The 72,089-nt window shown below is 40.6% G+C and overlaps 1 protein-coding gene and 1 long non-coding RNA gene across 2 annotated transcripts; both read right to left on the bottom strand.

Moving 5' to 3' along the window:
- Positions 1-53,041: 53,041 nt before the first annotated feature.
- Positions 53,042-57,664, bottom strand: LOC128579246 (uncharacterized). The gene is made up of 3 exons (XR_008378104.1): positions 57,355-57,664; positions 53,857-54,069; positions 53,042-53,220 (listed from the first exon to the last, which is right to left on the bottom strand). It is a non-coding gene; the product is annotated as an uncharacterized LOC128579246 (long non-coding RNA).
- Positions 57,665-59,052: 1,388 nt separating this feature from the next.
- On the bottom strand, positions 59,053-59,643 carry LOC128579240 (endoplasmin-like). Its single transcript, XM_053581426.1, has one exon. It carries the CDS (start codon positions 59,641-59,643, stop codon positions 59,317-59,319), a length of 327 nt encoding a protein of 108 aa, XP_053437401.1. The 3' UTR covers positions 59,053-59,316.
- Positions 59,644-72,089: the final 12,446 nt, after the last annotated feature.

Here is a 72,089-nt window from a genome sequence, read left to right as displayed (position 1 = left end):
CAATGGATGCTGAGGGGAAGTCGTCTTATGAGGAGGAGAAGATTCCTATCTTGACAGCTGAAAGAAAGATTGCTGTGACCCTTGCCCTGGGCAAAGTAGTACTTTTTAGACATATTTCAAATAATCCTATCATTAAGCCTCTGAAAAATTGCCTTTCAAAATTAATTTTAATAATGAGGAATGAGGGTAAGTCGATTGCCCAAACGAGTTTCTGAATCAGGAGTCTATGTGGATTCCTTACTTCAGAGGCAAAGAGCTACACACCAGAGTATATGAATACGGTGATGCACTTACTGCACCCAAGAAAGGGAAGTGCAGATGATCTGGCAGAATGATGTTAAAACCATCTACCAAAATGACATTTTTATGTTTATCTTTTCACTACTTGGCTTTTAAAGTATTTGATTTAAATAGGTTATTCTGAGGATATGAAATGCTAAGACACATTAGCAAGTCTTCTGAACAATACGGAAGACTTTCTTAAGATTAGCATTTGATATCGCTGGCTATGTCCTGCACCAAAAGACCATCTCCTTCACTGTTTCATTATCAGAGAATGGTGGTAGCTAAAGATCTTCTCTGGGTAGCTTTGTTTGGTGTCATAAAGAAGAATGTCACACAGCCAGAGTTTCATGACTGATTTTCTTTCGTTCTTACTGGCGAAATAGGGCCCACCCCTGACTGGGGACAGCCTCGTCATATGGCTCCTCACACTTTCGTTCCAAGAACCATAATTGCAGGCTAGTTTGAATCTGCTCTACAAATGCAAGCTTCAAGGGTCATCCAGAGCTTTGGGCAGGATGTACTCACAATGTTTGTCTTTTTCAGTATCAGGTGTTCTCTTTCTGGGGTCCCCCCTCCCTTTGCATCTGCTGTGGGTACCTCTGTTTTGCTTCACTAGATCTTCAAGCCTGCAAGAGAAGAGGTCTCTCTCTGCATTTTATTCACTCTCACTACCCTGAGGCCTGCCTTCAGACTACAACCTCCAGAAATGTAATATACGTCCAGTGATATCACATTCCCCTGTCTAGGTGTCAAACTTACACCTCTAGTTCTACGTTGTCTGGGTCACTTTACTGCCTTCCAGTGAGTTGATTTGTGTTTGTTTTCCAGAGCGTGCACTTGTTACCTGTTTCTGTGTGTTGTGGGGAAGTAGCAGGGCTTACCCACTTTTCCAGGAAGTGGCACCTCAAGAGAGCTATCTTTTTATGTATCAAATCTTGTGCATATCTTCTAGGTTTCAGATAAAATAAAATTTGGCACAGATGATGCAAAAACACTTTTACATTATGGCATCCCAAAATTATATCTTCCAGTTGACTTTTCTTCCTTCTGCCTATTTTGTTTATGCTGTATATTTCTAATAAAATTTCATTTCCTTTTCTAGTTTTGTTCAATAGTAACGTCTTGAGTATTTCATCTATGCAAGACACTGTGGTAGATTCTCTATCAGTTGAAATCTTGTCCATTCCAAATACAAATCACATGCAAATGCCTTCAAGATTGTGCTTCTGTGTGCTACTGGGTAGTGGTGATACACGGCCCTCTGAATGCCTTTGGTAGTGGGTTCTTCCCTTACGAAAATTTATTTGTTCCTATGTTTGCTTTTATTCCCACCATGATTAGTCTCCTTTTCTGTGAAATAAAAAACTTCATTTATAAGGGCAAGTCTCAAGTTTGCATCCATTCTTGCTTCCTGAAACATACTTTTTAATGTTGGTAACTGAAAAGAAACATGAAAGTATTTGTAGTATCAAAGGAAGTAAAAAAATTGTAGGACGTTAACTTCCTGTCTGTGTTCTTAATAGTAGAGTGGGACATCAGGTAACAAAACACTCTTTCTGTGGAACATCTTAGCAGAAATAACTTATCTCCTCCTTCCCTTCCTCTTCCTCTTATTCTTTATTCTCTTCCCATTCATTTTGTCTTTCTCTTCCTTCAATTCTTTGTTCCCTTCATCTTGTCCTTCCCAAGTTCTCTTCTCACTTTCTTTTTCCCATTATTTATTTATGATCAAATTCAAACCTTTTCACATACTTAGTCCTCATTTAAATGGGAAAATATGTGTGTTTATATGCAACACTTTTTGTTTTATGTTGTTTCAGCCCGAAGGAAAACTTTTCTTTCACCTTTGACAATTTACCACCAAAACTCAAGTAAACAGAATGACGATGTTTCTGAAATAAAGGGGAAACCCAAATATTTGATGTTTTCTATGAGTCTTCTTTCATTTATTCAGTATTGTAATGTAACCTGAGTGTTTGACTAGTCAACGACAAAAGATCTAGGAAAGTTTTTCTGTCTTTGAGCCTTTGTAGCAAACGTACTTCCAAATGGAAACTGTGGTACTAAGGGAAAGTGAGATGAACTAGTTTTGCTAATGATATCCAATTCCATTGTTAGATTTGGATGACATGATATCTACAAGAACATGTATCATCAACTGGGCCTGCTGCTGTCATTCTGGCACTGAACTGGAGAACTCACCTGTGTCACCACCATCTTCTTCTCCTGCCCCAGGGAAGATCTTCGGAGTTGCCCTGCCGAACATTTGCGACTATGGCGATATTCCTTTACCTCTCTACGTAAGGCTCATTTTCATAGTAAAATAATGGAAGGGGATTTGGCAAGTGAGAGTTCTGGGAGAGAAATCTTTCCCCAAATGGATAAAGTGTAAAAACTCTTTGTTTTGTCTAAGGATCTGTATGAATAATAATTTTGAGTATAAAAATCTGATGTAGGACAGTGCCTGTGGCTCAGTGAGTAGAGCGCCGGCCCTTATACCGAAGTGGCGGGTTCAAACCCAGCCCCAGCCAATAAATGGAAAAAAAGCTGTTGTAAATGTTGTAGGAGGCCACACCTCGTGGCTTACAATGGTAATCCTAACACTCTGGGAGGGTTCGGCAGGTGGATTGATGGATTAAGGAGTTTGAAATCAGCCTCAGGAAGACTTAGAGCTTGTGTTTACTAAAAATTGAAAAACTGAGGCAAGAGGATTCCCTCAGCCTACGAGTTTGATGTTGCTAAGAACTATGAAGCTGTAATACTCTACTGAGGGTGAGAAAGGGAGACTCTGTGTTCAAAAAGAAAATCTAGGGCGGCGCCTGTGGCTCAGTGAGTTGGGCGCCTGCCCCTAATTTCAAGGGTGGCAGGTTCAAACACAGCCCCAGCCAAACTGCAACAACAGCAAAAAAAAATTGCTGGGCATTGTGGTCGTTGTAGTACCAGCTGCTTGTGAGGCTGAGGCAAGGGAATCATGTAAGCCCAAGAGTTAGAGGTTGCTGTGAGCCGTGTGATATCAAGGCACTTTACCTGAGGGCGGTACAGTGAGGCTCTGTCTCTACAAAAAAAAAAAAAAAGAAAGAAAGAAAGAAAGAAAATATGATTTAAATACTGGAAATTCATGAGGAAGACATAATATGAAAAGATAATCTAGTCAACTGACCACAAGAAAGAGTCACATAAACTTGCTTGTGTTAATGAGTTGACTCTGTAGACAGAGATGTTTCATTATCCCTCAGAAATCCTTTCATGAACTCTCATGGTTGTGAAAGTCTTCTATTATCACGTTAGGAGCAGTGACTACTGAATCTTATTCTTAAGACTGAATACATTTTTATTTGTATTTCAAGTGTCTAACCATAAAAGTACGGTCTCTCGAAATTATACTTTGAACACAAAATGGGTGAAATGAAAGCCCCTGAGTTTATATTCTCTGCAATGGATACATGAAGTGGATCACTGCTAAACACAACGGAGTGACCCGTGAGCACTGTGCTACACGAATGGCATGGCATGCCACATTGCACAGCTATGAGTGCTGGGCACTAGTCAAGCCACTAGGCGTTGGCTCTCACAAGACATTTAAGGGACAGTTATTATCAGATCATCCTCTCTACAGAAGAAATGTTCTGGAACCTCCAAACTTTACCCTAGGTTCCATAGTACATAACATAGAATAATTATGTTTTGAATCTCATGGATTGCTTTTCTCCAAAGCCATTCTCTTCCTCCAGTACAAGTAGAAGACGGAAAGAAAACTAGAACACCTTTAAAATACTGTCAGCAATTTTTAAGAATACAACACATTCTTGTTAACTGAGGTCTCCTTGCTAGACAGTAGCGCCCCTGAATTTCATGTTCGCATCTAACTAAAATGGTGTACCTTTGGACCAAAAATCCCCCTAACCTCACTACCACTCTTACCCTGGTAACTACCATTCTGCTCTCAAAAGAAATTGAGTTTAATCCTTCTAGCCATCTGTCTGGATCTAGTCCTTCAGTGCCTTTATCTTAGCACATCCCAGACTCTGGGGGCCAAAGAGGGCATGTACCTGTCCCCTTGTTCATGGAGATGAAGTGCCTTTTTTTTTCTTTGCTTCCCCATAGGATGTTCTTTTTTTCCTCAACGCCAAGGGACCCCTGACGGCTGGCATCTTCTGGGTCCCTGGTGACAGTGACTCCTGCAAAGACATTATTGAAAAACTGGATGCAGGAGTTGAAATTGATCTTGGGCGTGAAAATCCCTACGTCTTAGCATGTGTGCTAAAGGTAGGAAAAATCCTCTGTTTGTCACCCCCCGTGTAGCTCTGAAGCAGCATATTTCTTTTCTTTGTTACCTTATGAAAATTATTCTTGTCTGTAAAGACCTATAGCAAACTGAAAATCAAATATGTATGAAAAAAAATTTATCATAAAGGAACCTTAGACCTTAAAAGCCACCACCAATGATACGACATATCAAATATGCTTTTTAAATTTTCATCTCACAATAACCCATCTTTACTTCCGCTACTCCTACCCCATGTACAAAGCACAATCTTATTCAAATCTAAAATAATCCAAACCCACTCACAGATGTTGCAAAAACCAACACCTTGCTTATGATGATGTCTCCACTATCGCACTCTCTTCCTGGTGAAGGTAAAGATTTCAAAATTAATCTTGGGTGAAACTTTTTTTTTTTTGTAGAGACAGAGTCTCACTCTACCGCCCTGGGGTAGAGTGCCATTTCATCACACGGCTCACAGCAACCTCTAACTCTTGGGCTTACCCGATTCTCTTGCCTCAGCCTCCCCAGCAGCTGGGACTACAGGCGCCCGCCACAACGCCCAGCTATTTTTTTTTTTTGCAGTTTGGCCAGGGCTGGGTTTGAACCCGCCACCCTTGGCATATGGGGCCGGCGCCCTGCTCACTGAGCCACAGGCGCCGCCCTTGGGTGAAACTTTTGAAAATAGATACAGAATTGTACCTTAATACAGAAATATTCTTCTACCAACACAAGCCAAAAATTGCTGAGATCACTGACAATTTCTTTCATGTACATAGTTATCATGCAAATATCTTCTTCATACTTTCTCCCCTGTTTCTTTTCCCCTTGAATGCTGAGTCAGAATGTTTTGAACATTTGGGTTTTCTTTTAGCTTTATGACATTTCGTATTCTATACGGTTCTTTTGCTTCAATCATGATTAGTGAAAACTTTATAACCTCATAATTAGAGTTGGGACTTAATCATTCTTCCCCACAAACTCAGAAGTGCCATATATTTATTTTTTGGTTTATTTTTAATTTATTTTTATTTTTTATTGTTAAATCATAGCTGTATACATTAATGTGATCATGGGACACCATACACTGGTTTTATAGACCATTTGACATGTTTTCATGACACTGGTTAACATAGTCTTCCTGGCATTTTCTTAGTTATTGTGTTAAGACATTTATATTCTTCATTTACTAAGTTTCAGATGTACCCTTGTAATAGGTGTGATCCCACCAATCACCCTCCCTCCACAAATTCTCCCCTTCCCATCCCACTCTCTTCCCCTTCCCTATATTCTTAGTCTATAACTGGGTTATAGCTTTCATATGAATTAGTTTCATAGTAGGGCTAAGTACATTGGATACTTTTTCTTCCATTCTTGAGATACTTTACTAAGAAGAATATGTTCCAGCTCCATCCATGTAAACATGAAAAAGGTAAATTCTCCATCTTTCTTTAAGGCTGCATAATATTCCATGGTGTACATATACCACAATTTATTAATCCATTCGTGGATCGATGGGCACTTGGGCTTTTTCCATGACTTAGCAATTATGAATTGGGCTGCAATAAACATTCTGGTATAGATATCTTTGTTATGATGTGATTTTTGGTCTTCTGGGTATATGCCTGGTAGAGGAATTATAGGATTGAATGGCAGATCTATTTTTAGATCTCTAAGTGTTCTCCAAACATCTTTCCAAAAGGTATGTATTAATTTGCACTCCCACCAGGAATGCAGAAGTGTTCCCTTTCTCCACATCCATGTCCACATCTCTGGTCTTGGGATTTTGTGATATGGGATAATCTTACTGGAGTTAGATGATATCTCAAAGTAGTTTTGATTTGCATTTTTCTGATGATTAAGGATGATAAGCATTTTTTCATATGTCTGTAGGCCGTGTGCCTGTCTTCTTTAGAGAAGTTTCTCTTCAAGTCCCTTGCCAGGCCTGTGATGGGATCACTTGTTCTTTTCTTGCTTATACGTTTGAGTTCTCTGTGGATTCTGGTTATTAAACCTTTGTAGAAAACATAACAAGCAAATATCTTCTCCTATTCTGAGGGCTGTCTGCTTGCTTTACTTACTGTGTTCTTGGCTGTGCAGAAGCTTTTTAGTTTGATCAGGTCCCAGTAGTGTATTTCTGTATCTTCTTCAAATGCCCGGTGTGTCCTCCTCATAAAATACTCACCCAGACAGATTTCTTCAAACGTTTTCCCTGCACTCTCTTCTAGTATTTTCATGTCTTAAGTTTTAATCTTTAATCCAGTGAGAGTCTGTCTTAGTTAATGGTGAAAGGTGTGGGTCCAGTTTCAGTCTTCTACAGGTTGCCAGCTAGTTCACCCAGCACCATTTGTTAAACAGGGAATCTTTTCCCCACTAAATGTTTTTAATTGGATTTTCAAAGATCAAATAATGCTAAGTAGCTGGGTTCATCTCTTGGTTCTCTATTCTGTTCAATACATTTACCTGTCTGTTTTTGTGCCAGTTCCATGCTGTTTTGATCACTATCGATTTATAGTATAGTCTGAGGTCCGGTAGCATGAGTCCTCATGCTTTGTTTTTATTTCTGATTAATGTCTTGGCTATTCGAGGTTTTTTTCTGATTCCATGTAAAATTCAGTATTATTTTTTTCAAGGTCTTTAAAATATGATAGTGTAGCTTTAATAGGGATTGCATTAAAATTGTATATTGCTTTGGGTAGTGTGGACATTTTAACAATGTTGATCCTTCCCAGCCAGGAGCCTGGTATGTTTTTCCATTTGTTAACATTTTCGGCTATTTATTTTCTTAGAGTTTCATAGTTCTCTTTATAGAGATCTTTCACGTCCTTTGTTAGATAAACTCCCAAATATTTCATCTTCTTTGGCACTACTGTGAATGGAATAGAGTACTTAACTGTTTTTTCATCTTGACTATTGTTGGTATATATAAAGGCTACTGATTTATGAATGTTAATTTTGTAATCTGAGACACTCCTGTATTCCTTGATTATTTCTAAGAGTTTTGTAGTAGAATCCTGGTCTTTTCCATATAGACAATTTTATCATCTGCAAAGAGAGAACGTTTGATCTCTTCTGACCCCATATGGATACCCTTGATTGCCTTTTCTTCCTTAATTGCAATGGTTAAACTTCCATTACAATGTTAAAGAGCAATGGAGACAATGGGTAGCCTTGTCTGGCTCCTGATCTGAGTGGAAATGATTTCAATTTAACTCCATTCAATACGATATTGGCTGTGTGTATGCTGTAGATGGCCTCTATCAGTTTAAGAAATGTCCCTGCTATATTAATTTTCTTTTTATTTATTTATTTATTTTTATTAAACCATAGCTGTGTACATTAGTGTGATCATGGGGCACCATACACTTGGTTCATAGTTCGTTTGACACATTTTCATCACATTAGTTAACATAGCTTTTGTAGCATTTTCTTAGTTATTTTGCTAAGAAAATGGACCTTTACATTCCACATTTACTAGGATTTACATATACCCCTGTAAGATGCACGGCAGGTGTAATCCCATTAATGCCCCTCCTTCCCCCTCCCTCCCCCCTCCCTCCCCTCCCTTTCCCCTTTCTAATTTTTTTAAGTGTTCTGATCATGAAGGAATGCTGGATATTATCTAAAGCTTTTCTGCATCAATTGAGAGAATTATATGTTCTTTGTTTTTTAATTTGTTTAATGTGCTGAATTATACTTATAGTTTTACGTATATTGAACCATCCTTGAGACCCTGGGAGAAAAGCAAATTGATCATGATGTATAATATGTTAGATGTGTTGCTGGATTCTGTTTGTTAGGATCTTGTTGAATATTTTTGCATCTATATTTATTAGTGATATTGGTCTATAATTTTCTTTTCTTGTTGGGTCTTCTTCTGGCTTGGGGATCAGGGTGATGTTTGCTTCATAGAACGTGTTGGGTAGTCTTCGTTCTTTTTCTATATTTTGGAACAGGATGAGTAATATAGATACTACTTCCTCTTTAAAGGTTTGGTAGAATTTTGATGTGAAGCCATCTGGTCCCGGGCTTTTCTTTTTAGGGAGATGTTGTATGGTTGATGCTATTTCAGAACTTGATATAGGGCTGTTCAACATTTCCACTTCATTCTGGCTAAATTGTGCAAGGTGAGGTGCTTCCAAGTATTTTTCAATTTGCTTCAGATTTTCATATTTCTGAGAATAAAGTTTCTTGTAATATTCATTAAGGATTTTTTGAATTTCTGAGGAGTCTATGGTTATTTCCTCTTAGTCATTTCTGATTAATGAAATTAGAGATTTTACTCTTTTCTTCCTGGTTAGATTAGTCAAAGGTTTATCTGTTTTATTGACTTTTTCAAAAAAACAACTTTTTGATTTATCGATCTGTTGTATAATTCTTTTGTTTTTTCAATTTCATTTAATTCTGCTCTAATTTTGGTTATTTCTTTTCTTCTACTGGGTCTTGGGTTGGAATGTTCTTCCTTTTCCAGTTACTTGAGATGTCTCATTAAGTTGTTAACTTCTCTCTTTTCCTTCTCTTGGGGAAAGCTCGCAGTGCTATAAATTTCCCTCTTAGGACTGCCTTTGCAGCATTCCAGAAGTTCTGATAATTTGTGTCTTCATTGTTGTTTGTTTTAAAAATTTCAGGTTATCCTTCTTAATCTCATTTATGACCCAGCTATCATTCAGCATAAGGTTATTTAACTTCCATGTTTTTGTATGAATATGCAGATTCCTGCTGTTACTGAGTTCAACTGTTATTCCATGGTGGTCTGAGAAGATGCAAAGAATAATTTCTATTCCTTTAAATTTACTGAGGTTAGACTTGTGACGTAAGATGTGATCAATTTTGGAGTATGTCCCGTGGGCTGATGAGAAGTATGTGTATTCAGTTTTGTTGTGATGAAATATTCTGTAGATGTCTGCTAAATCCAAATGTTGGTTAGGTTTAATTTTAAAATTTCTTTGCTCAGCTTCTTATTGGAGGATCTATCCAACAATGTCAAAAGAGTGTTGAAATCTCCGACATTATGGAGCTGGAGGAAATCAAGTTGCTCATGTCTGTTAGTGTTTCACTTATAAGTTGAGACGCATTCTGGTTGGGTGCTTAAATATTAATAATTGAAATCTCATCATATTGAGTATCACCCTTAACAAATATGAAGTGACCATTCTTATCCTTCCTTACATTTGTTGGTTTAAAGCCTATTGTATCTGCTAATAGAATCGCAACACCTGCTTTTTTCTGATTACCATTTGCCTGAAATATGGACGACCATCATTTCACACTGAGTGTATATTTAAATTTTAAGGTAAGATGTGATTCTTGTATGCAGAAAATATCTGGCCTGAGTTTTTGTATCCAGTCAGCCAACCTTTGCCTCTTTAGAGGACAGTTTAAGCCATTCACATTAATGGAGAATATTGATAAGTCTGGTAAAATTTTGGGTATTGAGTTTTTCAAAAGTCCAGTAGACATTTTTAATCCTTTCACCACTGTGGAAGTTGGAGTTTGATCAAAAGTTTCTGAATGAGTTTACTTTTGTGGTACAGGATTGGGCTTATTATTATGGAGGATAGTTCCGGGAATATCCTGAAGAGTTGCTTTGGTTATGGCAAATTTCTTCAACATGTGAATGTCATTAAAGTATTTATTTTCTCCATCATAAATGAAACTCAATTTACCTGGATATCGGATTTGGCATCGAAAGTTTGTTTGTTTTAGAATATTAAAAGTCGATCATGTATTTATTTTTTGAAAACCTAGACCTAAAATCAGCTTTTAGCACAGCTTCTGTCCCTGGCAATAGCTTCTACAGGACTTTCTTAGGCCTTCATCTCCCAAAGGATTGGAATCAATCAGAGCCAGTGTTAGAGACCAGCCCTCAGCCTGAATCTCAGGGAAACATGATGACAATGAATCTTGCCTACCTCTAGTTCAGCAGAGTGGCCCTCTTGTTAGACAATCTTACTTCATGACTTTATGATCAATCACATTTCTTCATACATGGGCCATGTCTCTTCTTCAACAAATCCTGATTTAGACATTTTCAAATAAATATCACTCAAAAAAATGGAGAACTTGATTTATTGTCATGTATTCAGTTTTGCAAAGGGTTTGTACTTATTCTTCCATCCTGGAATATAATACAGACATACATGGTCCTTTAAGCAAATTATATATGTCAAGGATATGTATATTGTGCATGTACATTGGCATAATAAATGTTCTTAATGAAATTAGGTTTTCTTCCATCTCTGTTTTTAAGAAAATCAGGCTATCTCAAACTATCTTCTCAGCATACTGTTTTTCATAAAAATACACTTCTTAAAATGTACGAAATTGCTGAGGCTATTGCAAAGAACAATGGTATTTTAAGTGCTAAATTGTGATTCGAATGACAAGAATATTATTTTTTTTTAAAAGGGCAAAAAAAAAGAATCATAATGATTGAAGAATCTGGTTAAATGGATTTTGGGTAATTGAAGTTTCATTGTACAACTGCGTTTTACACCCATTTTCTCTAAGTGGTTGTGAAAAGGGACATATTTTTCACCACAACTTTGTAAACTTCTGTTTTCTTATTTTTAAGTCTGTTTTGAAATGGTACTTAAGTATTCTTTTAATTTTTCACTCATGTTTTTTTTTCATTAAGTCATTTGTACACAAATCATGAATACAATTTTGTCATGATGGGATTCAATGTCTTGATTATCCGTAGAAATTGGAGTGCTTACATGCGACTAATTAGCATAGTCTTCTGGTTTTACTGAAATAGAAGTATAAGTCTTCCCAGTGTGATTGGACAAAAATTGCTTGAGATTTGCTAACTAGGATACATCTGACTTTTCAGGAGACATTTCTCTTTAGTCCTGTGAAATCTCAGCTCAAATGAATTGTGAAATTCTTCTGAGGCCTAGGTTCTGCTTTGAAAGACAAGAGATGTTTAGTCATGTGCTGGGGGTTCATGACTGCAATTCAGAACCTCTCCTAAGTTGTTATTCCAACTGTGGCAGAGTTAGTTAAGATGGTTCCAAGTTATTTTCATTCAAGGGTAGTTGTAAGATTTAATGTTGTTCTTCAAGAGCAATCATGAGTATGTTCTCTATGGAGGTTTTAAAAAGAATTGCCCTATTTTGAAATCACAACTTTTCCTCTTCTCTATCTGACTTTTAAAATGGGTGCAATAGTTCAAATTAGTTTGGAATTAGAAAACTCAATAGCCTAACCCCCAAATGGTTAGCTTTTGTGACAATAAGCCTGAATCACAATCATCCAGGCACATGTCTAGTGGAAGATACGTTAGAACAGGCAATGCCTTGGAATCGATCTATTTTTTTTCTTATTACTTCTCTGACAAGAATAAAATTATAATACTAGAGTGACATGAGGACATTGATGTTTTTTGAAATACCTTAGATTCTTATTTGACGTTGAGTGGCCTTCTCTTGTCCTTTAATGGCACCTTTAATAGCAGGTGTCAATTAAAAGGAGTGGGCTAGTCTTTATAGGCAGTGAAAGGAATCAGAACTCCTTTTAATATGTCTGAATTTCTAACCAGTCATCATTGCCATTCCGGCAACAACCCTGTTGCCTGCATAAGAATGAAGGCTTACAGGAAATGTGATAGGCTGACAAAATACATGTACTAACAAGTCAACAGGATGGAAATTTTGGAGGCAACAGGGGATAATAATATTATAAAAACTACACCATTCCTTTCTCTTGACTGATGGGAACCAAGAGTACCACAATGGGGCAAATGCTAAGAGTGAGAATCCTGTAAGGAAAGATACTCTGAGTAATAACTCTGAATAGTGGGAGAATGGAACAGACAAGTCTCCAGGGTCTTTATGTAGTTCAAAAGTGTCATCACTTCCTGCAACAGAGACCTCCCTAGACTAGGAAAAAGAGAGGGCCTCATGTCAAGAGCTACTGCTATGATGGAAGAGTCTTCCCCAGATGATGGAAAAAAGAGGGACCCAAAGTCTGGTGAGGATGAGGCATCAACGAGCTAGGGAGATGCAGAAGAATTAGAACTAGCTGGGAAAAATACACTGGGTGGGGACAGAAGTATGAACAAGGTCTTCACAAAGAGATAAAACAAGTAGTCAGAGCCACACACCATTTGGAGGACTACTCTGGAGGGGCAGCACTACCAAGCCAAATAGCAATAATACGGATGAAGAGACCAGTGATTGCCAGGTCAAAGGCACACCAAGTGGTGAGCGTTGTAGGACACATAAGAGCAAGTAGGTAAAGAAGGAGATCTCAGAAGGAGCAAAGTCTTGAAGGATCCCTTGAATGAAAAGATCTGCAATCCACTCACAAATGTCTCCAAGACTGTTTGTTTCAGGCCGAGACCAATTTTCCCATGAACCCTGAACAAATGACATAAAACAACAAGACAGACAAGGGCCTGACATGAACTATGTCTATTAATCCACACTTACTCTCACATTTCTATACACTCAGAACCAATACACACACTCGTACACCACTCAACAGACTCAGAGGTTGATCAGACCCCCCTCTTCCACCCAAATTGTGGGAACCCCAGATGGATCTTACCTTGTCTTAGACGTCTGCCTGTATAGGTGCCTGTTCCTGCATGCCAGTTCCTCCCTGTGTTTGACTCCCTGAAGACTCATCAAGGGGACCTGGCGGATTAGCAGAAACCACCAGGTGCATCTGAACTCTCCCTCCCAAGGTGGTCTCATCCATCTCCACCAGTCATCTTGACTAGATTCTCTGAGGCTGTTTTCTAAACTTGTTAGAGAAAAGGCTCAAAAGCACCTGTGAATGAATAGGGGGGCATCCCACATTAAAAGGTCATCACTCAAGTTCACAAAGGGTCCTAAGGTGTTCCTTGGAGAACTCTGTCTGTGGAAAAATATCCTTCAAATGTTTGAAAAGACAGCTTAGGGGTGAGTCTGGTTTTGGTGATGAAAACACTATGTTGTAAAAAAGCAAAAGTAGAAACTAAAATATATTAACTAAATGCATAAGACATAAATGGAACAGGAATGAACTAAAATATGTACTTTTGTGTAACTGTGGTTTGGGGTCCCCATCAGCATCCCAGTGTTCTGTGGGAGCCCCCAGTGGGCCAATAGCTCAGTAACCCATGGTTCCTGCTTCTGACAGGCCCAAAGCCCGGGAGTATGAGGTTACTGTCTCACAGGTTTACAGGACCAACCTCAGTCATCATTCTTGAGGATAGAAATCAAAGTCCCTTTTCACCTGCCCTCTGAACCCCAATTTCCCCATGGACTGAGGCCACAGCAACGATGTCTCAGCAGCAGAAATGTCTTGCTGTCTCTGGCTGGGCTAAAACTCACCATTGGTTTTTCTTCTAGCATTTTCAGGGGTGGGATGCTCTACTGACACACGCTTCTGACAGTCTCTGACAGGCCAATAGCCCAGCAACCTGGGGTTCCTGTCCACAGCTCCATCCCCTTTGGCTTTCCCTCAGAGGTTCCTAAAGGTCCTACACAACTCACAACAAACAAATACAACAAACAGTTATATATTATCACAGTGGTTTACAAGAACAAATAAGCACAACAAGAAATGTACACAAGTTGTTACACTCATGTTTGCAGACACTAGGCAGATATAGGTGTTTAAATTTCTTCCCTGCGGAGGTGGACTTTGGCAGAATTTATGAGTGATTGTCAGCTTTTCTCCTCAGGGCACTGGGTACTATATGGTCCCTGGAAAGTTTCCAGGGGGCTTCTAATGAAAGCTCACCCTGGAGGCCGCCTGAGTATCGGCAGTGTCAGTGTCTGGAGAACCTCCCTGGGATCTCTATAATGTCATGTCCAGGAGTCCCCTCAAAGACCACACCACCAGACAAGTCAAATTAAAGAGGAGAACTTTTATTGAAGAGTTGGCTGGCAACTGCCCCAGTGTCTTAAAATGAAGTTTCTGAGTGCAACCCTGAATTGAGTGAGGCTCTGAATTTTAGAAGGCATAACTTTTTCAGGGCTCAAGCATGCATAATTCCAGAAGCGAAAGCAACAGAGAGTGAGGTGTGTTAGTCAGTTTATTAGGCTATGATCACAAGAGCACTTAGTAATTCACTTTCAAAAAAAAATACAATCTACAATCTCCTAAGGTAATGTAGGGAGGGGGACTCGCAGGTGAGGGTCAGAAACAACATGATCATAAAAAGGGATAATCACCAAGGATATAATCACCAGTGTAGTTAGTAACTTACATCACTAACAATTGTAGAGGAGTGCATTCATACTTATACAATGGAGGGACACAGAAGAGGAACAGGTTTTGAAACTAATGGAACATAACAGAAAAAGAATAAACAGTAAAGTGAAGTCAAACTTGCTCTTTTAACATTCCCATATCATATACTGATGGCATGAAGACCACCTTAACACCAGAACATAGGATGTCGTACAAGTCTGCTAAAATGTGTACACAGAGGAGGTTCCACCCAAATAGAGAGTCCTTTAGCTTTCCCACAGTTATTCTGACTTTAGTTATTCCTACGGGTTTATTTGGAAAAAAAAAATCAAAGCATTCATTTCTTTGTTGAAAAGTCAGTGGTGAATTGGCACAGAATTCTGTGTAGTTCGTGGAAGGGAGGACTTCACTAAACTTTGAAACAAGTTATATTCTTTCTGGCTTCTCTGGCATATACTTGATATGAGAATAATGCCTTAACACATTTGTTTTTCCTCTGTGTAAGGATTTTCTAAAAAACATTCCGGAAAGCATTGTTGCAAAAAGGCTCTACCACCAGTGGCTGTCCGTAATGGAGAAAAGCAGCGACAGACAGAAAATTGAAAAAATTAAAAGGTAATTATTTTAACATTTATGTCTCAAAAATTAATTTTATACCTTACATTTTATAATTTGTCTACTAAAACTCAAAGTTATATTCATGGGCAGCAGGTTAGAAGTTGGCTTCTATTAGCTTTTCACTGTCATTGTTTTCTCACTAATCCTATAAGCATGGAATGCTTGAACATTGTGCCCCTTCTGTGTACCTGACTTTTAATGAATAAAAAGAGCTATTATTCATTAATTCACTAGCTGTTATGTGGGTCACTATGAAATTTTTGAGAGACACAAAAATGAAGAAATGTAAAATCTCTACAGACACAATCAAATGGAACCCTGCCAGAAACCCCAATAAGACTTGCAAATTGAAACTTGCATGGAAGAGTCAGAAAATGGAGTCAACTGTGGTTTTTGGAAGTGAATTAATGCAGCATAACACAGGCTACAATTTATGATCTTAATTTTGCTAAATATCAAAGTAATTAAACATCTCTATTAATTCTTGAACTGAAGTCATAGAGAGAAAATGACTTATTTCCTCTTCTCAAGAAATTCAGTTTGGGAAAGATAGATAAACCAAGAAATTACTGTCAGTGCAGTATAATCTGTCCTATAAAAGAGATATTTAGAGAATATCGTGGGAACAAAGCAGAGAATCACTCAGCTCAGCTTCTTGAGTCATGTCAGTAAAAAAGGGAGATGTATAGTGTCAGTATGATCACAAAAAGTAAATTGTTTCTTCTCGTGCCAAGGGAAGTTTTGGGACCAATTCGATAGTCCTTGCTTGGATATATCCAACATGATAAGAGAATAGAAAAGAAATGTTTATTTACTCTGACTAAAGAGTGTGCGTTCTGTGAAAATTCAGGACACTCATTATCATTTACGTGCATGTTATTGTTTAGTATAGATATTTTTCCTTGAACATCTTTTAAATATGAATTATATGCATACTTTTAGGGATTGTTGGAACATAGTACAGATATTGAAGATACCAGAAACTAAGCCATGTGGCATAATCATAACTCCACTTCCATTAGGTTTTGGTGTAAGCCATTTAGATAGCATCAAATTCTACATATTTGTTTGGTCATTGTTCACAATATCATTTATCTATATTTATAATACACATATCATTCATATATGTATTTATCCTATGTACCATTAAAAGATAAATATTTTTTAAAAGGCTATGTTGGCTCAGACCCTATAGCTCAGAGGCCAGAACGATGGCCACAAACACCAGGACTGGCAAGTTCAAACCTGGCCTGTCCCAAACAACAATAACAACAACAACAACAAAAATAGCCCAGCATTGTGTTGAGTGCCTGAGGAGTTTCTTGGGAGCCTGAGGCAAGAGAATTGCTTAAGATCAAGGCTGTGCAGTTGCTGTGAGCTGTGATGCCACAGCACTCTACTAAGGGAGACATAGTGAGACTCTGTCTCAAAATAAATAAATAAATACATACATACACAAATAAAATAAAGTGAGATAAAATAAAATACTATGTCTCTCGTGAAAATATGAAATAAATGCATATCAATGCTTTTAGTTAAATTAATAATTAATAAGGAAATCAGTAAGATAGTGTACCCATCTTTATAGATTGCACATTATGAAACCTTACGTATTTGAACCAAATTGAGTCAGAAATACTGAAATAAATTTACAAAATGATGCAAATATCCCCCTTTCTACCAGAGCAAGTGTTCAGAGAAATCTGTTGACTCTCTACCACACAGATTTTTCAATTCTTTTGCCATGTTTTATGTACACTGCTAACAATTATCTTCAACTGACAGAGATGTAAACAGTCCTGGTTGTGAAAAGGCTTAAGGATCCCATAGTATCCCCAAAGCGTTTACTAGATGCCTTATTTTATATAGAATACACCCCGTAATCTTTTGGTCCATTTGAAAGTCCTGCATAATTCCTCCTCAAAGGAATTATACTTCTTTTCAGACTGTTATGCTGAAGAAAGTCTTTTATGTGATTTGTACAAAAGGAGTCAGACATGCTTGTTTTCCTCAGGTTGCAGATTCTTTTATTAAAAAAGCAACAATCATGAATATCAACTTGTCCATGTTTTCTGAGTAGGAGTAACACAATATTTTGGTAAATAATCAGGTAAACACAACTGTAGCCCAGAATGAAAGAGGGAAGAGGAGAGTGAGGAGAAGGAAGGGAAGAGGACGTGTGGAGGGTGGGTAATTGGTGGAACTTCACCTAGGGTGTATATTGCAAGGGTACATGTCAATCAATTAAGAGTAGAGTATAAATGTCTTAACACTATCATTAAGAAAGTGAGGTGAAGGTTATGTTAACCAGTTTAATGTAAGCATTCTAAATTGTACACAAAATCAGCACATTGTACCCCATAAACGCATTAATGTACCCAGTTATGATTTAATAAAAAAAATTGTTAAGAGATAAAAAGAGAGAGAAAAAGAAAAGAAAAAAAGAATCTCTTAGCAATTACCAAATGAGAATAGTAGAAAAGAAAGTAATGAAAACGTGACACATATGTAAAAAGTGATAGAAAGGAGGTAAGATTTGGCTCTGCATCCTGTTGCACAGTGGTTATGGCGCCGGACACACGCACTGAAAGATCCAGGTTTGAACATGGCTTGGGCCAGCTGAACAATGGCGAAACACCTGCCAAAAAAAAGAAAAAAATGGCTGGGCATTGTGGCAAGTGGCTGTAGTCCCAGCTGCTTAAAGGGCTGGACAAAGAGAGTAGCTTGAGCCCAAGAGTTTGAGGTTGCTGTGACAACTGACAACTGATACTGCAACACTCTACCCAGGGTGACATAGTGAGGCTCTTTCTCAAAAAAAAAAAAAAAAAAAAAGGAATGAGGCAATATTTGGAACAAAATCAACCACAGAAGATGGTGGAGCAGACAATGAACTCTCAGAATGGACCGGGTGGTCTTTACAGCTGGGATTTGGTTCTTCACCTAGAGACAGCATTTCTGTGTTGCCAGTTAAAAATAAAGGAGCAATTTAAAATTAATTACTGTTTAATTTCATCAGAAAGGTTTTGGTGGGTTGTGGTTGAGAGTAATCTAAATGTTGCAAGATTTACCTAAGCTTCAACATATTGAGCTAGTTTCAGGGAAGTATTTCATGAAGGCTATTCGTTTATAAATGACACTTATCTGAATTCTACTAAGTTTTCGTTGTGTTGTGAAGACAGTGTATAAATATGCCCCCCCCCCCAAATCTCCAGTGTTTCTTTTCTCATTGTCTCCCTGCAGTTCTCACTTTATTGGGTTCCACATTAATTGAAACTTGGGTATCTGAGCTGGGTTCCTATTTGCCTTGTACCTCATGCAAAGTTAGTGTTGCCTGCCTTTACAAGATTGAAATAAATTGCCTTGCTTACCGAGTGCATTTTTCTGTATTTAGGCTATTAGACCAGTTACCAAGAGCAAACGTTGTGCTCTTACGGTACGTGTTCCTGGTCTTAAGTAATATCGCTGAACTCTCCGCGGCAAATGAAATGGATGCTTTACACTTAGGGGTGTGTATGGCTCCAAGTATTATCTGGCATCCTTCTGCAAGCAGAGAAGAAATGGCCTCTGCAGAAAAGGTAATGAAGTTTTTGTATTATACTTTCTGGGGAACTGAATCACCATTTGTAAAGGAAATGGAAGGTATTTAGTCTTAAAGACAATGTCTTATAGAAGTTAAATAGAATGCACTTTCTTAAATTTAAGTCTACTATATAAAATGCTATTTATCAACATGTTATATGAAAATAAATGCTTCTTTTTATACGTTAATCAGCTTGTGGAATTTGTGATAAAAAACTGCCGCAACATCTTTGGAGGACACGTCACTGCCCTGTTTGGAGAGTCATCCGGAATATAAAATACTCAAGAAAAACCCTCAGGTACTGTCAATAATTGGGTTGCTTTTTTATGAAAAATTGACTCATGTCTCTGAAGATGCTGTCACAGTTGTTTTCTTCAAAGCCATGCAAGCTGAAGGAAAGCAAGCCTGGTATGTGGCTCAACAGAGCCCTGGGTTTCCCATCATTTCTTAGAAGGCCTGCTAACAGGTCAGGGTATTTAACAGGATGGTAGAGTTAAATAAGGTGTGTGATAAGTTCCTAGCTTTCATAAGTTATCAGAGGCAGCATGCTACAGTAGGATGGTTTGAACTTTTTTTTTGAAAAATTAAACTTTATAAGAAATTTTTGTTTTTGAGATAGTCTCTCAATTTATCACCCTCAGTAGGGTTCTGTGACATCTCAGCTCACAGCAATCTCCCACTCCTGGGCTTAGGTGATTCTCTTGTCTCAGCCTTCCAAGTAGCTTGGACTACAGATGCCCACCACAATGCCCAGCTAAGAAATTCTAATATATGTCGTATATATTGTTGAAACTGGAATAGAAAGCTCAGAATTAGTAGAGGCAGGACTGCTGTTCTTATTTTTCTTTTTTCCGCTCCCTGATTCTTGAGACACTTCTCAGAATTTTACTGTGCTATGAGATCATTTGACAACAATTTGCATTATTCCCAGATAAGCAGATGTTAAAATTAAAGACAAAAGAAACCTCCAGGTTACGAATTCCTATATCACTAACTGCTAGTTATGTTATCTTTGGCCAATTGTTTTATGCCACTGAGCATCAATATCTTAATCTAAAAAATGTGGATGAAAGTTTCTTTATGATTACTGTAAATATGAAATGAGGTAATGGATATTACAGAAACTTGAGCAAAAGAAACTGATAGACTTAGTCAATGGATTTCCCAAGAGTAAGCTATGTTTAACATCCAGCAACCCATGTTAGAAGGTATATTCTTATGCAGAACTAGGTATATGGAATTATTTTTTTACTTTTATTTTGTTATTACCACTTAGTCTAATGACATTTTCATTGTTTGGGAAAATTTTGCATAGAGAAAGACCATTCATCAGGACCTAAGATAAATCTAGTACACCTCAACAGGCATTTCCCATTTTAACACCTGTGGTAATATTGTAATAGTTTCTTTATTGGCAGTAGGATTTGAAATACATTACCTAAAAAGACAATAAAACTAAGCATTATAGTTCATTTCTAAGGAAATATGGGTTTATTCGTACTAAGTACGAGTGTTAATCCTGTTTGATTTTTTGACAGATAAATCTAGCTTTCCAGAGAGCAATGCTTCCTCATGTGAGAGCTTGAAGAAAAAAGCGACTGTGCTGCTGGCCCACAGTGTGATGAATCAAAGAAAATGGTCCAAATGAATTGAAGCATTGACTCGCTTATAATGTCTCTGGACTCTGGCCTTGATGCCCTTGAATTCTAAATGAGCTTCAGAGCCTCCTGTATGACCTTTAGTTCAGGTGGACCAGCCTCCTAAAGACAAGCTGATGGATGTAACAATGTGCAGAGATATTCCACCACAGAATCCTGCCAAGATTCTGTCTGGCACTTGTCCACAGCTGCAGCATATGTTAAAAAAAAAAATAGAAAATGCTGTAAGCTGTCCTGTATAAGCTCCACCTTGTTCTACAAGGCTAATTCTATCACATTAACAGCTGTGGCTCACCTGTAGCCCTAGCTACTTGGGAGCTGATTTCCCAGCAGAAACTTTGTAGGCCAGATGAAGAGTTCCTATCTTGAATGCACTTCAACAAATTTCTGACAATGTAGCATTCTTTAACCTGCAAAGTACAGTTCGTATTTGATGGAGGAATCAAATCTTCTCCTGACTTGCAAACAAAAAGTGAAGCTGAACAGCTCCTATCTTGAGAAAATACATCTAACTTCCATGAAGAAATCAAGACAGAGGATAAAAAGTTGGAAAAGGTTGATACTAAGCATGAAAGTGCACAAAGTCAGGCCATTCAACACAATGAGGAGGAGGAAGAGGAAGCTGAGGAAGAGGAGGACGAGGAAGAGGAGGAAGAAGAGGAGGAGAAGGAGGAGTCCAAACCAAGAGTGAAAATGATATTGCTAATGTTTTTAATCTCTGATTGTTCAGTATGAATTACTAAAAAAGTAATAAATGGTTCACCAAGTTGATTATTGGGGAGGATTAAAAAGTTTAGATAAAAGAATGCAATGAAAAAGGTCTGAATTTTTAGCCAAAAAGCCATGGATCTTCCATCATGGAAAAGCACCAGTTCACACAGCACTGTCTGTGAGGGAGTTAAGAGCAAGCAACATCATTTTCACTCTTGGTTTGGACTCCTCTTTCTCCTTCTCCTCTTCCTCCTCCTCCTCTTCTTCTTCCTCCTCCTCTTCCTCCTCCTCCTCTTCACCCTCCTCTTCCTTCTTCTCCTCCACCTCTTCCTTTCCCTCATCTTTTCCCTCCTCCTCCTCTTCCTCATCCTCCTTCTCTTCCTCTTCCTCCTTCTCCTCCTCCTCTTCCTCCTCTTCCTACTCCTCCTCTTCCTCCTCTTCTCCCTCTTGCTATTCCTCCTCTTCCTTTTCCTCTTCCTCTGCCTCTTACTCTTCCTCATCTTCCTCCTCTTTCTCTTCTTCCTCCACTTCCTCCTCCTTCACTGGGTAAAAGTTTGGAAAACAATATTATTTTATACTATTGAAAATCCTAAGAACCTGGAAGTTGTAGTTCTCATTGTAGATACCAGTGACTTTAAAGCAGCAAAAGTAAAATTAGACAAAAATACATATTATAATTGTTCTGAAAACCATGTTTGCAAACAATCCAGGTTTGGGGTTGTTTTACCACTGCTTAAAAAAAAATAAATGAAATACCAATACAAGCCTGAAACTAAGCATCAAAGTGCACAATGGAAATCAGGGAATTCTCCACAAGAAGAGGATGCAGAGGAGAACGAGGAGGATGACCATAAGGAGGAGGAGGAGGAGCTGAAATGAGCAGGAAAGAGTGGAAGAAAGAAGAGCAGGAGTGGAATTGGAGGAGGTGGATTAGGAGGAGGAAAAAAAGAAAGAGAAGGAAGAAGAGGAGGAAGAGAAGGTGAAGGTGGAGAAAGAGGAGGAGGAGGAAAAGGAGGAGAAGGAGGAGGAAAAAGATACGGAGGAGGAAGAGGAGGAGGAGGAGAAGGAAGAGGAAGATGTAGAGAAGGATGAGGAGGAAGAGGAGGAGGAAGAGGAGGAGGAGGAAGAAGAAGAGGAGGAGGAGGAAGAGGAGAAGGAGAAGGAGGAGTCCAAACCAAGAGTGAAAATGATGTTGCTTGCTCTTAACTCCCTCACAGACAGTGCTGTGTGAACTGGTGCTTTTTCATGATGGAAGAGCCATGACTTTTTGGCTAAAAATTCAGACCTTTTTCATTGCATTCTTTTATCTAAACTTTTTAATCCTCCCCAATAATCAACTTGGTGAACCATTTTTAATTTTTTAGTAATTCATACTGAATAATCAATCTGAGATTAAAAACATTAGCAATATCATTTTCACTCTTGGTTTGGACTCCTCCTTCTCCTCCTCTTCTTCCTCCTCTTCCTGCTCCTCCTCTTCCTCCTCGTGTTCCTCCTCTTCCTCCTCCTCTCCCTCTTCCTATTCCTCCTCTTCCTTTTCCACTTCCTCCGCCTCTTGCTCTTCCTCATCTTCCTCCTTTTTCTCTTCTTCCTCCTCTTCCTGCTCATTCACTGGGTAAAAGTTTAGAAAACAATATTATTTTATACTATTGAAAATCCTAAGAACCTGGAAGTTGTAGTTCTCCTTGCAGATACCAATGACTTTAAAGCAGCAAAAGTAAAATTAGAAAAAAATACATAGTATAGTTGTTCTGAAAAATATGTTTGCAAACAATCCAGGATTGGGGTTGTTTTATCACTGCTGAAAAATAAAATGAAATACCAATACAAGCCTGAAAATAAGCGTCAAAGTGCACAACGGAAGTCAGGCAATTCTCCACAAGAAGAGGAGGATGCAGAGGAGAACAAGGAGGATTACCATAAAGAGGAGGAGGAGCTGAAATGAGCAGAAAAGAGTGAAAGAAAGAAGAGCAGGAGTGGAATTGGAGGAGGTAGATTAGGAGGAGGAAGAAGAGAAAGAAGAGAAGGAACAAGAGGAGGAGGAGGAGGAGGAGAAGGAAGAGGAGGAGGAGAAAGAGGAGAGGAGGAAGAGGAGGTGGAGGGAAAAGAAGAGGAGGAGGAAGAAGAGGAGGAGGAAGAGTAGGATGAGGAAGAGGAGGAGGAAGAGGAGAAAGTAAAGGAGGAGCCCAAACCAAGAGTGAAAATGATGTTGCTAAAGTTTTTGATCTCAGAGTAATTATTCAGTATGAATTTGTTAAAAAAATGAACAAATGGTTTACCAAGTTGAGTTTGGGAAGTATTAAAAAGGCTAGATAAAAAAATTCAACAGAAAAGGTCTGAATTTGTAGCCAAAAAGTCATAGCTCTTCCATGATGACAAGGCACCAGATCACATAGCACTGTCTGTGAGGGAGTTAATAGTGAGCAACATCATTTTCACTCTTGGTTTGGCCTCCACCTCCTCCTCCTCCTCCTCCTCCTGCTCCTCCTCCTCTTCCTCTTCTTCATCTTTCTCCCCCTCTTCCTCCTGATCTTCATCATCCTCCCTACTTGTCTCATCTGTCCATTATGACTTATTCCTTTCTGTGAAGGTAAGGAAAACATTGAAAGGAAAACATTTTGATGATATTCAGGACATCAACAGTAATATGAGATTAACTCTAGTGGCCATTCCAGAAAAAGATACTAGACATCACCAAAGGACTAATAACCAGAATATATAGGCAAGTCAAGAAAATCAATAAGATTAAATAATTTTATTAACTGAGCAAGAGAGAAGAATAGAAACTTGTCTCACTAAAACAGATTAATGGAAAAACTAATTGTGAATACATGCTCTTTGTCATTAATTATCAGAGAAATATAAATCCAAACCATTAAGATTTCAGATTGCACCTGTCCCCAGTGAGAATACCCCAATCACAAGGTCTCAAAGCAGCAGATGCTGGCATGGGTGCAGAAAGAAAGCAATACTCATGCACTCGTGATGGAACTGCAACTACTATGGCCCATATGGAAAGTAGTATGAAGAGGCCTAAAAGAGCTAAGTATGGGCCTACTATTTTATATGAATCCCATTACTAGAAATTTTCCCAAGATAATAAAGGCACATTTTATTAAGATACCAGCCTTTGAATGTTTATAGCAGCACAATACACAATCATGAAGATGTGGAAATAACCCAAGTGACCTTCAACACATGGAGTCATAAATTCTGGAATATTTATATGTATCATGGAATGCTAGTCTACACTAACAAAAGGTGGATATTTTGTATCTTTTGCAACACATGGATGTAATTGGAAGCCAGGCTCCTTAGTGAAGTGTCACAAGAATCAACAACAAACATCACATGTACTTAGTCCTAAAGTGCACCATTAGATTAATACATGCTCCTATGAGAGAAAAACTCAATGGGATTCAAGGAAGAAGTCTGGTAAATTCCCACTCAACATGTGCATTGCACCCCTGTTTGAAGGACACATTTGCAACTCAGACTTTAACCTTACTTATGCGAACCATGTAACTTAACTGTGCTCCCATATTAATCTGAACTTAAAAAAGACATAGTTAATCAAAAAATTAAGAGTACGACTATGTCTGTTGATGAATAAAACAATGTGAAATGTTCAGTGTAAGTGAGTGGCCATCTCTACACCATTTCTCAATCACAAGCCTTCCCAACTTCATTCTAGGAAGCAGTCCATTCATGCATCCACAGGAGAGAAAATCATGATTCAAGAATTTTGGGTAACTTCAAAGACGTCACGAATAAAAAATGTGATGGAAAAGAAAATGGTCGCTCTTGATATCCTACTTCTCAGGATTAGTAGCATCTGTCTTGCCTGCTTATTAAATGTGTTAGTTTGTGTTTAAAACAAAAATATGCTCAAAGAGAATATATCCAAAATAAAAGTGGTCTAACTTCAGAAGACTTTGAATGTCTTTAAACATTGATCTTTCTACAGAAGACTTTAGAAAACATTTCTTTCTTCAGTTAAGTAATTGGTAGATTCTGAAATAGAAACTTTTTACTACTAGTGTTTTGATAAAGATCTGACTTTTGCTCTTGAAAAAGTAGGTTATCACTTTTTAAAACACAGCCCATTGAGTCTTCAGGAAAAAGCATGGTAATGTGACTTTGGGGTTAAGACTCTTGTGTCTTGAATCTCTTGGGTTTCAAGTTTGTACTGTCTCAAAGCTATGAGGAATCTCTTGGTGGTGACTCAATTTATTTTTCAGGCACCCTACACACAGCCTGGAGATGAGGTTCTTTGTTTTGCTTTTGGTCTGCATTTGTCCTTTGGGAGGATGCTTCTCATCCTACCAGCTATTATCTCCTCACTCAGCTTCACCCTACACCACATCCTTCTTCTTGTGCTGCTCATTTCATTTTGACATGTTTTTCCTTTCTGTAGGATTGGAAGGTGACACACTGTTTTTTATCCAGGCTGAGTGTCAAAGCTCTTTTTCCACCATTTCCTGGATTGTATTGAGTGTTTTCTATACCCATAGATGGGCTACAACTGCTTTGTTACCACATGATACTCTCTACACTACATCATTATCAAGAACCACAGAATGAGCACCATATTAGACAAGGGAGATCATATTTAGTTTCATTCAGGGCATCTTTCTCACCACTGTCACCTTCCCATTGCCCATCTGGGGCCTCATTGAAGTGGAATACCTTGTGTGAAATCCCAGTATCTGGAAACTGGCTTGTGAAGATACCCCAGCCTTAAAGATGGTGGAGTTCATCAATGTGAACCTCATGTCACCAGGCTGTTTTCTTCTCATTCTCCTTTAGAGACCCATCATCCACTTGCTCCATCTTGCAAATATTCTCTACTATGGGCTAATACTGTGTTTTCTTCACTCACACTTCCCACTTCACTGACATTCTACTCCTGTATGTGTAAGTGGTCTTCACTTACCTGAGGTCAACCCTAAAGCCCTTGCCGGATACAACTACTCACATTATGAATAATGTCATATGTCCCATGTTGAATTCCTTAGTATATAGCCTCAATCATAAGAATTTGAGGATGGTATAATGGAGGATGGTATGACATTAACTGGGCTTCATTCCTGTGCAGTAGTAGAGTTAAGTAGCTCACACTTTTTCACATGTTTTGGAGGTTAGAAGCATTTTTATTCGCACAAGTAGTTTTGATCTTGAGAAGACAGCAGTTATTAATATTTCCATTCGACTATGTGAAGACTAAGAGTTGAAGAGTTAAAGTAACTTGTGCAAGTACACTTTAGGAGTGTATGGCAGAAAGGAAACTCTAGGGCTGTTTTTCTGACTGCAGAGCCTGTGCTCTCTTGAGTATTTGTTACTGCTCAAGATGGAGCTATGGAACTCTTCTCTGAAGATGGAGCTATGGATCTCTTCTCAGTAGGAAAACAACCAAAAACTTCTGCGTCTCAATCTTTATTTTCTTCATCCTCATCCATCCTCTGTTCTGCCCAGCCCACCCTGGCACTTCATCTTGGCTGCACTACTACATCTCCAAATGCCTTCATTGGAAAAACATTCATCTTATTGTTCTTAGAGGTGTTCAAATAGTGGGAGGAATGCATCTTCATGGTTGCAGATGGCATCCTTTTACTTCCATTCCATGAAGTCGTATAAAGATAAAGACCTTTCTGGCTAAGAAAGGAGGCAGATCTCTTGAAGGCAAAGCAGAATTACCAGTGTGCTGTATCACTGCCAATCCCTGGCCATTGAGTTTAGATCTGAAAGAGGCCCTGGCTCTGAACAGGCACCATGCGAATCAGAAGAGAAGGTAAGTTAAGGAATCCATGGAGTTGTGATGGTGCTGTTATCACATGTTTTAGAACCAGGATTTGTCTCTGTCTCGCTTAACACAACATGGAGGATGTACTGGGTCCAAGCTATAATTGTTTTGTGTTCTTGGCTTCTCTGTTCACTGAAACAGTGACACCAAGACACACCTGAAAGTGACTTTTTTTCCTTACTAGGTTCCTTTGTTAATATGGGGATAGATATGATTAGATTAATATGCGGATAGATATGATTAGGTTCTGTAGTTGATTTTTACAGGGTTAAAATTTGAATTGTGTGTATACCTAAGAAGTATGCAATATACCCATGCAGTGTACCTGTTACATGGAAATTTACATATGCCCTATCCCCGTCTCACTGACTTGAGTTTCAATTACTTTTTCCTCTAATGTGTGCATTTAGGTGCTTATTTACTAGTCCAAATTTAGCGCTTATTAAATGTGGTTTTAGTTTTTGCATTGTTGTCATACTTATGAGAATGGACTCCAATTTTATCTAGCTTTTTACAAAAGATACGAAACCCCATTTTTTTCCCACAGTTATTGGCCAGGGCTGGGTTTGAACCCACCACCTCTGGCATATGGGGCCAGCGCCCTACCCCTTTGAGCCACAGACACTGCACACAAACCGCATATATATATACATATATATATATATATATTTTTTTTTTTTTTTTGCTGTTTTGGGGAGTGGCTGGGCTTGAACCCGCCACCTCCGGCATATTTGGCTGGAGCCCTACTCCTTTGAGCTACAGGTGCCGCCCTAAACCCCATAATTTTTGAAGCAGAGTTGTATTCTGTGGTTTACACAGACCATAATCTATTAATACATTCATGTGTTGGAGGTCATTTCCATTGTTTCCACATCTTTGTAATTGCAGATTGTGCTGCTATAAACATTGAATTGTAAATATCTTTATGATAAAATATCTTTTTGTTTCTTTTGTGTAAATACCAAGTAGTGGAATGACAGAATCTAATGGTAGGACTACTTTTTGTGCTTGGAGGAATCTCCATACTACTTTCCCAAGATGTTGTAAGTAGTTTTCACTCTCACCAGCAGTCCCTGAGTGTTCCTTTCTCTCGACATCTGTGCACCATTTGATGTCTTGGAAATTTATGACATCATCCATTCTTAGTGGGCATAGTGATGTCTCCATATTGTATTTATTTGCATTTCCTTGATGATTAGGAACAATGAGCATTTTTCAGGTACTTATAGTCCAGTAGACTATTCCCATAAAGGTTGTGTTCATGTCCCTTGCACACTTTCTAAAGAAGTTGTTCAATCTTATTGATTTGCTTGGGTTCTTGTAAGTTCTGGTTATTGTTTCTTTGTTGAATGTGTACTGTGCACATGTCTTTTCCCATCCAATAGGTTGTCTTTTTGCTATGTTATATCATTTAGGTCTGCAGAAACTTTTTCACTTGATCCAATCTCATTTGTTTAATTTTGTTTTTGCTGTGATTTCCAGAATTGTATTCTTTACAAAGCATTTTCTAAACTGAAAAGATTAATAGCTTTTCCCACACTTTAATCTGGTGTCTTTATAGTTGTGTGTCTTAGGTTTAAATCTTTTATCTATTGTGAATGGTAAGAGGCGCAGCTTCTGTTTCAGCTTTTTTACATGTGACTAACCAGCATTCCCAGCACCATTTATTTAATAGGAATTCACTTCCACAATCTATGGTTTTGTGTGTTTCATCAAAGATACTATGAAAATATAAGGCTGGTTTCATGTCTAGACTCTCTGTTCTATTCCATTGATCTATGACTTTAATGTTACAACAGTATCTTGCTGTTTCATCATTATATACTTGTTGTATAATCTAATGTCTGGTAAAATGGAGTCTCCAGATTTGTTCTTCTTCGGGAGAATTGCATTGGCCATTTCTTTTTTTTTTTTTTTTTTGCTTGTTTGTTTGTTTTCCTAATTCCAAAAGAAACATAAAACTATTTTTTTCAAGATCTAGAAAATACGATGTTCATATTATAATAGGGATTTCATTGAATCTTTAGATTACTTCAGGTAGTATCTGCATTTGAACAGCATTAGTTCTTTTCTCTGTTCACATCATCTGTAATTTTTTTCACAGTGTTTAATAGTTATCTCTGGAGAGATTCTTCCTATCCTTTGTGAAATATATTTTAAGGTCCTTTATTTATTTATTTTTGACGCTATTGCGAAGCAAATTGTGTCCTTGATTTTATTCTCAGTTTGAGTATTGTTAGCATATATAATGGGCCCCCATCTGAGTACATTGTTTTTTATATCCTGGGATATTGTATCTGTCTTGAAATCCCATTAGACACTTGGTTGGATCTTTGTAATTTTCTAGGTACAAGATCATATCATCAGCTTTTGGCAAAGAGTGAGAATTTCTCCACGTCCATACCGAATTATAGATACATTTGCTTTTTTTTAAGAACAGGAATTTGATTTATCACATCAATAAACAAATCCTAAAATCACAATACTGAATATTCAGATTTTTTTCCTTTTTTTTTATTAAATCATAGCTTGCACATTAATGCGATCATGGGGCACCATACACTGGTTATACAGACCATTTAACACATTTTCATCACACTGGTTAACATAGGCTTCCTGGCATTTTCTTAAGTTATTGTGTTAAGAGATTTATATTCTACATTTACTAAGTTGTTGTATATGTACACCATGGAATATTATGCAGCCTTAAAGAAAGATGGAGACTTTACCTCCTTCATGTTTACATGGATGGAGCTGGAACATATTCTTCTTAGTAAAGTATCTCAAGAATGGAAGAAAAAGTATCCAATGTACTCAGCTCTACTATAAAACTAATTTATGGCTTTCATATGAAAGCTATAACCCAGTTATAAGCTAAGAATATGGGAAAGGGGGAGAGGGAGTGGAGGGAGGTGGAAGTTGGGCAGAGGGCGGATGATTGGTGGGATTACACCTGCGGTGCATCTTATATTTTATTTTTTTAAATCTGATTATTCTGTGTTGGACTTCCAGAACCATGTAGAATTGTAGTGGTGATAAAGGACATACTCATCAGATTTTGATTTAAGGGGAAATATTTTCAGTTTTTCTCAACTCAAAATCTTGCTGGGTGTGGATTTGTCATAGAACACCTCTATCAATTTAAGGAATGTCACATCTATGATAATTTCATTGAGTTTGTTATTTAAGAAGGTGCTGACATTTGGCTGATGCTTTTTCTGTATCCATGGACTGGATCCTATAGTCTTTGTTATTACTTCTTTTTAATGTACTATAAAAGTGGTAAGTTACACATCTCTGGGAAGAAATCCACTTGTCATCAACTTTTTTATTTTATTTATTTATTTTTCTGTGGTACATCAGGATTTTGTGTGTTGAGTTTTATAGAGTACTTTTGCATCTATAGCCATTAAAAATGTTGGGAGTTATGAGTTATTTCTCTGGCCTTTCCTGGATTTGGTAACAGTGTGATATTAGCTTCATAAAAGGACATGGAGGGGGGGGTTCCTTCTCTCTCAATTTTGTGGAATAGATTGTGCAATATTAGTACCACTTCTTTGAAGGTTTAGTAGATTTCTGATGTGAAGCTATCTGGTTAAAGCCTTTGTTGTTGCCACCTTTCTTTACTTTTGTTTACATTTCAGTAATTGATCCATTGGTCTATTTAGGAGATCTATTTCTTCCTGATTGGGTCTAGAGAACTACTGTGCTTCCAGAAATTTGTCCGTTTCCTCCAGAATTCTCACATTTCTGGCCATAGAGATTTTTGTAGGATTTAGTCAACAAGTGTTATATATTCATGATATCTGTTATTTCCCCTTTTAATTTCTGGTTGACTTTATTAGACATCATACTTCTTTATTTAAGATTAATCAGGGACAAGGGTAATCAATTTTGTTTCTTTACAGATTAACGTCTTTTAGCTTTGTTAATTTTTGATTTTTTTTTTTTTTGCCTTGATTTCATTTAGTTCTATGATCTCCTTTTGGTTCCTTCTTCTGCTGTTTAGTAATAGAATGCTCTTCCTTTTGCATTTACTTGGGATAGAAGCCATTGTGTTGTTGATTTGTGTTCTTTCTGATTTTTGGATGTAGCTGCTTATGGCAATGAATTTCCCTTTCCTGACCACTTTTGCTGTATCCCAAATGTTTTGTGGCTTGTGGCCTCATTATCACTGTTTTTGTGGAATACATTTGTTTTAATCTTTATCTTTTTCTTGGGAAAGCTATTGGTTAGTATTCATGACTATGCGAGGAAATGAATGATTTTGTTCCACCTCCATTCTTCATTAATTTCACTAAGGTCTGTAAGTTCCACTTTATCATTTGTGTAATTCAATGAGGCCAGTTTACAACCTAGGATATGATCGATCTTGGAGAATCATGCATGTTGCTAAGGATGTGTCTTCAGTGGTATTCAGGTGAAGTGTTATGTAATTGTCTATTAAACCCATTTGTTCTAGGGATGGGTTTCAGTTCAATGTTTCCCTGTTTAATTTCTGCTTGGATCTCTCCAGTTTTGTCAGTGGGGTGTTGAAATCTCGAGCAATTGTGGTCTTGCTTTTTGTCATTTTCTTTAGATCCAGCAGATTTGGCCTTTTAAATCAGGCAGTGCCTCAGTAGAGTGTATTATTATTTAGCACTGACATGTCTTCTTGATAAACTGTTCCATTCCTCAGTATGTGATGACCTTTCATTTATTCATGTTTGTTACTTCAAGTCAATAGTATCTGTGATGAGAAGTGGTATTCTCACATTCTTTTATTTTCCATGTGGAGAAATGTTTGCTTTCCAATCCTGGCGCTGCATCCTGTTGTGTCCTTGGGGTTAGTTCAGTTTCTTGAAGAGTGCATATTCATGTTTTCTCTTTGTTTTCTTTTCTTTTTCTTTCTTTCTTTTTTTTTAATCCAGTCATCCAGCCTGTGTTTCTTTGGTGGGGAGTGTAAGCCATTCAGACTTAATTAGAGAATAGATAAGTAGGGAGCATTTCTGTTTGTCATAATGTATGAGATTCTGAAATGTCACTCGGGGAATTGTAGTTGCTAGGATTTCTAGGGAGTTTGACATTGTCGTGGGTTTCTTGTATTTTCCAGTACTTAAGACAGGACTTAGTCTTTTCTGCAGGGCAGGCAGGGGTAACATGTCCTTAAAGGTAGCATGGTAGGAATAGATTTGATTTCTCCACTGAATATGAAACTTAGTCTTGTAGGATAGAAAGTCTTAGTCTGGTGGTTGTGGTGTTTGAGCAGATTCAAGAGAGTAGCCTGGTCTTTTCTGCCTTGAAGTTTTCCACTAAAAATTTAGCTGTTAATCTGATAATTTACCTTTGTAGGTAAGATGATGCTTATGTCTGTCATGTTTTGAAACTTTTTATTTCATTCTGACTTTTGCCAGGTAAACTTCAGTTAGTCTAGGAGATGTCCTATATGAATTATTCATACTGGAGTTCAATAGTCATCTACTAAGTGTATGGCTATTTCTGTGGTAATGGTTGGGTAATTTCTAGCTGTAATATCTTTAGATAGACCCTCCATGCTCTTAGGACTCTCTTCTTTACCTTCAGGGACACCTAATATTCATATGTCTGGATGCTTTGCATAGTTATATCTCTCTAAGAGATTGCTTGCATTTGTTTTTTTCTTTAGAGCATTGTTAAATAACTGTGTTAGCTAAAGAGCCTTATCTTTGAGCTCTGAGGTTTTTTCTTCTCCACTGTTTGTTCTATTTTTGAAATGCTCCCCACTGTGTTTTCCATATTCCTTAATGTCTCTTCCTGTACTTCCTGCTCTGTCATAACCTTCCTAATTTTGTCTGGATCCTCTGTGACATGTCTTCAACTTTGCTAATTTTTTCAGTTTTCTTTTTTGTTTTTCTTTCTTTTCCCATTATTTTTGTACTTCTTTAAGCATGTTTTCAATTTTCTCTTCAATTCCATTCATTTCATTTCCCATCCATATTCTGAATGCCATTTGTGTAACTTCAACTATTTATTTATAGTTGCTGTCTTTTGCATTAGCTTCATTGTGAGCTGTTGATTTTTCATCTTTCTTTTTTCTTCAGGTGGGTTCTTATGTTACTCTCTCTCTCTCTCTCATCTCGCTTTACACTGCAGTATAATGCTAAGTTGACTTTTCTCTATGATGTACCTGTCAGGGTGGCTGTCTAATCTCAAATCTTGATGTTCTTTTCGCTAAAGAATGACCAGAAATAGCAAAGTGTCAGTTCCAGCTTATGACACACTATTATTCTGGATCTTAGGGTGGTTCATAAAAAAAAAAAAAAAAAGTGGCACCTGTGTCTCAAAGGATTAGGGTGCCGCCTCCCTTACCAGAGATGGCGGGTTCCAACCCAACCTCCGCCAAAAATTCAAAAAAAAAAAGAAAAGCAGAAAATCACAAGTAGGGCTCATATGATGGAATAACCACAGAGAGGAAGCAAATACAAGGAAGAAGTTTTTACTGTATAATGGATTGTGTCTGTCTCTGCAAGGAGAAAGAGACAGATTACTTCTTTCTGAAGATTCTGTTTCTTTAAGGACTTCCCTGTCCACTACCATAGTTACTACAATGTATGCCTGTATTTTTCACTTATTCTTTCTTTTTCTTGTGCCAGAATGTGTTATCAAAACAATACCTATTATGAATTTTACGAGTAAGTTTTGTTTTCCTTTCAACACCTCCAGAAAACAAAGCCATGATGCAGTCATCAAACGTGGAGACCTATGATATGGATACTGAAAGTGAATTAAGAAGATAGCCCATGACATCAGATGAGGAGGATTATGATCATGTGTGTTCAAAGGCATGATCACAGGGGTTGAGACATGTTCTGTACATTTCTTGCTCTCTTTGGAGCCATGCTTTTTTGTTTGAAATAAATGGATTGAAATGAATAAACAGCCAGTGAGAAACACAATTTGTAATTATTCATCTTCCCTCTTCACCTCTACGGGCTGGCAGCAGCCCTTCTCCTGCCCCACTTTGGCTGCCTCCTGGAGCCCTCTTTCTCCTGGGCTGTGGACCTGCTACATGATTCTCTCCTTTCTGCCATGGGCATGTTTCCTGCAGCTTTCCCCAAGACCCACCTCAGACTGCCTCCCCAGCCCTACTCCTGCCCAACCTCTGGCCCCTCTCCTGCAGGCATCTTCCTAGGCTGTACTGGCTGCCTCCTATAGACTTCCTTCCATCTCACCTTGGGCCGATTCATGCAGTTCTCATCTTACACCTGGGTGACCCACTGAAGCCCCTCTTCAACCCATCACAAGAGCTCAAAACTTGCAGCTTTCCTCTGCCCCACAAAGGTCTCTTCCCATGCCTCCTTAAGGTTCCTCCTGCAGATGTACTCAAGTCTCTCCTCTGGCAGGCACCTTCAGCCCTCCCTCCATCCTCCCTGCCACTATTAGCCTCTTAAACCTTTCTCTACTCTGGTCTCAAAACACACAGTACCTCCCTTCTCCCTTTTCAGGCTAGCTCATCCCCTAGAGCCCTCCTTCCTCACTGTCACCTAGAACCCAGTGAAGTCCTTCTGCAACTCTACCCTGCATCACCACTTGCAGCACTTCTCATTTTCCACCCTAGGCTCCCTCTACCCCACTGGCTGCGTCTTGCAAAAATCCTCCCTCCCTGCATGCATCCTCTCCCTGCAGCCTCCAGTTGGCTCCTGTTAATCAACCTCTGCAGTGTTCTTCTTCATTTCCCCATGCTTCTCCCATGCAGTTCCCCCTTCTCTCTACCTGCCCTTCTCTCACAGCCCTTCTCTCACTGTGTCAGTGTCAGGCTCCCTGAAACTCTCTTACCACTTTCCCATGCACCACCCACTGCAGTTCTCTTTCTGCTACCTGCAGACTACCTCCCTATCCGATTTAGCCATTCCCCTACAGGCCTTACTGCACTTACTATGGGCCTGACCCCCTGATGCTCTCCTTCTGCCCCCTGCTGCCATGCTTCCTCCAGGCCTTGGGCTCACTCTCTTAGCTCTTCTCCCACCCAACTCCAAGCCATCCTCTGCTGCTCTCATCCAGCTTCCTAAAGGCTGCCCCCTGCTGTCTTCCTTCAGGGCAGCCCCAGGCCCTTTGCTGCACTCCTTTCTCCCTGCTGGGTATACTCCCTGCAGCTCTCTCCTCTCCCCTCAGACCCACACCCTGCAGCTGTCCTCCAGTTCCCTGCTGCCCTACTTCCTACCTGACACTGTCCCTCCTCTTTCAGCCCTCCTCCAGCCCTGACAAGGGATTGCCTGCTGTAGCCCTCCTTTCTCCCCTAGGCAGACCAGACCAGAAAAACTTATTTTTCTACTGTGGGGCCATCCCCGGCATCTCTCCACAAAATAGCTCTGTGTAGTCCCCTGAATCCCTCCTGAGTCTTCAGCATTGACCTCACTCCCTGATGCTCTCTCTCTCCCATCTCAGGGCATCCCCAGCAACCCTACTCCCTCCTGGCTTCAGGCTGCTCCCTACATTCCTCTATCTGCCCCCACATCAGATTGCTATCTGTAGCCCTTCAGTGTACCACTCTGCATTTCCTCCTTTATCCCTCTTCACTCCCCAGAATGGATGACTACCTGCATCTCTTTTTCTTCCCCCTGCAGCCATCTTTCTGCCCCACCAAATCCATGAAGCTATCCTCAAGACATCTGCTGCCAAACTCTCTCCACACCATGGATCCTGACCTCAGAGGCTTTCTTCCTTTCCTGTTGCTGTCTTCAGGCCCCAATTTGGGCCACCTCCTGCAGCCCTCCTCCTGCCTCCCTCCAGGCTTCCCACTTAAGCCCTCCACCTGTCCCACCATCAGATGCCCCCTGCTGTCCTCCTTCCACCTGCACACAGACATTCACTTTTTCTGTTCTGGGGCACACCTTTAAGCTCACTCCTCCCTCATTGCCTTGCATAGGTCCTTGAATTCTTCATTCCTCCCTGTCACTGATGGCTTCTGGAAGGCCCCCTCCTGTACCACCCAGGGCAGTCTTCCTATAGTTGTTATCTCTTTCTTCAGCAGATATCCCTCTGGTAGTATTCTTTTCACCCTGCTGCAGATCTGTCCTTAGTTCTACTCTCATCCTTCCTCAAGGTACTCTCTGCAGCTTTCAACCTGTGGGTAGCTCCCTAAAGCTCTCCTGCCCCATGTAGCCCTACTACTTTTTCCCTTATGCTGCCCCATGCATTTGTTCTCCTACTCTGGGATGCCCCCTGTAGCCAACTTCCCTTTTAGCTCATGGCCCAACAATCACCTACTGCCTCCACTCTCCTAGCTTCTTTTAGGAGCCCCCCACACTCCCCACCTCAGGCGCTCTTCTGCAGCTCCCCCAGTCACTGCATGCCCTTTGTTGCATTCCTGCCTTGCCCCAGGCCACCCCAGTCAGCTCTCTTTCTGAATTCTGTTGCCTTTCTTGCTCCCCTGGCTGGGGACTGTTACCTGAACCCCTCTTAAAGGTCTAGGTCCAGTCTCTGGCTGCAGCTTTCCACCAGCCCCAGCAAGGGCTGGTCTCCAAAGTGCTCTTCCTGCTCTCTGCTGCCATAATTCCTCCCCATTTCAGGCCCTCCACCTACTCCTTTCTCCAGTAGGCACGTTTGAGGAGGACCACCTCCTTCCTTTCTTCTGTTGGCACATTCACTATAGCACTCTTCCTATTCTGCTGAGGATCTGCCACCTGCAGCCCAGCTCGTTCCCCTCTCATGCCACTTTGCATGACCGCCCCCTGCAGGCCTGCTCCCTTCCTGCCATTGGCCTGCCACCTGCAACCCTACAAGCCTGGCCTCTTGCTGCCCTAATTTCTCCCCAATTCAGGCTCTTTCCTTCCTACTTGGGCATGGAGCCTATCCCTCTCTTGACTGTCTAATGAAGGGATGTGATAAAGATTAATAGGTTTTTAATGTGAAAATCTTCAAAATGGTGTAAAAATGTATAATATACAAGTAGTGGTAGTAATGAGATGAAAAGAGTCAAGCATGTTATTTGGGAATCAAATTCAAACTTAAATACTTCTGCTAAATTAAATTAAATTACATTGAGCCTAAACCTGGTTCCATACTTTAAAGCCTCACATAGCAAACTGCAACGTATCATATCAAGTAAAGCACCTGCACTCTAACTTAAGAACAGTGTCTTGGACAGTCTTAGGCTGCAATTGATCTTGCCATGTCCTGATGCGTGTACTTGGCCATGTGTGTGCAAAAGGCTGTGCCAGGAATTATGGACCAACTACATGTCCAAGGCTCTGTCAGCCTGAGTTGGCCATGTGCATGGATATAGCTATGCCAGCCTATATGGGCCAGATATGTACCTGACTCTGTAGGTATTGTGGACCCTAAAGACATACATAGCTGCACCAGGCCTTGCTGGCCATGCACCTGTACATGAAGGAGCCATGCTCTATGAGCCATGTAATACTTTGCATAGCTATGTCAGGCTCAGTGAATCCTATATATGTATGTAGGTCTTCTAGACCTCTTCAGCCTTTTATACATACATAAATGTGCCAGGCCTTGTGGCCAGGTTCATATACATTGCTATGCTATGTTTTTGAGCCATGTACCTGACTACACCAGTACATCTCCAAGAACATTTCTGGGCCAGGACTTGTGGGCTATGTACATGTGCATGAATTTTCTAGGATATATGAAACATGTACAAACATATGTCAGTACTGTGGGCCATGTATATGTAAATGACTGCCAGGCCCTGTAAAACATATGCACATACATGTATGTTCCAGGCCTCTGGTCCAAGTACATGTTTAAAATGGTGCAAATTTCTGTGTGCCAGGTTCATATGCATAACTATGACAGGCTCTGTGAGCCATGTTTATGTACTTCATTGTGCCCAGCCTTTTCAGCCATGAACATGTATGTGGCCATGACAGGTTCTCTTACTCATGTACATGCACAACTCTGTTCATATATCCATGGCTGTTTTAGACCTTGTGGGCAATAAGCATGGGTAGGTGCTTACCAGGTTCTGCGGGACATGTGCATGTACATGGTTAAGCCAGTCTTAGGATGCCATGTCAATGTACATGACAGTTTTATGCTCCTGCCGATGTGCATGGGCATGCTTATGCCTGGCCTTATGGGCCTTTACATGTGCATGAGTGTGCCAGGCTGTCTGTGCCATGTACATGTATATGACTCTGTCAGGCTCTGTGGGATATGCACATGTATGTGACTGCGCCAGGCTCTGTGTCCTAAGTGCATCAGCTTGAGTGTGTTAGGCCTTTTAGCCATCTTCTTGTTCATGTCTATGTCAGGTCTTGTGGGTCAAGTGCATGTACATGACTGTACCAGATATTTTGGCCGCATGAATGTCCATGACTGTGCTATGCTTTGAGGGCCACTCGCATGCACATGAGTATGTCTGTGCTTGTGGGCCATATGCATGTGGCTGTGCTAGGCTCTGAGGGCCACATGCATGTATGTGACTGTGCCTGGGGATGTGAGCTATGCAAATATACTTAGATGTGCTTAGGGTTGTGGGCTATGTGTATGTACATGGATCTACCAGGGTCTGTGTGCCCTGTACATATAATGGACTGTGCAAGGAATTGTAGGCCATTTACAAGTACATGGCTGTGCCAATACTTGATTGTTATAAACACAAATGTGAGTCTGCCAGGTTCTGTGGGTCAGGTACATGTAAATGGCAGTGCCAGGCTTTGTACAGTGCCATGTACATGTATATGCTTATGCTGGGTTTTGTGAGTCATGTGTATATACACATGACAGTGACAGCCTAGTGGGCCACATGCATGGACATGTGCCTCCTTTGAGGACCATGCGCATGTAAAAGTGGGAGCCAGGCTCTGTCTGTTCTGTTGATCTACAAGATCATATACATGTACTGGATGTGCCTTGCACATGTTCAGGCCTAAGTCAGGCCATGTGGGTCTTGTACATGTACTTGAGTGTGCCAGGGTCTGTGGCCCATCTACATGCACTTGTATGTGCCAGTTCCTGGACACCATGTTCACATACAAGTCTTGAACATGTCTTGTGGACCATGTTCATGTGTATGACAGTGCCATACTCCTTGTTATTTATGTAAACATGCCTATGCCAGGGCTGGTGGCCATGTACATGTACGTGAACTTGCCAGGCTCTGTGAGCCATGTACATGTATGTGCCTGTGTCAGGCTCTAAGGGTCACATACCCATAGAGTACATAGCCATGACATCTGGGTCATGTGTATGTACATGAATGCGTTAGGACTATGGGCCATGTAAATGTACATGAGTCAGATGTGTGGGCCATATACATACACATTTCTCCTTCCAGCCTTGCGACCTATGAACGTGTATAAGTTTATACCAGTCTCTGTGGGCCATTCTCATATGCATGATTATATCAGGCTTTATGTGCTCTCTACATGTACATGAGTGTGCCAGGCTCTGTGGGTAGTGTCCATGTTGATGATCATTATAAGTTCCCCTTGCCCTTGTATATATACATAGCTCTTCTAGGCCATATGTGCATTGAACATGTACCTGGGTTTGTAGGCCATGTTGTGCCAGTCTCTGTGGGCCACCTCTATGCCAAGCTCTTTGAACCATGTACACAAAAATGACTGTGCCAGGCTCTGTGGGCAGTGTTCATGTACGTGACTGCACCAAAATCTGCTGCCCATGTTCATGTTAATGGCTGTGTACGTACATGTCTGTGCCAGGCTATACAAGACGTGTATGTATAGGAGTGTAGCACACCCTGTGGCCATTTACATGTACATATTTCTTCCAATATCTGGGGATTTGTATATGCAGATGACTGTGTCAGACTCTGCAGGTAACATATACTTATATGCCTGTGCCACGGCATTGATGCCAAGTATCTATACATGAGTGTAACAGGCCCTATGTACCATGTATGTTTACATAGAACATTGCAGACCTTTTATGCCAAAAACACAAACAAGACTGTTCCACATTCTGTGGGTCAGGGCCATGGCCATGTGTAGGTATGTATATGAGCTAGGCTTGGTGGCTTATTTGTACATACATGACATTCCCAGCTCAGCTGACCATGTGCAGGTACATGTGCTGCTCTGAGGGACATGCACATGTATTAATTTGAGCCTGGCTCTGTGGGCCCTGCTGATCGATATGCCTGATCCAATCATTGTTGACCCAGTTCATGTTGTACCTGGACGTCTAGACATTGTCGACCACGTCCATGTACATGACTGTGCAAATATTTGTGGGCCATATCTATGTAAATGTTAGTGCTAGGCTTGTTGGAGGCATGTATAGATACATGACTATGACCTTGTCAAGCCTTGTGGCCAGGTCCATGCACATTTCTGTGCCTGGCCTTTTGGCCCTGTTTATGTAGAAGAGTTTGTGAGTCATGTACCTATACCTTAGAGAGCCATGTCTTGCTGTCCATGTACATGAGCATGATTATGCTGGGCTCTATGTTTCATGTGTATTTACATGAATTTGTCAGGAGTTATGGTCTATTTACACGTACCTGATGACTATGCAGTCTCTATGGGCCATGTGCATTGGCACAGCCACGTACACAGACCTTCCTTCCCACAGGAGAGCCTGGAGTTCAAGGGGAGTTATAGTGGAGGACAGAGATTAGCATCCCTTATCTGTGTCACCCATAAATTCAGGGCCCAGAGCATTCTCATGTGGTGTAGAAAATTTCCTGAAGTACAATCTTCCTGTAGACATTTAAAATTCCTTTTTTATTAAGTCATCTAAGGTGAGGTGGTTTGTTTGAAAACACAGGTGCTATTCCATGGCTGCTCTGTGAAGGGGACCAGGATGACCTATGGAGAAGTATGACACAGATAGTGGCTGCGGTCAAAGGGCCAATGATGTCTAAGTCACCAAGGGGGACAGGCAGAGTGCCTGGATTCTTCCTAAGACATAGAAATTGCAAGAATATTGACACAACAAGATTTTTCCCAAACTCTACACATGGGATCAGTGCAATAACTAGGGTAGAGGATGATTATGGGTAGATAGAAGACAGAATTTTGTGGAATCCCACAAGCATGAGACAACTGATGACATTAACAAAATGAGCATGTTCTGATCACTTAATGTGTGCCAGATGTGTTTTACTACATCACCAGACTATCATGGTACATGGAAAATTGATCAACAAGGCCAACTGTATTCTCATGCCCAGACAACATGCCTAAATCAAGTGACATCATGTGCACAGATGTTACAGAGTAGCAGAATGGCCAGCAATGGGGTCAGAAATTACTGAGGGTGGTCCCAGCTGAGATTCACTGAACAGGGATCTCGAGGGGAGGGTTAGGGGTCTGCATCTAATGAGCACTGCAGGGGGGATTTTGTACTCCTGTTTGAGAACCACTGCCTCATGCAAACTGCATCACCTACCCCTGAAACATGGGCTCAAGGTGGTGAGTTCCCTGCATCTGACTTGTAAGGCATGCTGAGAATCTTAAGTGCACTCCAAACACTTGGCCTGCCCTGGCTGAGCTCTCTGCTAGCCCCAGTGACCAGGACCAGCATGTGGCCCCATGGTACAGTTTCAGACCTCTCTGGGCTCCCTTTAATATGGCTAGTCTGAGCCTTTGCCCCCCTGGATGCTCACTTCTGAGGACACCTTGCTGGAATAGTGTTGTGTACTGCCCAGGATCGATGATGATGAAGCCAATGTCAGGTGAACTGCGGGAGCCACTCTGCACAGGTGAGGCAGAGAGAGCACCTGTCAGTGACCAGCCCGTGGTTTTTCACACCCGGTTTTTTTTTTTTTTTTTTTCAAGAGTGAGAGGAACACAACATACATGGTGGATCAATATTGTAGGGTCAGCAGTGTCATTGTTGATGAAAACAAGCTCTTTCAGAAACATTCCATTGCTGGGTGATTGTGACTTCCATAGATCACGTCTCTCTGGTGCTGTCTGTAAATGTCCCCAGGGCCTGAAAATATGCCTGGCAGCCTGCCTTCCTGGGCTGAGGAAAAGGCTCACTGAGAGGGCAGAAAACACATGTAGATTTACATTTTGTGTTGACAAGACATATGATGAGATGAAGAAGCAGTCACCTATGACACCCTAAGTCACCCTGTGTATACTTCCTGTACCTTGACACTGCCTGTTAAGAGAGCGCTGTGCCAGACTGTTGAAGATGCTTCCATAGATTCCGATGTCCCTTCTGCATTTTGCTTTTGTCTCAATGTTTCATTCTGTGTTTCATTTTCGGTTTTTCTCTGGCTGCTGCTTCTGCCACCAAAACCTTTGGCTGCTCCCGGGGTCCATGCTTGCCCCACTGGGGGCCTAGGATAGGCAAGTGGATGGCTGGTGGAGACAGACTCACTCCTGCACTTTTGACTTAAACTTCCCTCTATCTCCCTCTTCCCCTGCTGCACCAACTGAGGTGCCTTTCAGTGGGTGAACATGACAGTTGGGTGAAGCCACAGATGGTAACTTCCTGATGCCTGTGGGATACAAACTTTGGGTACATTAAGCAAATTTGCTTAGATGGGGGTGAAGGGGCCTGAAAAAATTCTCCATTTTTATCTTTGGGATTTGATGGAAGTGGCTCCCTGCTAGATATCCCTGCATAGATGGCACACTTTGCAGACCGACTACAGGTTAGGCTTAGACTCTGTCCTGGGTCTGCCCCCAGCTGCTGCACCTGTAGCCAGGGCCAATGGCTGGGAGGTGCCAAGGCTGCAGGGAAGACAGGACCATGCTAGAAAGAATCCATCAGGATGCTGTGTCCCCATGACAAGAGAATCCAGCTGTGGTCCTGACACTGGAGATTTGTGTGGGCACAGGTAGGATGCAAAGGAAGAAAAACCCAGACATTTGGAGAACTGTAGGTTTCTAGGCCCATCTGAGCCTGTGAGGATGGATGCCTGGGGAAAATTTGAGTTTCTGCCAGGCAGTGAGTGGGCTATGTGGAGCTAACTGTCTTCCACAGGCAAGCAGAATGCTCCTTCTCAGCACGGATGTATAAAAAATTATACATATAAAATAAAAAAGAGAAAATAAACCACTTGAAAGGTCCTGTCAGGTGCATTTGTAGCCCCTAAGTGGGATAAGTGTATTCACATGTATCTGTGAGATATAACTCTTTCCTGAAAAACTGTCACATGCGAGGTGAAAACAGTAAAAAGGAACACTGAAAAAAGAAAACAATAAAAAAGAATGAAAAGAAAGAAAGATAGCAAAAAAAGTGGAAAAGAAAAGCAAAAAAAGAAAAGGATTACAGAAAGGCAGGAAGGCAGGTGTTGTGTCAGGTGCCTGCAGTCCCAGACCCTGGAGAGAATAACGCAGAAGGGCTTGAGCTCCAAAGTTTGAGCTAGAACACTATAGCACTGTAGGCATGGCGAGAGAGTGAGAGTATGTCCCTAAAGAAGAGCACGAAACTATAAAAATACTACAGGAGAGTGCAGGGAAAACCCTTGAAGAAATCAGTCTGGGTGAGTATTTTATGAGGAGGACCCCACCGGAAAATTGAAGCAGCTTCAAAAATACACTACTGGAACCTGATCAAAGTAAAAAGCTTCTACACAGCCAAGAACACAGTAAGTAAAGCAAGCAAACAGCCCTCAGAATGGGAGAAGATATTTTCAGGTTATGTCTCTGACAAAGGTTTAATAACCAGAATTCACAGAGAACTCAAACGTATAAGCAAGAAAAGAACAAGTAATCTCACTGCAAGCTGGGCAAGAGACTTGAAGAGAAACTTCTCTGAAGAAGACAGGCACACGGCCTACAGAAATATGAAAAAATGCTCATTATCTTTAATCATCAGAGAAATGCAAATCAAAAGTACTTTGAGATATCATCTAACTCCAGTAAGATTAGCCTATATCACAAAATCCCAAGACCAGAGATGTTAGCGTGGATGTGAAGAAAAGGGAACACTTCTACACTGCTGGTGGAATGCAAATTAATACATTCCTTCTGGAAAGATGTTTGGATAACACTTAGAGATATAAAAATAGATCTGCCATTCAATCCTATAATTCCTTTACTAGGTATATACCCAGAAGACCAAAAATCACATTGTAACAAAGATATTTGTACCAGAATGTTTATTGCAGCCCAATTCATAATTGCTAAGTCATGGAAAAAGCCCAAGTGCCCATCGATCCACGAATGTATTAATAAATTGTGGTATATGTACACCATGGAATATTATGCAGCCTTAAAGAAAGATGGAGACTTTACCTCTTTCATGTTTACATGGATGGAGCTGGAACATATTCTTCTTAGTAAAGTATCTCAAGAATGGAAGAAAAAGTATCCAATGTACTCGGCCCTACTATGAAACTAATTTATGGCTTTCACATGAAAGCTATAACCCAGTTATAAGTTAAGAATGGGGGAAGGGGGAAAGAGAGGGGAGGGAGTGGGGAGGTGGGCGGAGGGAGGGGGATTGGTGGGATTACACCTGCGGTGCATCTTACAAGGGTATATGTGAAACTTAGTAAATGTAGAATGTAAATGTCTTAACACAATAACTAAGAAAATGCCAGGAAGGCTATGTTGACCAATGTGATGAAAATGTGTCAAACGTTCTATAAAACCAGTGTACGGTGCCCCATGACCACATTGATGTACGCAGCTATGATTTAATAATAAAAAAAAAAGGTGGTGGGAGTGTTCAGGGATTATTGCTATGGTGGATGCTGGGCTGGTTGGGGGAAGGTCTTAGGAGTGCGGTAGATGCTGCCTAAGAATTTGTCATGTGGGGCAAGTTCATACGTTGAGGAACCATACTCTGACCTCAATGTTGTGGTTTTATTACTGGAAAGTCACCTTGGGGAAGTGCTTCCTTCCCAAGGTATTTCTATAGGCTGCCTAAATTGATGGCATTTGCACAGCATAAGGCTCACACAAATGTCAGTGGCAGGAATGTCACCCTGGCAGCTCCTCACCTCCCAGAGCAAAATAAAGTTGAGAGTAAGGAAGAGATGCCTAGAGTGAGTGAGAAAGTAAGAAAAAAAAATGAAGAAGGGAAAGAATGCCCTTGCTGGTGGAAAAGAGATGTTTATGCCTCAGTCCCTTCCTTTCACCCTGCCCTTTGTGTGTACAGTCCACCCATCAGAATGGAGGTACTGCCTTTGATTCTCATGGGCGAGGTGGAGATAGATAACTCCTAAAATACATGCAGCTCATGGCCCGGAAGTGAGTCCTGGGCTATGCATCAGGGTGACAGATATTGGGGACTCACCAAGGGCCTTTACAAATGCTCTTTTTGGAGAAGAATTTGCAAAAATCTACCCTTGAAAAAGGGTCCTGGAGTAGAAACAACTCCACTTATACAGACTGGGACTCAAAAATAGAGTGAGTTTCCTAGCAGGCACTTCAGGTAGTTTTTCTGGAAAAATCTCTGAATGCAGGATGTGAAAACAAAAACAAAAAACAGATGTACACTAAGGCCCCTTACTCTACTATACTTGTGTTTTCTTGTCCAGAGTTATGCCATTGACTCGGCAGCATCTGAAGATTAAGGTTGCTAAAAGAATGCAGGGTTTGGGGAGGTCCTGGGAAGGACAAAAGGGGGGGTGGGGTCCAGTAGAGGTGGAGGTTCAGGAGAGGACCTGGACATCCATGTGGACAGACCAGCCACTAACCTTGCCTCTCAATACTTTATCTTCCCATCTTAGGGTCCTTTACCTCCATTCCAGTTCATTCACTGCCACACCCAGAACTTAACATCAGGAACCCCCCCTGACATCTGTAATAATGCAGCTTGACATTCCACTCTTTGACTGCATCCCCCTAGTCTTCCAATATGTACTATCAACAGCATTTTCTTTAACTCCAGGTCATTCATTTTTCTATGCTCATCTATTCACCACATTCTTGCCTCCATTCCCTCCCTCATCAAGGCAGACTTTAGGGTCTACAAGGCAACCAATATTTAAAAAGTTCCACTTCATGTAGGCCTCATTCAGTCCCCTTTCATCCTTCCTATTTGGCAAAATCTCATCCCTCTGCCTTTTTCAGAAATGAATCCCAATACGTAACTGATCACTATTGGATTAAACCTCACAAGTCTGCTGTCAATGTGATAACATTCGTCGTCAATCCCAGAACTATGTGGAAATCATTCGTTCATCCTCCAAATAATTAGCAGGTGCTTACTAAACAAATTGAGGATTAGTCTAATCTCCCATGCTACTCAAATCTATTTCAAACCTTCTCCACTTTGCTCAGACTTAGGCCACCTCCACTTGCTTAGTAGACGTACTGGACTCGTCATTCATAGAGGAACTATAAGGTGTTAGATGGGAATTTTTCATCAAAAGAAATCTTCAAAAAATGGTATCCATCTCTCCATTTCTTCTTTCTTCCTGTTATACAGAACAAATTTTCCTTCTTGGGTTTCTATCCTCAAAGAAATAACACTTCCTGAAAATGGCTTTATGAGTGATAGCTAACACCTAGTCTTTTTTTTTTTTTAATTTTCTTGGGACAGGGTCTCACTCTGTCACCTGGGATAGAGTGCAATGGCATCATCATAGCTCACTGCAGCCTCAAACTCCTGGGTTCAAATAATCCTCCTGCCTCAGTCTCCTGAGTAGCTGGGACTACAGGTGTGCACCACCACACCAGGCCATCAAACCTAGTCTTGATGCACTGATCCACACTTGCCAGCTGTCCTTACGGCCCCCTCATCTCTGCTCATGAGGCACTTCACATCTTTTTATTTTTTAAGTGTTTATTATGAAAAATTTTCAGATATAACCGTATAATTACCCATGTATTCACCACCCAACTTTCACAATTACCATGCATGACGGACCCCCATCTTTACATTATGATTAAAGTGTAAAAGTCCATCTATACATCTTGCTATCTATCTCTTAGAAGACGTGCCATGTGCCCTATGTCAGTACTCTCATATTCCCTTGATGTTTAACACATGAAGATCACACTTATCTACAACACAGTGAATGAACCACACTGAGCTGTGCTGGCTTTGGCAATCAGTTCTGCTCCGCCTTGTAGTCAACCCTGAGGAACAATTTGAACTCCTTCACCCATTTCATACAAGCCATAATCTTATAGAACAGATTCAGTGCATAATAATGCATTCCCTAAATCACACAGTAAGTATAACATGAAAAAATACTGAAGTATAAAACATTACGAGTTGATAAAAACTTACGATTGCTATATGAATGTTTTCAAATATTTAGAAGAAAACATTTTTTTCTGTCACGCATTTTAAAAGTTACTTGTTTCCAATTAAATAGAGTAGATCATATATACTTGTTTATCTCCTCTCTTTTCCAAATACAATTAAATAATTAATTGTAGGAAAATACAAATCAAAACCACTATGAAATGCCATTTAACACCCACTAGGATGAGTAGAATCAAAAACTCAAATAAGTGTTTCTGAGAATGTGAAGAAATTGGAAGCCTCATACACTGTTGGGGGAATGTAAAATGGTGTGGCTGTTTTGGAAAACAGTCTGGCAGTTTCTCAAATGTTAAGCAAGATTAACCGAAAACCCAGCAATTCCTCTCCTAGGTATACACCCAAGAGAAATGAAGACATTTGTCCACACAGAAACTTGCACACCTGTTTTTACAGCGGCATTATTCATAACAGTCAAAAAGTGAAAGGCTATGTTAACCACTGTGATAAAAATGTGTCAAATGGTTTATGAAGTGAGTGTATGATGCCCCATAATCATATCATTGTATACAGTTATGATTTAATAAAAAAAAATAAAATAAAATAAATAAAAATAAAAATAAAAAGTGGGGCCAGGCATGGTGGTTCATTCTGTAATCCTAGCCCTATGGGAGGCCGTGGTGGGTGGATTGCCAGAGCTCAGAAGTTCGAGACAAGTCTAACCAGGAGTGAGCCAGAGTGAGACCCCCATCTCTACCAAAAACAGGCAAGCGTTGTGGTGGGTGTCTGTAGTCCCAACTACTTGGGACGCTAAGGGCAAGAGAATCGCTAAAATAAGAAAAGAAAAAAAAAAGAAAAAGAAAACTTCAAACTAAGATGAGTGAAAGCCAGTTGAAAGCAAAATTTAAACAAAAAATCAGTCAAAAGGCAGAAACAACCCGAATGTCCACCAACTTATGAATGGATAAATAAAAAAAATGTGATACATCCTTGCAATGGAATATTGCTCAGTCATAAAAAGTACTAAATACAATGCTACGACATGAATGAATGAACCCTGAAAACATTATGATACGTGAAAGAAGCCAGACCATATATGATTCCATTCTTATGAAATATTCAGAATAAGGAAATCTATATAATGACAAAAAGTAGATTAATGGTTGCTAAGGGGTGTGGGGAATGAGGGCTGGAAGGGGTGATAGCTAATGAGTATGGCGTTTCCTTTTGAAGTCATGAAATGTTATAAAATTGACTTTGGTGCTGGATGTATAACCCTGTGACATGCTGAAAATCACTTAGTTATATACAAAGTGTATGGTATGTGAACTATGAATAAAACTGTTTAAAAAGTAAAAAATTTAAAAATAGTAAGTGCTGGGTGGCACCTGTAGCTCAGTGGGTAGGGTGCCGGCCCCATACACTGAGGAGGATGGTCGTTTCAAACCCAGCTCTGGCCAAACTGCAAAAAAAAAAAAAAATAGCTGGGTGTTGTGGTGGGTGCCTGTGGCCCCAGCTACTCAGGAGGCTGAGGCAAGAGAATTGCCTAAGCCCAACGGCTGGAGTTTGCCGCGAGCTGTGACTCCACAGCTCACCTTGTGAGGGCGACAAGGTGAGACTCTGTCTCTTAAAAAAAATGTATATATATAGTAAGTGCTTAAGAAAGACAAGAACAGGAGAGGATACAGTAGAAGAGGTAAACACATTTTTGGAAGATGAAAATCCAGATAACTGACTTAGCAGAAAAACCTCTGCAAACCAGGGTTTTTTTCAAACCACAAAACTCCAGAAGACAAATGACATGCTGGCACTAAATAAGAACTAGAGGTTACTTGCTATAAATATGGTTCTTTAAAACTTCGGTCCATTTTTGTTTTATATTATGTATTAAAAAAAAAACAATTTGGGAGTATTCTTCTCCAATATTTTGTAAAACTCTGTTGAAATGTCAGCATGCTTCAAATGTGGAAAGAGAATCCTAGGTTCTTGACAGGGACAGAACCTGAGACCACTGTGTTAAAATTGGCATCATCAGGGTGGTGCCTGTGGCTCAGTGAGTAGGGCACCAGCCCCATATACCGAGAGTGGCAGTTTCGAACCTGACCCCAGCCAAATGGTAAGAACAACGAAAATAGCCGCTGTGTGGTGGACACCTGTAGTGTCAGCTTCTTGGGAGGCTGAGGCAAGAGAATCACCTAAGCCCAAGAGCTGCAGTTTGCTGTGAGCTGTGATGCCACAGCACTCTACTGACAGTGACAAAGTGAAACTCTGTCCCTAAAAAAAAAAAACAAAAACATTGCCATCATCACACACAACTGGGGTCTGGGTGTGGCGTGGCAACTGTGGGAATCAAAACTAAAAGTCTCAAGACAATATAGTCAATGGTCTGTTTTTAAAATGTATTAATTGGAAAGTAATTGAACTCATAGAAAAGTTGTATGGATGGCAACAACAGTATACTCTTTATAGATTTAACTATCATTAAAGTTTCGACTCATTTGTGATCTGTTTCTCTCCCTCCCTCCTTCCCTATCGTTTCCCTCTCTCTTTTTTACTCTCTCTCTCTCCACACACACACACGGAAATACACATATGTTCCTGAATATTTGTAAATAATTTCTCATACATCATGCAATTTCTCCTTGAATATTTCATGGTGTATTTCTTAATAAAAAAATCCTCTTACATTCTCAATCATCCCCTGTAAACTTATCAACGTAAATTAGCAGTGCCATTTAGCACTGGTATGGAACTTTTAACTAATCTCTTAGACATATTCCATTGTTGTCAATTTATCCACAAATATCCTTTGTTCATATCCATTACAGGATCCAGTTTGGAATTAGATATTGCATTTGGTTGTTATTTGTCTTTAGTTTCCTTTAATCTGGAGCAGTTTCTAAAACTTACTTTTTTTTCCCCGAGCATGGCCATTTTTAAAGAACACAGTAGAACCTCTGTAAGTTGACCACCCAACGGACTGTAACAAATGGGTCAACATACAGAGGAGGTCAACATAAGAACTAGGCTTACTGTACTGATACCTACACGTGGGGTGCATGTCTCGTCTGTGCAAATTAGGTCAATTGAAGCAGGTGGGCAATGAAAAGAGGTGGTCAACTCCGGAGGTTCTACTGTGTGTTCAGTGAGCCATTTTTATAACCTCTTCTTACTTGGAAATATGTTGGTGGAGCTTATCTTACTTTAAAGGATGTTTTCACAGTTGTGAGTCCTAGTAACCTTAGAAGTTGTCAGGACCAGGCTTGTTACAAACAAACATACACCACAAGAAAAAACAACAGTATCAGAGATGCAAGGCTATATGGAGAGATTTTTCTGAACATAGAGACCTCTTAGAGTCTAGGGAGGGTAGATGCAAGGAGGCAGATGTGAAGTCTCCCTCTTTTTTAGGTAGAAATAATAGGGAAGGTGTGGATGCAGAAGTCAGGCTGAGAAAGGAGCTGGCATCACCACTAAACCCTAACCATGTGCAGGGGAAGAACAGGATCAGGTGTCTGTGGCCAAAATAGATTCATCGGACTCAGTGGGAGGTGAGGAAATGACACAGGGCTTCATCTCAGCAGTTTATAATCTATCTATCTTTCTTTTTTTTTCTTAATCAGGCCCAGGTGAGGTTCAAACTCACAGCCTCCCATTTGCAGGGCGGTCACTGTACTGAGCTACAGCACCCTGCTAGCAGTTTATGATCTAAAGAAGGAAAATTTAAGTGTTACAACTATTCAAAGACAGGGTAACCTGGGGGAAGAAAACAAATACACATACATCATCTAGAAAAGTGACATTGTTTTAAAAAGTATAGTGGAGCCGGCTCGGAACCTGTGGCTCGAGCAGCTAAGGCGCCAGACAAATACACCTGAGCTGGCGGGTTCAAAACCAGCCTGGGCCCACCAAACAACAATGATGGCTGCAACCAAAAAGTATAGTGGAGCCAATAGAAATTGTGGTGTAAATTTAGAAAATAGATGGGGGAAAAAATTGTTAAACCTTGCATGGAGGAAGTAACCATAAGTGTGATTCAAATCCAAAGGCATTGCTAAATGGAACTTCAGTTGTGCTCATTAGAGGTCACATGATGCTAAAAAGAATTCTGCTCCTGAAATCAGGATGTGTTTGGTCACGAGGGTTGAAGTTTATCACAATTGCTCTGTAAAACAGAAGGAGAGTTTTTAAATATCGGGAAGGGGAAAGAGGGATTGGTAGAGAGAAGAAAGAGAGAGCAGCAGTGTGGAACACTGTATGGGTGGAAGGGGCTATATCTGAGAGCCCCAAGAGGCCGAATAGCCTAAAGGAGATTGGGAGAGAAAAAAAGTTTTCAAGTGCTTGCCAAGGGCATGCTCTTACTATTCTTTGCCTCATTAAGCTTCTAAATGATGATGAGTTCCATGCAGGAAGCTGATAATGACCCTTCTCAGTCTTAACCTAGAATCCTCTATAAGAGCCTTCTTATACGTCTTGCAATTAAAATACCATAAAAGGTACAAAAAGTTTATGCTAAAACTTTCAAGCCTTTTCAAAGTGAGAAAATCCTTAATGTACAGACCTTGGCTCAAGCCATCTTTTCACCTGCTCCCTAACCACTCTAAACTATTTACAGCTATAGGGTGGGGTAAATTACTCCAGCACAGTAAAGCCAGAAATTCCCCTTTCTGCCTCCAGAAGTTTTAGAATTGGAAGCATGGGGGTGTTTAGGCCCTGAGATCAGTGGGAGGGAGAAACCTTCCTCTTGGATCTCGTGGTGAGGAATAACTGTTACTGCTCCTAAGGGCCAGCCTTCTTTCCCTCAAGAAGTATGGAGAATGTGCCATTTTCCCCACCTTCCCCTAATGAAAATGGAAGTTCCCCTTTCCCTTTTCTCTATCCTTTTTGAAGCCGTATACAGGACAGACTAGGTAGCTCTGAAAGGATCCAGGGATAAAAATACTTTCCTGAAAACAGTAGTTTCCTTTTATTTTTTAAAAAGTTACATATTCCACAGTTTCTGGCAGTTGAACTTTATTGAGTGGAACATGTATGGATGGGTTTTTCTCCTGTAGATAGGGGCAAGGTCTAGGAAATGGGTGGGTCTTATTGCAAAATCTATTATGCATAGTGAGGTACTGTGTCTGGAAAGCACAATTTGAGCTTGACTATAAGGCCGTGTTGATTGTGAGGGCATTTAGAAGAAAAGGAAAGACCCTGTCCCTGGGGAATTTCTTTAAGATGCTTGGCTTGATGCTATCATTGTAAGAGCAATAGACCACCTGGCAATCACTTGCAGCAAGCAATTGGTCATCAGGTAGCAGCTACCAAGGATTTGGGGAAAAAAAGAAGACAGTAAGAAAAATGTAACGGGAAAGGAAGTGGGTAAGAAAAAAAAATGAAGAGGGAAAATAATGACTCCATCATCCCTACTCATGACCCCATCCTGGTCATCTTACACCTGCCATTCCTGTACTTAGCCCTTACCTCCTGGCAGCTACTAGTAAGGGCTGTGGAGACAACAGTGAGACTGTTTCAGTATAAGAGTACAAGGGATGGTCTCTGATCACAAAGATAGTATCTGCAGGGATATCATAAGACACACTATCATCTTCCTTGGGAGAGGTGATTTTTGTCCCTAGCCATGCTACATCTTACACTAAGATTACAGTGATTTAGGGGTATATTAGTCATCTATCGTAATGGATACCTCAAAATTTAGTGGCTTAAAAAATGTCTATTTATTATCTCACAGTTTTTGTGGGTCAGGAATCCAGGTGAGGCCTAGCTGGGTTTTCTGCATCAGGGTCTTTCACAAGACTGCAAGCAGGTTGTCAGCTGGGGCTGAGGTCTCTTCTTAAGTCTCAAGTGGGAAAGATACACTTCTATGCTCACTTACGTAGCTGTTGATGCCATCAGTTCTTCAATGCTTGTTGAACTGAAGCCATCAGTTCCTTGCTGGATGTTGGCTGGAATTGTCTAGAGATGTCCCTCAGTTCCTCATCATGTGCGCCTTCCTAGTGTGGCAGCTTTCTTCATCAAAGCCAGGAAAGGAGAGAGTCTGTAAGCAAGATAGAAGTTACTATCTTTTGTAAACTCAAAATGGAAATATATCCTGTCGTCTTTTCCTTAGTCTCCTGGTTGGAAGCAAATCACTAAGTCCCACCTACATTTAAGGGGAGGGTGATACACAAGTGTGTAAATACCAAGAGGCAGTGTCATTGGAGGTTTCTTACAAGCCATCCTAACACAAGGGTCTCTTCTTGGGACACCCCACTCAGTTCATCAAAGGCAAAGTGGCCAAAGGTGACAAATGGATCCTCCTCATCATCCATATCCATTGTTAAGGTCAAACCTGTTTAATGGCTCAGTGGAGTGATGACTAGTAAGACAAATATCAGAGTGGCTGGGTGCGATGGGTCACATCTTCAATCCTAGCCCTTGGGAGGCCAAGGCAGGTGGATTGCCTGAGCTCATGGGTTCAAGACCAGCCTGAGCCAGAGTGAGACCCAATCTCTAAAAATAGCTGTGTATTGTACCAGGCACCTGTAGTCCCAGCTACTCAGGAGGTTGAGGCAAGAGACTTGAGCCCTAGACTTTGAGGTTGCTGTGAGCTATGATGCCATAGCACTCTACCGAAGGTGACAAAGTGAGATTCTGTCATAAATAAATAATTAAATAAATATCAGCTTCGTACCTGTAGCTCAAGTGGCTAGGGTACCAGCCACATACACAGGAGCTGGCAGGTTCGAATCCAGCCTGGGCTTGTCAAACAACAATGACTACAACCAAGAAATAGCCAGGTGCTGTGGCAAGCACCTGTAGTCCCAGCTACCTGGGAGGCTGAGGCAAGAGGATTGCTTAAGTCCAAGAGTTTGAGGTTGCTGTGAGCTGGCGACAGCTTGAGACCCTGTTTCAAAAAAATACATATATATCAGAAGTTGGAGATTGAAGTATCCAAAGAAAAGGAGAGAGCTGGTGTGAAGGTAAAGATAGTGTGGGTTCACCATGCATGGTAAAGTGAAAGGATCTCTGAGAATCCCCTGACATAATATTGCCAATGTTCATTCCAAACTTAGAGAGGAGGAGAAGCTAGTTGCAGTATCTTGCCTCCACTATAGTCTCCACTCTGACATAGCTCCCAGACCTTAGGACAAAAGAAGCAACCTTTCACTCCTAGGAGGACAGCCAGGCTTATAGAGGAAGCATATTCAATAGGCTACAAGATTTAATTTCTAGTTTTATAAACATGTTTATTAATATATTTAAAGCATATTTACAGGCTACAAGATTTAATTTCTAGTTTTATTAATATATTTAATTAATATAATTAAAGGCATACACAGCCTTTCAAATTTGATTCTCATAGCTTGAACATCATAGATTTAGACACCCAGTTGGTAGAAAAAGCAAGACTAGGGAACTCAGAGCATTTAACTCTCCCTCTGCCATGTTTTCCATATAGCCATTGCCTGAAGACTTCTAACGAAGGGAAATGTGATGCCTTAAAGAGGCGGAGTTGGCCTGAGGTCACAGAACACGACATACCTGGTGCCCAGATACTTGCTTCCTTCCACTCAGAGAAACACTGGATAAGGCAGTGAGACAGAATTTGCACTCACAGCGCATCCAGGTGTGACCCACCCAAAATAGGGTGGCACCAACAGTAATCCCACTTAATTATTATACAAGGTTACCAAGGCATCACTCTAAGAGAGGAGGTTGTGCTGACAATTACAAGGGAGGTCAATTTTCTTCTATGGAGATTCTTGCTCTTTATGTAATTTTCATTTGTGGTAGGATAATCTCCCAAGCTATTGATTGCTGCTTCTGCTTCCTGCCAATGGGGACTCCAAAAGGAATAAAAGTTAACTTGCCAGTTTAGTCTTCAAGGAAGTTCTGAGCTCTTGGGATCAGGGGTTATTAATGGCTTTTATGTTCCCTGACCCAAAATGGAAGCTTTGAGGCACTTGTTGTACAGTCCTATACAGACCCTCATGTGGGAGGGGGATTTAGCAGGTGCTCCTGGGAGGGAGGAGCTAGAGGCTGATGCAGGGAGAGTTGCTAACGGTAGCAGTCATTGGAGTCAAGGACTTGAGAATAAGGATGTAAGGAGGATGGGTCTGTGTGGAAGTCCTCAGGAGACAACAGGATTTCTTAAGGAACAAAATGATGTTTGCTGAGATGACTATCAAGACCCGTTATCTTGGGATCTGCAGCAAAACACAGCATTGCACAACCTTGGCATATCTGTTTGGCAGTTATTACCAAATTCAACAGGAAAAAGGTCAGTAATGACCAATATTAGTCCTACCTACCCTTTAAAATAGGTGCTTTGAGCCCACTACTTGCAAGAGGAAACCAAGAAGGGAGAGTCCTTTTCTATTGCAAGGTGGGATTTGGATGTAACTGGAAGCAAATACAACAGATTTTCAACAATAATAATAATCTCTTGGGTTTTCTTATTATTAATATTAAGTCATAGCTGTGTACATTAATGCGATTTGTTGACTCAGGTGCCTGAAAAGGTCAGGGAGCAAGACTGTCCTCAGGCAGTAGGGTTCACAATGCGGCTTAAGTGATGCCATCAGTTTTATTTTTCTATTCATTTCTTGGCTCTTACTCTGGGCTCCGTTCACTCTAAGACAGTGTGTCTGGCAAGCTCATAGCTACAGTCTCTAAGCTTGAGGAGAAGGAGGTGGGAGTGGGCCCTGGGAAGGGAGCTTGAGGTGGGAGAAATCAGCTGGAGGCTCCAACATCCAGGGACAGAGCAGCCACCAGCTTGGCCTCCCACTGCTTATCCCTTCTCATTTTAGATCCCTGTACCTTCATTTCAGTTCAGTTACTGTCACACTCCAGAACTTATCACCAGAAATACCCTGCCATCTGAAAAATACAGTCTGACATTTAACCCTTTATCTTTCTCATTTACACCCTCAGAACGCCAATTCTTCCTCCTATTCAGGAAGGACAAGCCACTTTAAACTTTCTCCCTGTCTATTCAATAACTTTTTGCCTTTATTTCCCCCCCCCCAAAGAAAATTCCACTAATCACAAACCTGTATAGCTCCACTCGGAACAGCCTACCTTAGTCTCCTTTCATCTTTCTTGCCTGCAAAAATCCAACTTTCTACCTTTTCTAGACCTGCCTTTTAAAAAGAGGCTGATTCCCTTTGGGAAAATGACACAATTAAGGGCTTTCATGCCGCTTAATTCATCATCTGTGACTTATAGCCAGTTCCAACACCTCCTAAAAACAATCCACTCATTCCTCCAGCGATGACTTGGCGCTAGGCAGTCTCCTCAGCACTGGGACACACTGAAAAGGAAAGAAAGCCCAGTCTATGCAGGGTACAGGACCGTCATCTTAGTTATGTCTCTCCCTGATCTACTCAAGTTATGTCTCTCCCCTATTTCACTCCCCTCAACTTCTCCATCCTCCTCATCCACAAAGGAATGAGAAGTCAACCTATAAAAACTTCTCATCATGAAACTTGTATCAGGTGGCACCTGTGGCTCAAAGGAGTAGGGCCTGGCCCCATATACTGGAGGTGGTGGGTTCAAACCCGGCCCCCCAAAAAACTGAAAAAAAAAAAACTTCTCCAATTTTAATATCAGGTGTACCCAGATCAAGTAGAATGATTTTGAAGTATTTCTTCTTTTTCTATTGTCTACAAGATTTGGCATGATCTGTTTTTCAAAATTATCTTTTACTTTTATTTATGAATATTAGTTGTCTATTTTTTGACACTGAAAAAAAAATAAGAAGTTAACTGATGACTCCATACTGAATCTCAGAATCAAAACATACCATAATAGACATATTCTTATTTGACAACGTGAATGTTGCTTTCTTTGCATTATTATTATTATTGCTTAATATTTCGATGTAGCAATTGTCTGATTCCTTTTCTGAATGTATTTATGTTCCTTCGTTCTTTAGAAGGTTTTTGTTTTTAGTCCTCATTTTAAACATTGTTATTGTTATTAAAATGAAGCCTTTTTAATTTTGTGAAGGCACAAAAAATGGAAACCTAATAAATACATGTATATGTAAAAAAAAAATTAAAAACCTGCTAAGTGGGGAACGCCTTGCTCCTGTCCCTCCCTCGCTGTTCGCTCCCCCTGCGCCGACTCCCCGCAGATGCCCCTTCTTCTCCCTCATGCGCCCTCCCGCCCTCGGTCGCGGACTCACAGCGCCTCCCCAGCGTGGCAGTATCGGCTTCACACTCTGCCTGGCACTCTCGGGCCCTGTGTCCCCGTCGCTGCTCGGCGCCCGGCACTTGGTAACCTGCACCTGGACGGGCGGAGCCGAGTCTGCAGGAGAAAAAAGGCCGGGCGATCCGGGCGGCACCGGCGGCGCGGCGGCTTTTGGGCTTTATAACGGCGGTGGTGGCAGCTGCAAGTCTCACTCATTTCCGGCGTCCGGCTCTGTCCCCTTGGCTTCCGGAAGACGAGTGGAGACAGACTTCATAGACGTGGTGCTGGCGAAAGCCGCGAGGGACCTCCCGCTCCCCGCTTTTGTGTGTCACTTCCGGCGGTAGGCGGCGCCTGCGCCTCGCAGCCCCTCAGCCTCCCGCCTCCCGCCGGGCGCGGCCCCGCCCCGCTGCCGCCTCGGACCGCGCGGGGTGCGCCCCCCACAGGCGCTGTGCGCGGGCGGTGACCAGAGTCATCAGAGCCACAGCGCCGACCACTGTAGGCAGACCCATTTGTCACGCCCTCGGAGATCAGGTCAGCAGAACAGGGACCCTCCAGCAGGGACGACCTAGGTCTAGAATAGCACAGGAACTCTGTGGTACCCTCTTCAGGGGCGCGGGGATCCACGCATTTGTTGAGGACCCTAGGACTTGTCCGAATGTTTGTCTTAAGAAGTGGAAGGGAATCCTTTTCAGGGTTGTGTCCCTTTTTAGAAAGAAGTTTACTGAAGCCCCCAATTTAAGATGGTTCAACTTAAGTCAGCTAAAGAGTCTTTAGACCAATTTATAATCTGTACGCCCTGGCTTTGAGATGTCCCTTCTTTTGGGACCAAACCAATGTATGCCTTCCATGTATTGATTTATAACTTTACCTGCAATTCCTGTCTCCCTAAAATGTATAAAACCAAACTGTAACTCCACCAGAGTTGCTCAAGGCTTCTTGGGTGTGGCTTCAGGCTTCTTGAGTATGGCTCTAGGTCATCGTACTCAAATTTTGCTCAGAATAAATCTCTTTAAATTATTTTATGGATTATGGCTTCTTTTCCATCGACAATGTTATTATACACTTTCATAAATAACCTTTTTGTGATAACATTCTATTAACTTGGTAGAGCATCCTACTGTATGTTGACTTTTGAATAGGTCATGATTTTTAAAAAGTTAATATTTTGCTTATCTCATTTGCTCATAATTGTCCTTGCTTATAAGCTGTCCTATTACAAGCAGCCTAAAGCCTTTTCTCAGTTCATTTCTGGACAGTCTTTCACCTACTTCTTTTCTTTTTCTTCGGTTTCCTTTGATCAGTTACCAACTCATGTAGTTAGCTTTTCAGCACCAAATTAATTCTCTTAAGTTTCAAGCCAGTGAAACCACCTGTTTCCTGAACATCCTGCATGTAAAATCTTCCAAACTTACCGTTTTGAACATTGTCTTTCTCAGCTAGCTACCTGCTCTTCCTCTGATAGTCCCATTAGCAATTAGTAGCATTGTCACAACCAAGCTAGAGACAGGAGAGCTGGTCTGCACTCCTCTCTTCATTTTCTCCACAGCTACTTGGCTACCATGTGCATGAGATGGAAAAATATGCTGGGTGAAGAAATCCTGGAGTTCTCACAGTTCAGTACACTCGCTCCAAGGAGATGTAAGATCCTTCGGGTTATGAGCTGTGTTTTTGAGATTCATTTTTTTTCTTTTTAATTTGGGGTCTTTTTTATTTTTATACACATGACAAGATTTTACACCAAGAATAGTCAGTTAAATAGTACAAATTTACATTCAAGAAGAATGTTAAAAAAATTCAACTAAAAAACCCACTTCTTCCTGTGACCCACAATCCCAACATTTTACAGTGCAGGGGAGGAAGGGACTGGGGGTAGCATCCAGAACAAGTCTCTCCCAAAAGAAATGACTTAAATTTCACATTCCCTCTTCACACAGGATCCAAATGGTTAAAGTATAATTTACAACTCATCTTTTTCAGCTGTAGATTCCTTTGCTGTTTCTTGTTCTTCTTCCTCAGTCCCTGCGTCCATGTCTTCTTCCTCGTCTTGCTCTGTGTCTTCTGTTGTTTCTTCAGGTTCTTCTTCGGGCTCTTCTTCCACCTTTGCGTCAGGGTCAATGTTTAAGCTGAGGCGAAGCATTCTTTCTATTCTATCTCCATGTGCTTTAGTGTCCGGTAAAAGGTACCCTGACCGAAGTGTCGCTGTTTCAAACAAAACCACAACAAGATCCAAAACTGTTTTGTCATCTTCATCTTCCTTTATTGCATTAGTAGTGCACATTTCCATTCTAAGTCAGTATTAAGACATTTCCCTTATTAACTATACCATTCAAAAACAAAAACAAATATTTCATTGCACATCAAATTTTCTATTTACCATTTGCATTTATACATAGACCCTTGGTTTCTTATTCAGTTCAATAAATGCTACCAGCATTTAGTTTGGTGCCCAGAGTATCACAGATTTAGGTAGTTATTTTAATTAGACTTTTGTATTCTTTTGATATATTTCTATTGTTTCTTAGTTTCTAACACAAAAATATATTTCAGCTTATCGGATACTTTGTCCCTGTATCTGTTCAGGCATTTTTCTGAGTAGTCCTCATTCCTTTAATGGAGAATGGTATTTAGAAGTCAAGGTCAAGGTGCAACTTGTACTCATTATTATTAAGGTATAATGGCTTGTAAGGCCTTTCAGTGAACAGAGTTAAGGAACATGTGTGTACACACACACACGCATACATATTTATAGGTTTTGTATCTATATATGTTGAAAATCATGAGTTCCCACCCTTATCTCGAATTGCATGCTATACTACAAGGTTCATTTTTAGTATTTCAGGTGAGTAATTTATTTCTCCAACTATCAGAAATATGTATGTTTACATATTTAATTAATCCTCCTGTCTATAGGTATCTCTTACTGCCACCACTGTCCTTTTCAGGTGTGGATGTCCTCCTCTGCTCACTCCGGCTTAGACATCAATGTGCCTGGCAGCTGTGTTATGTAGACACGCTCCTCAACCCACCAGGTATCCAACACCTTACATCAAACAAGCCTTCTATGCCAAGCCCCTCTTCACCCTACTTGGGCTCTGACACTCTGTTCTGAGACACTACAACACTCCCCAAGTGCCCCCTTTTGTGAGGCTGCCAATTTTGCTTGGCTCACCTTATAGCTATCAGATTGAATTATTCAGAAAGGGAAGAAAAAAATACTATATTCCTTCCCTACCCCCATTGTTTTATTGAGGTATCATTGACATGAAAGTATGCATGTATTTAAGTGTACAATTTGATGAATTTTCATATGTATATATCATCACAATCAAGATAACAAACACATCTATATCCTCCTCATTCATTTTGAGTTTTTTAAAAATTAAACTTTTTGGTTCTAGGTGAGTATAGATTCACATGCAGTTATAAGGTACAATAGAGACGTCTTATGTACACTTTACCCAGTTTCCTCCAGTGGTAACATCTTACAAAACTGCAGGGTAGTATCACAACCTTTGACATTGACATTGAGATAGTCAAGATACTGAACATTTCTTTCACTGCTAGGATCTCTCGTGTCATCATTTTAGAGACATACCCACTTTCCTTCTGCTCCTACTCCCTCAAATCTAGTTTCCATTTTTATAATTTTGCCTTTTCAGACATGTAAAATCAACTTTGGGGGATTGGTTTTTCTTACTCTGTTCAAATCTCTGGAGATTCATCTAGGCTGCTGTGTTTATCAGCAGATCATTCATTTTATTCCATGGAACTGGTGTACTACAGTTTACTTTACCACACAGTGAATGACAATTGGGTTGTTTCCAGTTTGGGGCTATTACAAATAAAGCTTCTATAAACATTTATGTAGAGATTCTGTGTGAAAAAAGTCTTCATTTCTCTATAATAAATAGCGAAGGGTATAATCACTGAGTCCCATGAAGGTGTTACGTTTAGTTTTTTATGAAGCTGTCAAACAATGTAACCCATTTCTCCTCATCTTTGCCAGGATTTGGTATTGTCACTATTTTCAAAGAAAAATTTTATCCATTCTGACAAACATGTAGTGATAGCTCAGTGTGTTTTTAATTTGCATTTCCTGAATGGTGAGCATTTTTTCAAAACTTTCTACCCAGCACCTAAAACTCTCCACATGGCTGTTCACCAGGGATTCTATCATGAATCCCCAGGCTTGATTTTTGTAGGAAGCAGAGGACAAGCATGTTAGGTCTGTTTCTCATTTATATGATAGCCCTTGAGCAGACTATTTCTCATTGTTTTCTCAGTGTCTTCTGATGCAATTAATAAAGATTGCTGAGTAAATGTTTTGTAAAGTGTTTTGCAAATACTTTCATTAAACAGGACATTGGAGTATCAACAATTCTTATGTTTTATAAATACAGAGGCAAAAAGCAGTGTAGATTCTTTCTGATTGTATGGCACAAGCCTAATTATCCAAGGTCATAGTCAGCTCAGGCTGTGATCACTCAGAGTAGAATATACAGATTTCTTTACTTATTTTTTTATTAAATCATAACTTTGTGCATCGATGCATTTATGGGGTTCAGGGTACTGCTTCGATATACAATGTGAAATGTTTACATTGAACTAAGTAACACATCCATCACAATTATACTCATTTCTTAATAATTTTGAAATGTACCATTGCATCATGCACATTAGCAAACACCCTCCCTCCACCTAACCCCTCCTCCCCTCCCCTCTCAGAGTGGAACATATAAAGCCTACTCTGCCCTCCAACCTCTGCATGCCACTCACTTCCTCAGGAAAGGCTTATGATTTTTTTAAATTAAATCATAACTGTGTACAATAATGCATTTATGGGGTACAACTTATGATTTTTTAAATCCTTCTTCAGGCTTTTCAGTAATGACTCTATTGCCAATTAGATCTCACCCAAAGGCAGCAGAAGTGTGGAGTCTGGGGTCACATACCCAAGTGAAAAGCACTCGTCCTCCTGGGGTTTGTTGGCAGGACTGACACATCACCTTGCATCTGGCTGTGAGACGGTGTCTCATGGAGGTCCTCAAGACTCTCCTTAACCAGGGATATTTTGTTCATTTCCAGGACAGGCACAGCAACATTCCCTGCAGGTGGCCAGTAAAGATGGCAGCACATCTATTGTGGTGGCCCTCTGTGACACAAACTGCAATTTGGACATCTCAAGGTATGCACATGGAACAAGATCCCTGCAGATTCCACCTGTGTTCATCTGTTCACCTGCTTCTGGGTTTGGGCCAAGAAGCATCTCTTGTTTGCATCTCTTCATTGTTCAAAGTGAATGTTACACAGGTGGACGTGTTCTTTTCTACAGGGCTCTGCCATTTGAAGGCATATTTTAATGTGTTTACTTTTAAATAATTTCCAAGAGTAACCGAAAATTATCACATTAACAATTACTTCCTGCCTAGCCTGGCTCAGCTCTGATGGGCATCCAGAATGTGTATATACAGTCCTGTGGAAAAATCAGAGAACATGGTACAAACTGGAGCATCTTCAAAAATACCCAATGATATTGAATTTGATTAAGATTCCTAGACCACATTTTTTCCTAAGCTTTCCCATTAAGAGTTTTTTATTCAAAAATTCCTAATACCGTTTTTTGTGCTAAATAAATTTCGTAAGATGAAGGGGATAATTTGGCAAATGATAAAGAAATAAAAATAACTAATTGTGTGCTCCTAGGTTCATAAAATAACCTGTATGTTGACTCTTAGAAATTAGCTACTGTCTTCCTTTTTCCCTGCATCCATCTAGATTTTAATTCCCAAAGAATATAGAACAGTTGGATATTCATGTGGTTTGAGTCCTATAGCTGTATGAAAGTTCAAGCACTATTCTATTATGATTGTATTAAAAACAAAGTACAAGTGGAATTAATATTTGAATTACAGGGAAATGTTTGTTTATCAAGGGTGTGTACAATGCCAGCGGGATTTAGTATGATTTGTTTCAGGTAAGAGAATTAATGTCTGAAACAGCTGGAAAATTATACTTCTCTAAAAAGTAATTATTCTTGCATATTCTATGATTCATTCTATGGAAATCAAAATTGGTCATCTTCACATTCTCGGAACATGAAATGCCAGTACCCTAGGCCTGAGCCATTAGCTGCCGGTTGCTTTCTTCATTTATCCCATTCTAATCTTGTCAAGTCAGCCGAATATAACATAAAGTAGAATAAAGACCTTGGCTTTCCTTCTCAGATTCTCGAAGCGCATCAAAAGCAACTTCAAGGAACATCTGTACCCTGACATCACTACCTTTAGACTTGGCCGCCCCATGAACAGGAACTCCCATGTGCCCAGCATCTGGGACCGGCTCTCTCCATGAGACAGGGCAGGGGGAGTCAAGCATCTCATGTGCTTTGACCCAACCTATACAGGAAACAGGTGTTCTTTCCAGCTGCAACCCAGGTCTAAATGCAAAAAAGTGCACTTGTGACCTTTGATCTGTAAAATTCCAGCAAGAAAATCTCAGACTTTCAGGGCTTATTTAATGAAAAGTCTCTACATTTTTGCTACTGCAAATGGCCATTGTAGTCTCTACATGCTGATATAAACTTGTGTTTTTGCTATATATAGCATGGCAATGGTACATAGAGGACCTTCAATAGATGATTTTGTCACTGAGTTCTGCTCAGCTGAAGCAGAAATCATTTGCCCAGTTTCAACCTCTTGGAATCAACGGAAAAGCTCAGAACTGTAATTCAGAGCCTGTCTGGAGCCGAAGTGTGCTGCTTGGGGCGCCTGTAGCTCAGTGGTTAGGGCACCAGCCATATGCTCTAGAGCTGGTAGGTTCAAATTCAGCCACGGCCTGCTAAAGAAACAAACAAAAAAAGCCGGGCATTGTTGTGGCCTTCCTCCTGTGGTCCCAGCTACTTAGGAAGCTGAGGCACAAGAATGGCTTAAGCCCAAGAATTTGAGGTTACTGTGAGCTGTGACGCAAGAGCACTCTACTAAGGGTGACCAAGACTCTGTCTCACAAAACAAATAGTCCTGTGCCCACAGATAGCCTCCCTTGGTTGTTTTTGATGCTCTGATGATCAGCAAGCCCTGATTTGAGGGATCTCAGGCCTTCCTCAGAAGGATTGGCATCAAACTTGTTTTTCTATTTCTTTTCTTTATACATAATACCACATATTGTATTATGATACCACAGTCATGAATAGATGGACACTTGGGTTGATTCCACATCTTTGCAGTTGTGAATCGTGTTACAATAAACATTCAAGTGCACGTGTCTTTTTGATAAAATGATACAATTTTCCTTTGTATAAATATCCAGGAATGGGATTGCTGGGCTACTTTTAGTTATTTAGGTATCTCTATGTGTGTGTGCTGGGAGCTGTCACTAACATGTAGTCAAATAGGGTAGGTATTTATGTTGGGGGAAGTAGGGATAGGGACAAAATAAAGCTATCAAGAGCCATTGGGTCCAGGTGGCAAAGGACCTGGAATATCATACTAAAGGGTCTGCATTTTGGTCTGTCCAAACTGGGGGCCTTCAAAACTGTGGGTTTCCTCCACCCCAACATGCCCACCTCGGTTGGCTTTCTTCCCTTGTATAAAACTTCATATTCTATAACCAAAATGATATCTTCTTTGTTTTGTTTTTGTTTTTGTTTTTTGATTCAGAGTCTCACTATGTCGCCCTCAGTAGAGTGCTATGGTGTCACAGCTCATAATAACCTCAAACTCTTGGGCTTTAATGATCCTCTTTGCTCAGCCTCCCAAGTAGCTGGGATAACAGGCACCCACCACTATGTCTGGCTATTTTTTGGTTGTAGTTATCATTGTTGTTTAGCCGGCCCAAGCTGAGTTCAAATCCACCAGCCGGTGAATGTGGCTGGCACCCTTCTCACTGAGCTAAAATGATATCTTCTTTACATCACATCTCCCAGGCATTTTATCCTTTGAAAATTTCTTTTTCCCTTTTCATGTTAATGTTAGGGTATTTGAATGCTTAACTCTTTCTAGATCATGTGGAAGATAATAGTAAACATGAATGTGTGTGCACGTTACTGCAGTATTTATACTAGAACAGAACTGCACCTCCTAGGTGTCCACCCGAGTAAGGTAAAGATTCATAGATAAGAGCTTGAATAGAAATATACCAATTTCATTTTTAATTTGTACAACTCTTACATGCATACATTGCATAGTGGTGAAGTTAGGACTTTTAGGGTATCCATGCCCCAAATAATGTACCTGTATCCATTAACCAATTTCTCAACAGCCTCCCCACTCCCACCCCATCACTCTTCGGAGTCTCCATTATCTATCATTCTTTCAGTATCTATGATTCCACTCCCTAGATCCATGTGTACACATTTTTAGCACCCACTGAGGAGTACAAACATATGATATTTTTCTTTCTGTGCCTGGATTATTCTACTGAAGATAATGACCCCCAGTCCATCCAGGTTGCTGCAAAGACAAAATGTTAAGTAGATATGGCTCTGAGCAGGGAACTAGGGATCAAGAAGGGGAGAGCGGAAATAGGGAAGGAAGACTTTGTTTTCTATCATATATGCTTCTATATTGTTTGGATTTTACCATGTGTTAACTTCGTAGTGGAAACCATTAGTTACACATAGACAGCATAAATCAGAGTTTCCCAAACTTCCTCAGCTCACAGCATCCTTAAGGTCTCAGGAATTCTTTTCTAGGGCAAAAGAAGTACCTGCCAGTCCTGTTAACAAGTTGAGTGGTTCAGTACAAACTCCTTAGTGAGTATGTCCTAACAACTTCATAGCCATTAAGAAAAATAACACACAAAACTTGAAAGAAAACTCCCATTTTTTATTTCATTTATACATAATCACAATTGCTGACTCTTGGATGTGTGCACCTGTTGGGCAGCACACAGCCTTCCAAACCTTGGGCTCTGATTAGACACATCATCCTCATTTTCCACAGTGATTTTCTCATACTTGTGTCTTTAGGACAGCAAATTCCAACCCCTGCTGTGCAATGACAGGGTATCATTGAAGGGAAGGTGATACAGTCTAATGATGGGACTCGGAAATACCTTGAGCTGGTAGTTCACTTGGTGTCCTCACTAGGTGGTTCCATCAAAATCCTCAAATGTTCCTTATCACTCCTGTGAATTCACTGCAGTCCCCTCAAGTGCCTTGGCACAAAGTTTGGGAACCACAGGCATAAAAAGAACTTGTTGGCCGTGCCTCGTAATTTCACTCATTGAGAGTCTCCAATATCTGTCCTTCCATATTCTCTTCCTTGGCTGTGTCAAGAGATGTTGGCGTAGATGTGGAGAAAGGGGAACACTTCTACACTGCTGGTGGGAATGCAAATTAATACATTCCTTTTAGAAAGATGTTTGGAGAACACTTAGAGATCTAAAATAGGTCTGTCATTCAATCCTATAATTCCTCTACTAGTTATATACCCAGAAGACCAAAAATCACATTATAACAAAGATATTTGTACCAAAATGTTTATTGCAGGGACACATCCAGTGTGGATGAGAATCATTTCATCTTCCAAGAAGGGAAGGCCAGTCACTCGAGAGTGAGGCCAGGGCTGCTGCCTCTAAATCACAGGATTTTCTGACTGGAATTCACAGGGAACCAGGCAGTGATGACTGAGGGTCCAGCTCCTGCAACCGAGCTGAGCGTCAGCAGCCACTATCCCCCTGGCCCGCCCTCCACAGCCACGGGCCCCTTGGCTCTCAGGCAATTTGAAGCAATGGAAGTTTTTATTCCCTTTGTCTGTTTCTAGACAGATTTTAATGTCACTGAAATCCTAGAAGTGTTCAATTGTATATACCCTATGATTTTTTTTTCTAAGATTACAACGTCGCTATTTTTCAGTGTTATTAGAAGCTTTTCAGAAACATCAGTTTTCATGGTGACATAGTTCTGCAATAACGTTGTTAGGTCCAACTCCTACTATGAAACACTCAGGCATCGTTACCTACTGTTAATACAGCCAGGATGAACATCTTCAGGCACATTTCATTCTGTATATTGGACTGGGCAGGAAATACATGCTTTTTTTTTTTTGGTTTTTGCTACAAAACAATTAAAATCTAAGGAAAGAAAGCACCTATTATGGTTGAGCAAAAACATTTGTGTTGCTGTCTATCTGCTTTTCTGTTTTCCTAGAAAAAGATTATTTTATTAACTGCTAATAAACCTTAGGATAATTTTTCTACATTGTTTAGCATTAATCTCTTAGCTGAATGCTAAAACTGCACTATACGGTCAAGGGAAGAGGCTCCAACTTACAGATGTCTCTCTCTTCTAGTTTCCAGAAGTAAATATTTATTACATGAGAAAGAACACATTTATGTGGCCCTTAGGATAGTCAGGGGAGGCTGCTACAGACTAGATTCTGCTTTTTTTTTTTTTTTTTTCCTTTTCAGACAGAGTCTCATTTTGTCACCCTCGGTAGAATGCTGTGGCATCACAGCTCACAGAAACCTCCAACTCCTGGGTTCAGGTGATTCTCTTGCATCAGTGTCCTGAGAATCTGGAACTACAGGCACCCACCACACACTCAGCTATTTTTTGTGGCAGTTTGGCCAGGGCTGGGTTTGAACCCACCATCCTCGATATATGGAGCCAGAAGCTTACCCACTAAGCCACAGGTGCCACCTTGCTTTAACACTTTGGCCCTCCTAGGTCCCACCCTGCAACCAAGGACTGAGAGAGTCAATAGCTTCACCTATGCCTGGTTTGGGGGCACTACATATCTGTTACACAGCTGATGTAGAGGGAAGGGACTCTTATTTCAGAGATTACAAAAACTGTGGACAGTACAATGAATCAAAGATTGGAATAAAAGAAGAAATTGATAGATTCCTAGATTTGCAAATTGAAACACTGAATTGATTTATCAAGGATGTGTGAGTGTGTGTGTGTGTATGTGTGTGTGTAGCATGTCCCCAAAGTCTTTTGTACAGTTTAAGCTTTACTAACTCCAGAAAAATAAGTCCTACAAATTTATCCCCAAGATCACTGCAGTAATAGTTAAATTTTTATTTTAGTTAAATAAAATTGTTATTATATACTTAATTTTGTATTAAATATACAAATTATTGAATAACAAATAATATATTGAATAATGAATTGCTAGTTTTAATTATTTGAAGCAACCCCTCTAATTGGGAATTAAAAAGGCTGACTTTACCCTGTTAGAAAATCCTTCGCAATTCCACAAAATACCAAAGCTACGGTCTAAGTTATATTTCTGCCTTCAGTCTAATGTTCCCTGTTTATGGAAGAGATCTTTTGCTCAGAGACTCTGCTCCTTTCCCTCAATATCAGCTCTTTACCTTTCCCCTCTAATTCACCATAGAGGCAGACAGCTTTTCTGCAATCAAAAAGGAAAGCTCTCTCATCAGCCTACAAGACCACACACCTGTCGGCACCATCCACCCAGGCGGGACGGCAATGCCTGAGAGGAGCTGAGCTTCTCAGCTGTTTACCCCAACTTTGATTTGCCCCCGTCCTTGGCACAGAAATCACAGATGATGCAAAAACCAGGGTTTGAATGGATTTCAAAGATTTTCAACCAAATCATTTCTTCCAACATCAATTTTAACCCCAAAGTGCTGAAATTTAGAAAGGATGAGTGAAAACTTGGATAACAGAGAAATTGAGTCAGAACGGGGAGTTAGAACAAAGCTCTCCAGGGATTTAGAATGAACCATTCCTCTTCCTCAGATCAGTTTACTTCACTGAGTTTGTTCCCAACCTCACTCCAAGTCAGTGGTTTTCATCTGCCCTGAGAATTTTTAAAGATCATTAATTAAATTATTTTCAAATGAAGTTCAAAGCACAGTAAATATATATATATATTTTTTTTTAAAAAGGCTGACTTTAAAACAAAATGTTTGCTATCAAACTTCTTAAAACTAAATAAATGCAAAAGAACTTTAGGTTTCATAGCAGGGTTAATGGAAGGCAAAAGCATTCTATAGATAACATGTTTGTGACAATGTGTGTGATCCTGAGACTATTAATGTCTAGAACAAGCAGAAATTCCAGGCAATATTTCAGACTTTCAAGGTCCAAGTTAAGGATTTGCATGGTAACAGGGTCTCGGGTAATATCTGGATGATGGATGAAAGAAAGAAAAGTTCACTGAGGCAAATATATCAGATAAAGAAGGATAAAGTTGGAAAACGTGATGGGGGTGGGGGGCAGAGGGCCCAGGAGGGGTGGAGGGATCTGCTGGGCTGTTGGCAGCAGGAGCAGGATAGTGGCCACACCCTCCTCCTGCTCTTCCCTCTCACCCTCAGAAACTCTCTGTGAGTCTCCTGTGCTCTGTGACGCAGGCCTGGGACCATATATACCTAAGCCCTGGCACCCTCAGCCCTCAGTTGCTTCAGGCAGCATAGCTATTGAGTGAATGGACAATATTTTCATTTCTCTGAATAGTAATCCTGAATTATGGTGGAGCCTACACTCTACCATTTTAAATGTGGACCCTCAATTTACATTTCTGGGATTTTTGGCATTAACCTTTATATATGTGACGTACCTGGTCATGAATTCATTCCTATCAACAGCCTGGGACCATAAAGATAAAAAGGGAAAGGAAAACACAAGAGATATTCTTCATTGTTGTTTTCCATTTCCATCCCCATGTTTCTAAATGAGCTGGTCGGCCTGAAGATTGGTAGAATATGACTCCGCTAGAGGAAGAGGTGGGGCGGGGCTAAGGGCTCAGGAGGACTAAGGTCCAACCTCAGGCTCACAGGTGCCTGCGTGGGTGTAGTGGAAGGTTCCAGGATAAAATCCAAAATACAGTGAGGTTGTGGTCCTGGGTTGGCACACCTAGAAAGCATAGGTTCTCTGAAGGAGAACAGGCTCCTGACACTTGATGGAGAGTCACATAACCATGGCAGGTGTCACTTGATCAAGCCTTCCTTCTTGCTGCACTAATCAGGAGAGCAATGTCCAGAGCTTACAAACTCTGTCCCCAGGATACAGGGTCCTCTGCTGAGGGAGAAGATGTGACTGTTGGATTCTGACTCAGTGTCCTCTCCTCCTTGAACACAGGGCTTCTGAGAGCATCAAGTGGGGACTTCAAACACAATTCTCCTTTGAACTTTTCAAAGAAGGAAAAAGTGGAAATATTTTATCATTTTTTAAAATTGACAGAAGGAACTAATATTCTATCAATTAAAATGAAGAATCACATTATTTGTGGATAAAGAGTGCCTGCACTTCCTAGAGCAGTGGTTCTCAACCTTCCTGATGCCGCAACCCTTTAATACAGTTGACAGCTGCTATCCTAGTGAGTGGAGTGAGAGGAGTGAGTCCCAGCCTCTTAATCTTTTTTTGTTCCCAGCCTCAGGAAAAAGCCCAGAAGATAGGGAGAGGTGGAAGGAGAAGAGGTGAGTAAAGTTCTGCCTACTCGATGTGAGCTCTTCAAGGGGAGCCGTCCTATTCCTTCTGTGAGGTCCCAGGTCCCTGATCTCTGAGGAAGTCACTTGCTAGACACTGTCTCTCTGGGAAAAAGGGCCCTCAGAGGAGGAACTTCCAGGAAGACAATGTGACCTGAGACACTTCTCAGAGTCCCTGCTCTGCCCATCTGTGGCTCTGGGTGTTGCCCAGTAGGTGGCCATGAGAGGTGGTGAGGGGGGACGACCCCTAGGTTGAAGTCCTAAGAATAGGAGGAAGGGGGAAAGGAAGGGGAGGGAGGGGGTGGTGGGCGGAGGGAGCGTGACTGGTGGGATTACACCTGCGGTGCATCTTACAAGTATATATGTGAAACTTAGTAAATGTACAATGTAAATGACTTAACACAATAACTAAGAAAATGCCAGGAAGGCTATGTTAACCACTGTGATGAAAATATGTCAAATGGTCTATAAAACCAGTGTATGGTGCCCCATGATCGCCTTGATGCACACAGCTATGATTTAATAATAATAAAAAATGAAAATATGAATAACCTCAGCAGGTTATTCATTTCAAGTATCCTGAAATGAAAGACATTGCTGTAAGCAAGTAGAAACTTGAAGGACTTTGAGGCAGAAACATGGCAGATTGCAGCCTTCCCGGGGGCAGATCAAGGTCACCGAGGAGGTGGCCGCTCCTGAGCAGGCAGCTCATAAGTTGGATGCACATTTTAAAAAGGCTGGGAGCCAAGCACAAGAAGCTGGAGAAATGATGAAAAACTTGTTTCTATGGAACAAAGTCTCTTTTAATGGAGAAGAACATTTTGTAAGATCTAAATCCTGAGATTAATGAATTGTCCAAATTCCTCAACAGGAAACTCTTCTGGCCATCCCAGGAACATCCCACCCCTGGAGTAAACAGGAGGATTGTGGCTACTTGAGAACCTCCTTTGGGAAGTGTCCCTCACATATTCACACTTAGAAGTCCTTACCTTCCACTTGAATGCTTCTTCATCCACTCAGGAGAATATTACGACATTTATTCCTGGGTACTCCATGCTCCCCTGCTTTCATCCCAGTCCCCTGGGATAATTTCCCGGTCATTCTTTATACTTGCTTTGGGAGGGAGAGGGCCTGGTTTAGGGAGCCAACACCATTATCAGAAATGCGAAAAACCTCTGTCCAAGAGAGGGCACTTTGGAATAGAGAGGTCTATAGAGTCTAATGTATCAACTCAGACCCTGTCCTTAAGGAGTTTATTTTCCAAAAATGAATTCAAACTTTTTAATTTATGGGAACTCCATAATATAAGAATGACAACGCCATCTATGTCCA

Source organism: Nycticebus coucang, unplaced genomic scaffold (assembly GCF_027406575.1).
Source record: "Nycticebus coucang isolate mNycCou1 unplaced genomic scaffold, mNycCou1.pri scaffold_71, whole genome shotgun sequence".
In the NCBI taxonomy this organism is placed as follows: domain Eukaryota; kingdom Metazoa; phylum Chordata; class Mammalia; order Primates; family Lorisidae; genus Nycticebus; species Nycticebus coucang.
This window is presented reverse-complemented; position numbering and strand designations above follow the sequence as displayed.

Bases quoted from the DNA above. Each gene is read 5' to 3' on its own strand.
- LOC128579240 (XM_053581426.1), bottom strand. From the start codon at position 59,643: ATGGAAATGTGCACTACTAATGCAATAAAGGAAGATGAAGATGACAAA.